Below are 60,948 nucleotides of genomic sequence, written 5' to 3' on the forward strand. Positions count from 1 at the left end.
TCTCAATTATAGAGGGAACAAGGGCAAAAAGAAATAATGATTATATGATTAAGTAAAATAAAATGGCTCTGACTCCATTTTGTGTTCATGTAACATACATATATAGAATACATGTTTTCCATCATAAAATATCTGACAGACCTCTGACCTTTAACCTCATGTTCTGCAGAAACTCTCGATGTGAAGGAGCCGCTGGTCCCAACTCAGGACATAGTGACTCCAGCCCCAAGCAACAAAAGGAATGTACGTAGCACATACATAGATCGTCATGTGTGGTACACGGACACTGAACGGAACACCAGACTAACCGGTATCGGGGTCTCCGCACACGGGCACCAGGGTCTGAGTTAATGTGAGGAGACCCTGAGGTGTCCCGATGCCTTGAGAACCTCTGCAATATGTTCTGTGGGTCTGGAGAATCGTTACTTACAGTTTTGGCTTTTTTTTTACCTTTTTGCCTTAGTTTGAACAGCTGCCGAGGCCACCGGTAGCTGCATCCACACCCATTGTGTGTCAGACCCCATCTGCGCCTACGAGCACCCCCCCGGTTATCTCTGCGGCCCGCAACGAACCCATCGGTCTGAAGGCCGCCGACTTCTTGCCCGTGAGTGCGCTGCCCTCCGGGGCCCCGGTGAACGGGCTCTTGCCGTGCATTCGACGCGTGGCTCCTTTTCTGCGGTGCCGGAATCTGTTTGCTGTAATCATCTGGCACCGTGGATATGACGGCTTCTCTCCCTTACATCCCGTCGCAGGCTGTGAAGGGCTCGTCGCCGGCAGAAGTGGTGGATGAAGAAGCTGTATGTCAGATTCGGAAAGGCCACGGCACCATGTGTATGGTTCTGACCAGCCGAATGCGGAACCTGGACACCGTGAGAGCCGTGTGGAGTACCGGAGACATGAAGGTAGGACTGCGCAGACGGGGAGCCCTCTGACGGGGCTGTGCAGTGGGATGACAGCGGGGCTCTCCTGTCCCGGTGGTAATGTATGCCGTTCTCCTGCCCTGTATCCGCTCCGGAAGCCTCTTGCTGTTTGCTTTGGGTCACAGATGAGGCGCCGTCAGCCTGAGATTGGCTTCCGCTTGGAAGAAGCATTTCAGTGGATGTTTGTAACAGACTGTCCTGTGCGCAGCCCCCGGGCTCTGGAGATAAGCAGGCCAGGGGGCTATAACCCTAATACTTTCATTTCAGACATCTATGGACTCTGCCGTGGCTATTAACGACCTGTCCGTGGTGGTAGATCTTCTGAACATCATCAACCAGAAAGCGTGAGTCCCTGTTTACTGCCGCTGGGGTCTGTTCCTTTAGCCCCTTGACATCCCTACATGTTATATATCCATGCGTTGGAGACCCCACGGGCTTTCATATGTGACTTGCCATGTATGATGCGTAGGTATATCAAGACAAGATCTCCCCAGTCTCCTCACCCAGTGAGCTATACATTATACGGGGCCGGCTCAGCCCTTCTTGCAGGAGGAAGCGACCAATGAAGTGAGGGAGCTGAACCCACAGCTCTTACAAGCTTAGTGAATTAGCCCCCCGGTGTCACGCTGTCCTTGTGCCCGCAGGTCCCTCTGGAAGCTGGATCTCTGCTTAGCCGTCCTGCCTCAGATCGAGAAGCTGCTTCAGAGCAAGTACGAGAGGTGAGAGATGGCCTAAAACCGCCGCTCGCGTGTTTACATGTTTGAGGTAGTGCCGCCGAGCGTCTCTGCTCCCTGTAGGCGAGTGACCTTACTGAGTGCCTAAAGTGCCCAGCGTATGGAAATTCCTGGGTGCTCCTTTCAGAGGCTGCCCCTCTGCGCGTGTTAATGGCCGTGTTGTGTGCCTCTCCTAGCTACGTGCAGACCGGGTGCCTGTCGCTTAAGCTGATTCTGCAGAGGTTTTTGCCGCTGATCACCGATACGTTGGCCGCCCCTCCCCCCGTTGGTGTGGATATATCACGCGAGGAGAGGTTAGTGTTGTGTCACCTCCTGCTGTGCCGACCCCAAATATAAATATATATATATATATCCCCCCCGTACTCCTCTGCTCGCTGTCTCCCCGCAGGATCGCCAAGTGTAAGATGTGCTACAAGCAGCTTCGCACGCTCAGCCAGCTGGTGAAGAGCAGAACGTCGCAGGTCGGCCGCTATGGAAGTGCCTTCCGGGAGCTGCAGCTGCTCCTGTCTGCCTTGGAATAGTCCGGGTCTCCTCCGAGCGCCGCTCTGGGACTCTGACCAAGGCCATGACACCTGTTTTCAAGGTATGAACCTGCAGGAGGGGTGTGCACAGGCCATGTCTTCAAAGCCCCTGTAGAGATCAAAAGCTGCTGCTTAACCTGCTCCATGCCAAAACCTGCGTATGGTGTAACGGGATCGTCTCTTGTGGAAGCTGTTTACGGTGTAATTTATAGTTCCATTTCATTAAAGGAAAGTGTCATTTTTAACGTGTGTGATTGACTGCGGGGCCGGTTCTGTCCCGGGGCTCCTCGCCGTCCCTTATACCCCCAGCCTAGAGCATTGTGATCTCTGCGTGTTAATACAGGAGTCCGGAGGCAGTTCCCGGGAGTCCAAACGTCGCTGCTGGTTCGTGGGTTGCATACAGGGCCGGGCTGGTCGTGAGGCCGGCCATCCAATTATGCCTGTGGCCGCTGCCAAAACAGCCTCTGGGGGTAAAAGGCTAGTGCTGTTTGATGGGCAGATCTCCTTTTACCCGTTAAGACGTTGATTGGCAGATGTAATGCCAGACTCCGAGGAGGGGGAGGGGAGACGCTTTAGTGTAAATATGAAGGGGGGGGGGTATGGAAACAATGCTGTCCTTTATGTCCAGCCAGGCAATGGCGTAACGGTTCGGCGCACAACCTACCATAGTCTGTCGCTGGCTCTAATCCCATGACTCTTGTATTCATCTGTGTAAAGCATACATACATACATACATACAGTACACCAACACACACGGGTCATACGTCCAGGCGAGGCAGAGAGCCCGGGTGGCTGGTTAAGGAGTGAGTGTAAGTGTGCGGTAGAGGAGTGCGCTTGGATTCGTAAGGTTGTTTTTGTTTTTTTTTTTTTGTGTTTTTTTTACCAAATTTGTCTATTTGTTGATTTCTGACAACAAAGAAATGAACAAATGACAAAAGCCCTGACGTTTTGTTAAGTTTGTTTGTTTGTCTCATTTTGTTCAAGACGGGAGCAAAAAACCAATTCTGCGATTAACCGCTGAAACGCTATACTAAAACCTGAACTTTAACATCTCAACCAGAACAGGAAGGCTGTTCCCCATCACCACCACCCCCTCTGTCACATACGTCTTCCGCATATTAAGTAAAAAAAAAAGTTAAAATCCCAGAAGCTACTTCTGCTGGGGGGCTGTTACATGTACCCCCCCCCCTTCTCATCAAAGTAAATCTTCCTCACATTAAGTAAAATGCTCTATCCAAACCACTTTATTGGGGAGGTGGAAGCTTAGACTGCTCCCACAGCAGTAGCGCAGATATTTCACGGCTAGTAGTCGGAGGGGCACAGAACCTCTAGGATGCTTTTATTTAATGTCGGGATGATCTGGGTACTGAGAGGCTGTCAATCCGACCCTCCATGTTCACCTAATCTGTGTGCTCCCAGGAGCCTGGACTCCTTGTCTTGTCAGGGGCTTATGATGCATGCCTGCTCCTGATTCCCCTGGGCACGCTCTTACCCCCCTCGCCCGATCATTATGCTTCATGGCCGTGTTTGTCGGTTCCATGGATCCCGATTACCACGCTGATGCTGCCTACCTGGTTACAGCTCCCCGCTTGCCTAATGCCCAGCTCCAGTCCTCCCACCTCAGCCTGTTGCTCACCGCCGGCTCCAGCGACCCCGTTGCCTGCCTGCTCTACCCTTAGCCGATACCCAGACTGACTGCTTCTCCCAGTTGTGTTTTCAGAAGGCGCCAAAGAAAATCTAAGGGTACAAAAGACTTCCTACTCAGCACATGAGCACCGTCTTCCTCCAGACACACACCGACACACACAGCACACCGACACACTGCATGTATATACGGTATATATATATATAACAGCATTCAATAAACACTCACAGCCACTCAAACACTCGGGGAATAATATACGTGGGGCTGCCACTCGGCGCCACAACGCATGAGACATTAGAGCCAGCTGATTGGCAGATGCACAAGGAGGGGTGGAGAAATGTTTGCATGAATGCTAAGGGGGGGGAATGAAGACGAGGGGGACGGAGTGCTTTCTGTATGTGGGGAGGCAGAGAGTGGCCACCTGCTGCTGGTTCAAGCTATTCAACTCCGGGATAGAAGAGTATGGAATGGCTGTATCTTTATATATAGATATATTGATGGTTGCTGGTTCAATGGTGGCTTTAGTGCCGCTGACCTTTTATGTCACCACGGAAATATGACTGCGGTATGTAAAATGTAATGAGGGTGTAGAGTAGTGCATGCTCGTACACGTGTTAGAGTGGCTGTGCGTGTAAAGAGTTACTCTGCGGCAGGGAACTGGTGCTCTGCAGCACCGCAGGTATCACGCCAGCAGGCAGCGTGATTCTCTTCTTTCCCGAGGGCATAAGATGCCTGAGCATTCCACTCATACCCTAAAACATTAAATGTATGCACAGCCGCTATAACACTTACTAGAGAGTCACCCAGGATCAAACCAGCAGCGCTTTGCAGAGCGAGTCAAGACGACTACCCATTAGGCCAATAGAGAGCTGGCTGCTTTGTCGCCCCATAGATATATGATGGCTGTCGATGTGTATATGTGAGTCAGGAGTGGGCATCAAATAACCATGGGGAGGAAGACCCTCTATTGGCCTCGTGGTGTAGCGGTTAGAAGCCTTTCATGTGAGCCGAAAGGTTGCTGGTTCTATCCCCGTGTAAGTATACAGCGCTATAGGTGTTGCGTGTGTTTATGTTTTTAGAGCGGCGGATTTGAGGATATCTATCACGGACGAGCTCATTCAGGTCGCTGCTCTTGCGGCTCGGTGCTAGGCGCTTTGCCTGCCATGTAGTTGGTCCTTGGTTCTAATCTCCATGAGTCCTGGTAGGTAGGTGGTTAGATAGATGGGTGGGTTGGCGCGGTGGTGTGTGAACGGAGTATGAGTATGATCGGTGGTGTGTGAACGAAGTGCGGGTCGGGACAAATGGGACTTAGAACCAGGAGGCAGAGCACCTAGTTTTTTGTCCCCGATGTAAATATAATTAATGTAAAAATATAATGTTTCAGTGTTTATTTATTTTAGGTAGCAGGTAAGGTGTTTCTAGCAGGAATCAAACCTGTACTCCACAGCACCGTAGGTATCACAGCTACCCGCTACGCCACCAGGCAGCTTGACTGTGTGGTTTCCCGCGTACATATTATGCCTGACCCGCGAAAACTTTAACTATACAGATGGCCTCCATAACAGCATCCAGCAATCAGCAGGAAATAGAGCCAACAACCTGCTGGATGTACATTAACACAATTACCCTCTACGCCACCAGATAGCTAGACTGCGTGCCTCCTCCTCACTCACATACAATCAAAAGAACCCACTCTGTGGACGTGGAACATACAGGCATAATATGGGCGCGGGAAGGCAGAAAGTGCAGCTTCTTGGTGGTGTAAAGATTATGCCGCTATCTATAATATGCAGCTGAGATGATTCTAACCCTCCTGCTGTCTCCATAGGTGACAGAGAGAGAGACACACGGGGACAGCCATAGGTGACAGAGAGAGACACACACACAAGGAGAAACCTAGAGGAGGCAGAGAGAGACACACACACAAGGAGACACCTAGAGGAGGCAGAGAGAGACACACACACACACAAGGAGACACCTAGAGGAGGCAGAAAGAAACACACAAGGAGACACCTAGAGGAGGCAGAGAGAGACACCTAGAGGAGGCAGAGAGAGACACACTGGGGAAGCTATAGGTGGCAGAGACACACAGGGGGGGGGCAGCTATAGGTGGCAGAGACACAGGGGGGCAGCTATAGGTGGCAGAGACACACAGGGGTCAGCTATAGGTGGCAGAGACACACAGGGGGGCAGCTATAGGTGGCAGAGACACACAGGGGGGGCAGGTATAGGTGGCAGAGACACACAGGGGGGCAGGTATAGGTGGCAGAGACACACAGGGGGCAGCTATAGGTGGCAGAGAAATACAATGGGCGGTTACAGCGATTGACAGCCAACTATCTGCCCCCAATCCTTCCTCCTCCTCCGGTTGGGAAGCCCTTTGGTCTCACGCCTCGTCCTTTCCCCCTCAGCTCAGCCTCTCTTAGGTTCCCCCCACAGTTGGCCGCTGACCGGCCGCCACCTTCCGCTTTTCGCACATCTTGTCATTCAGAGCCGTCACTGTGTTCGGGGGGAGAGGCGACAAGTCTCGCTCGGGGTTCCTGCTGCCGCTCGAGCCGCCGCTTTTCCTCCGGGTACCCGTCACCAACCAGGACCCGTCACGCACATCCTGTCACGTGATCGTCGCGCTGCCTACCGGGAAGTGTAGTCGTGCAGGGCAAACTGGGGCAGCAGAAGCAGGCATGGCGTCTCTGTCAGTGGGCAGCAGACGCAGGTAGGGGCAGCTGACGGTGAGCAGGGGGTAGCAGTAGGAGGGGGCAGCTGACAGAGGGCTGTGAGATTGAAATATTTTTCACCTGTGTCATGTACATTACAGAGAAGACACGCGCCATCACGGAGGCCACACCGCAGATACGCACCCGGATGGAGGGCACACCGCAGCCACGCACCCCCACTGGAACCACTGCGCAGCCATGCACCCCCACTTGGGGCCAAACCGTAGCCACGTGCCACCATGGAGGCCACACTGCAGGCACGCTCCGCCGCGGGGGCCAAGCCTCAGTCATGCGCCCCCACAGAGGTCACGCCACGCTCCGCCACGGGGGTCACACCAAAGCCACTTGCCCCCATGGAGGTCACAGCCACGCACCCCCCACGGGGTACAAACCTCAGCCACGCGCCCCCACAGAGCCCGCACCGCTGCCACGCGCCCCCACGGAGGTCACACCGCAGCCACGCACCCCCACTGAGACCACAGCCACGCGCCCCCACTGAGACCACACCGCCTACACGCAGCGTTGTGGCTGCAGGGCTGGACTGGGAATTAAAACCAGCCCTGGTAAGAATTGAATACCGGCCACATCTTCCATGGTACTGTTTTTGGGGACACAGCGCATGGCGGGTTCTGGCCCAAATATTTCATGTTCAGAATAGGGGTAAACCCTGTATTTTAAAGCGGGTGTATATGTCACATTTTAGGGTGGGTGATTATATGCGGCGCAGACGGGCACTCTGTCTCATGGCAGCTGGTGGGGTAATGGTTATAACGTCCGAATGGTTGGTGGCAGTTACCCCGGTGACTGTTGCGTTATGGCGGCTGTGAGTATTTCTAATGTTTTTGCACTATATGTGGAACGGGCAGGCATCATATATCCATGGGGAGGAGGAGCGTCTGACTATCTCGTGGCACAGTGGTTAGGTGGCTAACCTGAGGTCCAAAAGGTTGCTGGTTCTGTCCCCGTGTAAGTATACAGCGCTATAGGTGTTGCATGTGTTTATGTTTTTAGAGCGGCGGATTTGAGGATATCTATCACAGACGAGTTCATTCGGGTCGCTGCTCTTGCGGCTCGGTGCTAGGCGCTTTGCCTGCCATGTAGTTGGTCCTTGGTTCTAATCTCCATGAGTCCTGGTAGGTAGGTGGTTAGATAGATGGGTGGGTTGGCGCGGTGGTGTGTGAACGGAGTATGAGTATGATCGGTGGTGTGTGAACGAAGTGCGGGTCGGGACAAATGGGACTTAGAACCAAGAGGCAGAGCACGTAGTTTTTTGTCCCCGATGTAAATATAATTAATGTAAAAATATAATGTTTCAGTGTTTATTTATTTTAGGTAGCAGGCAAGGTGTTTCTAGCAGGAATCGAACCTGTGCTCCACAGCACCGTAGGTATCACAGCTACCCGCTACGCCACCAGGCAGCTTGACTGTATGGTTTCCTGCATACATATTATGCCTGACCCGCGAAAACTTTAACTATACAGATGGCCTCCATAACAGCATCCAGCAATCAGCAGGAAATAGAGCCAACAACCTGCTGGATGTACATTAACACAATTACCCTCTACGCCACCAGATAGCTAGACTGCGTGCCTCCTCCTCACTCACATACAATCAAAAGAACCCACTCTGTGGACGTGGAACATACAGGCATAATATGGGCGCGGGAAGGCAGAAAGTGCAGCTTCTTGGTGGTGTAAAGATTATGCCGCTATCTATAATATGCAGCTGAGATGATTCTAACCCTCTTGCTGTCTCCATAGGTGGCAGAGAGAGAGACACACGGGGACAGCCATAGGTGACAGAGAGAGACACACACACACAAGGAGACACCTAGAGGAGGCAGAGAAAGAGACACACAAGGAGACACCTAGAGGAGGCAGAGAAAGAGACACACAAGGAGACACCTAGAGGAGGCAGAGAGAGACACACACAAGGAGACACCTAGAGGAGGCAGAGAGAGACACACAAGGAGACACCTAGAGGAGGCAGAGAGAGACACACACAAGGAGACACCTAGAGGAGGCAGAGAGAGACACACACACACAAGGAGACACCTAGAGGAGGCAGAGAGAGACACACACACACAAGGAGACACCTAGAGGAGGCAGAGAGAGACACACACACACAAGGAGGCACCTAGAGGAGGCAGAAAGAAACACACAAGGAGACACCTAGAGGAGGCAGAGAGAGACACCTAGAGGAGGCAGAGAGAGACACACTGGGGAAGCTATAGGTGGCAGAGACACACAGGGGGGGGGGGGCAGCTATAGGTGGCAGAGACACAGGGGGGCAGCTATAGGTGGCAGAGACACACAGGGGTCAGCTATAGGTGGCAGAGACACACAGGGGGGCAGCTATAGGTGGCAGAGACACACAGGGGGGGCAGGTATAGGTGGCAGAGACACACAGGGGGGCAGGTATAGGTGGCAGACACACACAGGGGGGCAGCTATAGGTGGCAGAGAAATACAATGGGCGGTTACAGCGATTGACAGCCAACTATCTGCCCCAATCCTTCCTCCTCCTCCGGTTGGGAAGCCCTTTGGTCTCACGCCTCGTCCGTTCCCCCCACAGTTGGCCGCTGACCGGCCGCCACCTTCCGCTTTTCGCACATCTTGTCATTCAGAGCCGTCACTGTGTTCGGGGGGAGAGGCGACAAGTCTCGCTCGGGGTTCCTGCTGCCGCTCGAGCCGCCGCTTTTCCTCCGGGTACCCGTCACCAACCAGGACCCGTCACGCACATCCTGTCACGTGATCGTCGCGCTGCCTACCGGGAAGTGTAGTCGTGCAGGGCAAACTGGGGCAGCAGAAGCAGGCATGGCGTCTCTGTCAGTGGGCAGCAGACGCAGGTAGGGGCAGCTGACGGTGAGCAGGGGGTAGCAGTAGGAGGGGGCAGCTGACAGAGGGCTGTGAGATTGAAATATTTTTCACCTGTGTCATGTACATTACAGAGAAGACACGCGCCATCACGGAGGCCACACCGCAGATACGCACCCGGATGGAGGGCACACCGCAGCCACGCACCCCCACTGGAACCACTGCGCAGCCATGCACCCCCACTTGGGGCCAAACCGTAGCCACGTGCCACCATGGAGGCCACACTGCAGGCACGCTCCGCCGCGGGGGCCAAGCCTCAGTCATGCGCCCCCACAGAGGTCACGCCACGCTCCGCCACGGGGGTCACACCAAAGCCACTTGCCCCCATGGAGGTCACAGCCACGCACCCCCCACGGGGTACAAACCTCAGCCACGCGCCCCCACAGAGCCCGCACCGCTGCCACGCGCCCCCACGGAGGTCACACCGCAGCCACGCACCCCCACTGAGACCACAGCCACGCGCCCCCACTGAGACCACACCGCCTACACGCAGCGTTGTGGCTGCAGGGCTGGACTGGGAATTAAAACCAGCCCTGGTAAGAATTGAATACCGGCCACATCTTCCATGGTACCGTTTTTGGGGACACAGCGCATGGCGGGTTCTGGCCCAAATATTCCATGTTCAGAATAGGGGTAAACCCTGTATTTTAAAGCGGGTGTATATGTCACATTTTAGGGCGGGTGATTGTGATTATATGTGGCGCAGACGGGCACTCTGTCTCATGCCAGCTGGTGGGGTAATGGTTATAACGTCCGAATGGTTGGTGGCAGTTACCCCGGTGACTGTTGCATTATGGCGGCTGTGAATATTTCTAATGTTTTTGCACTATATGTGGAACGGGCAGGCATCATATATCCATGGGGAGGAGGAGTGTCTGACTATCTCGTGGCACAGTGGTTAGGTGGCTAACCTAAGGTCTAAAAGGTTGCTGGTTCTATCCCCGTGTAAGTATACAGCGCTATAGGTGTTGCATGTGTTTATGTTTTTAGAGCGGCGGATTTGAGGATATCTATCACAGACGAGCTCATTCGGGTTGCTGCTCTTGCGGCTCGGTGCTAGGCGCTTTGCCTGCCATGTAGTTGGTCCTTGGTTCTAATCTCCATGAGTCCTGGTAGGTAGGTGGTTAGATAGATGGGTGGGTTGGCGCGGTGGTGTGTGAACGGAGTATGAGTATGATCGGTGGTGTGTGAACGAAGTGCGGGTCGGGACAAATGGGACTTAGAACCAGGAGGCAGAGCACCTAGTTTTTTGTCCCCGATGTAAATATAATTAATGTAAAAATATAATGTTTCAGTGTTTATTTATTTTAGGTAGCAGGTAAGGTGTTTCTAGCAGGAATCGAACCTGTGCTCCACAGCACCGTAGGTATCACAGCTACCCGCTACGCCACCAAGCAGCTTGACTGTGTGGTTTCCCGTGTACATATTATGCCTGACCCGCGAAAACTAACTATACAGATAGCCTCCATAACAGCATCCAGCAATCAGCAGGAAATAGAGCCAACAACCTGCTGGATGTACATTAACACAATTACCCTCTACGCCACCAGATAGCTAGACTGCGTGCCTCCTCCTCACTCACATACAATCAAAAGAACCCACTCTGTGGACGTGGAACATACAGGCATAATATGGGCGCGGGAAGGCAGAAAGTGCAGCTTCTTGGTGGTGTAAAGATTATGCCGCTATCTATAATATGCAGCTGAGATGATTCTAACCCTCTTGCTGTCTCCATAGGTGGCAGAGAGAGAGACACACGGGGACAGCCATAGGTGACAGAGAGACACACACACAAGGAGAAACCTAGAGGAGGCAGAGAGAGAGCGGGGGGGGGCAGCTATAGGTGGCAGACACACACAGGGGGGCAGCTATAGGTGGCAGACACACACAGGGGGCAGCTATAGGTGGCAGACACACACAGGGGGGCAGCTATAGGTGGCAGACACACACAGGGGGCAGCTATAGGTGGCAGACACACACAGGGGGGCAGCTATAGGTGGCAGAGACACACAGGGGGGCAGCTATAGGTGGCAGAGACACACAGGGGGGCAGCTATAGGTGGCAGAGACACACAGGGAGCAGCTATAGGTGGCAGAGACATACAGGGGGGCAGCTATAGGTGGCAGAGACATACAGGGGGGCAGCTATAGGTGGCAGAGACACACATGGAGCAGCTATAGGTGGCAGAGACATACAGGGGGCAGGTATAGGTGGCAGAGACACACAGGGGGGCAGCTATAGGTGGCAGAGACACACAGGGGGGCAGCTATAGGTGGCAGAGAAATACAATGGGCGGTTACAGCGATTCACAGCCAACTATCTGCCCCCAATCCTTCCTCCTCCTCCGGTTGGGAAGCCCTTTGGTCTCACGCCTCGTCCTTTCCCCCTCAGCTCAGCCTCTCTTAGGTTCCCCCCGCAGTTGGCCGCTGACCGGCCGCCACCTTCCGCTTTTCGCACATCTTGTCATTCAGAGCCGTCACTGTGTTCGGGGGGAGAGGCGACAAGTCTCGCTCGGGGTTCCTGCTGCCGCTCGAGCCGCCGCTTTTCCTCCGGGTACCCGTCACCAACCAGGGCCTGTCACGCACATCCTGTCACGTGATCGTCGCGCTGCTTACCGGGAAGTGTAGTCCTGCGGGGAAGCAAATGCAGGCATGGGACCTGTGTTAGTGGGCGGCAAGAACAGATCCACTAGGGGGCGCTCGTGTATGCCGGTTCAAAAATAAAAATAAATCAAAAGAGAGAGGTGATGGTGTAGTATTAACTTATAATGAGTTTACTAATGCACTCACAATGTATATGTATTGGTCAAGCCTTATGTCAATCAACACTTCAGGATCCATGTGTGGGGGATATGTGGGAGGAAGCATAGACCATACAAAAACACAATGGTATAGTATTGTTATATGCTGGGACACACCAGGGTGAATGCGTGTGAATTAGTGGGCGGCAAGAGCAGGTAGGACATACAGGATGCTGTTAGAGTCAGATATTCTTCAATGGTGTCATGTAATTGACAAACATCCCCACTGGGGCCACTACAGACACGCAACGTCAAGGCGTCAGGGCTTGACTGGGAATTAAAACCAGCCCTGGTAAGAATTGAATACCAGTCGCATCTTCCATGGTACCGTTTTTGGGGACACTGCGCATGGCGGGTTCTGGGCCCAATATTTCATGTTCAGAATAGGGGTAAACCCTGTATTTTAAAGCGGGTGTATATGTCACATTTTAGGGCGGGTGATTGTGATTATATGCAGAGCAGACGGGCACTCTGTCTCATGCCAACTGGTGGGGTAATGGTTATAACACCTGAATGGTTGGTGGCGGTTACCCCGGTGTAAGTATATAGCGCTATAGGTGCTGCGTGTGTTTACGTTTTTAGATCGGCGCATTTGAGGATATCTATCACGGACGAGCTCATTCGGGTCGCTGCTCTTGTGGCTCGGTGCTAGGCGCTCTGCCTGCCATGTAATTGCTACAAATGGGACTTAGAACCAGAAGGCGGTGCACCTAGTTTTTTGTCCCCGAATGTAAATATAATTCATATAAAAGATATATATTTTTTAATATAGAAATGTAATGCATTTATATATTTGCAGGTGGCATCAGGTAAAGCATTTCCACCGGGATTAGAACCTGTGCTCCGCAGAACCATAGGTATCCTGTGGATCCGTTACACCACCAGGCAGCGTTTGAGTATGTTGTTTCCCGTGGACTTATGATGCTTTAATGGTCCACAAATACTCCAAATATAAACATTATTCACATAGAGAGGTCACCCAGGTTTTATCCAGATGTTTGCGGGGTGGGTTAGACGCCTAACCGTTCTGTCTCCCCATGGACATATCATGCCAGGCTGCTCCTGACTCATACAAATATTCTTTATAGAAGCCTTTATAGCATCCAGCAGGCAGAACAAAGGTAAGTATTCCTACTGCCTACTAAAAATAAAAAGGACAGATCTGCTGCACCAAATGTTATAATGTGTTTTTACAGTAGTACTTACAAGGTAGGTATACCCTTTGGCTGGTGATCACTGTTGAACAGTAGAAGGAGCATTTATGAGGCTAAACGGCCTTGACGGTTTTAGGTTGGTTTATGAATGCTTTGAAAGACTGAATAATAAAGCCATTTATAATCTTGCAATCTCGCTGGAGTTCCTGTAAGATGAAGCACGGGCAGAAGTCGCATGTGGCCTTTGGTCCACATCATCATAAATTGTTCTAGAGCCAGTCTCTTGCAGACTGCGGCCCCAGTGCCAGTATCAGAGCCAGCCCAGGCTAACTGCGGCCCCAGTGCCAGTATCAGAGCCAGCCCAGGCTAACTGCGGCCCCAGTGCCAGTATCAGAGCCAGCGTAGGCTAACTGCGGCCCCAGTGCCAGTATCAGAGCCAGCCCAGGCTAACTGCGGCCCCAGTGCCAGTATCAGAGCCAGCCCAGGCTAACTGCGGCCCCAGTGCCAGTATCAGAGCCAGCACAGGCTAACTGCGGCCCCAGTGCCAGTATCAGAGCCAGCCCAGGCTAACTGCGGCCCCAGTGCCATTATCAGAGCCAGCACAGGCTAACTGCGGCCCCAGTGCCAGTATCAGAGCCAGCCCAGGCTAACTGCGGCACCAGTGCCAGTATCAGAGCCAGCCCAGGCTGCGGCCCCAGTGCCATTATCAGAGCCAGCACAGGCTAACTGCGGCCCCCAGTGCCAGTATCAGAGCCAGTACAGGCTAACTGCGGCACCAGTGCCAGTATCAGAGCCAGCACAGGCTAACTGCGGCCCCAGTGCCAGTATCAGAGCCAGCACAGGCTAACTGGGGCCCCAGTGCCAGTATCAGAGCCAGCCCAGGCTGCGGCCCCAGTGCCAGTATAAGAGCCAGCACAGGCTAACTGCGGCCCCAGTGCCAGTATCAGAGCCAGCACAGGCTAACTGGGGCCCCAGTGCCAGTATCAGAGCCAGCACAGGCTAACTGCGGCACCAGTGCCAGTATAAGAGCCAGCCCAGGCTGCGGCCCCAGTGCCAGTATCAGAGCCAGCACAGGCTAACTGCGGCACCAGTGCCAGTATCAGAGCCAGCACAGGCTAACTGGGGCCCCAGTGCCAGTATCAGAGCCAGCCCAGGCTGCGGCCCCAGTGCCAGTATAAGAGCCAGCACAGGCTAACTGCGGCCCCAGTGCCAGTATCAGAGCCAGCACAGGCTAACTGGGGCCCCAGTGCCAGTATCAGAGCCAGCACAGGCTAACTGCGGCACCAGTGCCAGTATAAGAGCCAGCCCAGGCTGCGGCCCCAGTGCCAGTATCAGAGCCAGCACAGGCTAACTGCGGCACCAGTGCCAGTATCAGAGCCAGCACAGGCTAACTGCGGCCCCAGTGCCAGTATCAGAGCCAGCACAGGCTAACTGGGGCCCCAGTGCCAGTATCAGAGCCAGCCCAGGCTGCGGCCCCAGTGCCAGTATAAGAGCCAGCATAGACTAACTGCGGCCCCAGTGCCAGTATCAGAGCCAGCACAGGCTAACTGCGGCACCAGTGCCAGTATCAGAGCCAGTACAGGCTAACTGCGGCACCAGTGCCAGTATCAGAGCCAGTACAGGCTAACTGCGGCACCAGTGCCAGTATCAGAGCCAGCACAGGCTAACTGCGGCCCCAGTGCCAGTATCAGAGCCAGCACAGGCTAACTGCGGCCAATCACCTCAAAGGCTTTTATATGGCGTAGAGCTGTGTCATTCAAGAAGGGCAAACATACCAGCCCTGCTCCAGGGGGGGAGAGTGAAACTGGCCAGGAAAACACCTCGCGTGAAGACGGCGCATTTCCCTGCTTCACTGACTAAACTCACACGTTTCATTTCAAAGTCATTTTTTTATTTCAAAAGAAATCATTTTAAGGCACACGTGTGCCCTCCACATGATGCTGAGGCAACTCAGCAGACACTGTGATGTTTCACTTTTCCAATCCCACACCCTTCAAATAATAAACCCAGCAGATTCCTTGGGCAGTTCCGGTGGCTCGAGGACAGGACACAACCAGCTTGCCAGTCACCGGGGCCTTGCTTCCACCGTGTGGCGCTTCAAATGAGACGGAGATGTGATGGGTCTTCTTGGAGCGGACATGCTCACCGGGCTTCACTGTAAAAGCTGCAGGATCCGTCTGGAAGGTGAAGCTTGTGGGCTGCAAGAAGATATTCTTGAAGGGGATGGAGATGGTGGACCCTAAACGGATCTGCAGGGGACCTTGAGGCTTTGGAGACAAAGCAGAGCCAAAAAGCGGTATGGTGTATTCTCCCCCAAGTGGGGAGGAGAGAAGGAGGGTAGCACGCGTCTCCCCAAGTTGGACCGGTTCGTAGGTCACATCCACGCTGACTTCTGAGCCACCCTGTGAGCCGGGAGCAGCCATCACCATTTTGTCCACATGGAAGTCCGAGTGATCGACCTGGAGAAGCAGAGATATAAGCAGGTGTGGGTTTCTGAGCTGGATCATAAAGGACAACACTTTCTGTCAGGGGTAGATAAAGCTTTGAGATTCTCCGTCGTCGGCTGCTGCGCTGCTCCGATACCCACAGAAAGAACCCTTCCTTACCTTGCAGCTGTACTCGGTCTTCTGCCGGGTGTAGTTAATGAACTTGGCACTCAGGGTCTGGCTGGACCCCAGGCTTGTGTGGAAATAGATGGGTTTCTCAGCTAAGGCCGGCAGAGCCCTCAGGAGCAGCTCGTACTGAAACAAACCCAAGTCTGCGCTCTGCAGGGTCAGGCGTCCAGACGACTCGCCAGCCTTTAGAGGCTGAAACTCGAACATCAGACTCCCCTGCAACAGACAGAAGGCACAGGTGGGGCAGGTTACCTCAGACAGGGCAGGTACAGTGAGAAGGGGGGCAGGTTACCTCAGACTGGGCAGGTACAGTGAGCTGAGGGGGCAGGTTACCTCAGACTGGGCAGGTACAGTGAGCTGAGGGGGCAGGTTACCTCAGACTGGGCAGGTACAGTGAGAAGGGGGGCAGGTTACCTCAGACTGGGCAGGTACAGTGAGCTGAGGGGGCAGGTTACCTCAGACTGGGCAGGTACAGTGAGCTGAGGGGGCAGGTTACCTCAGACTGGGCAGGTACAGTGAGAAGGGGGGCAGGTTACCTCAGACTGGGCAGGTACAGTGAGCTGAGGGGGCAGGTTACCTCAGACTGGGCAGGTACAGTGAGCTGAGGGGGCAGGTTACCTCAGACTGGGCAGGTACAGTGAGAAGGGGGGCAGGTTACCTCAGACTGGGCAGGTACAGTGAGCTGAGGGGGCAGGTTTATCTCGGGCACTTTGCAGTCCGTGATGAGGGTGACAGGCACATTCAGAGGATTCTCCACCGTCACTGTCGTTGCGGTGCTCTGACGCACAGGAGTGACCATCTCGATGGTGTCTACAATGCCAGGAGGAGTCGCTTTAAATGTTACAAAGTAGAAAAGGTACTCTTGGGTTGTCTCATTGCGGAAGATCACCTAAAAAAGAAGATAATCAGAATGGATGATCCTGCAAGATAAACCGTGTGACCCGTGTACGGGTGACGGCCACATGCCTTGTGTGGGTCTCCTGCTTGTAATAAAGCGTTAGGAACCCTCACCTTGGTAGAGAAGGTGCCCTCTTTGTGAGAGTGAAAAGACAATTTGTAGTCACTTTTGGCCGCTCCGGGTACTTCCAAATAGTCCAGACCCTTAATGCTGGTGGCACTGTCTGCCTTTTCAGGCTTCAACATTTCCACAATGACATGAAACCTGGGTAACGAGAGAGAGAGGGAGTGAGAGGAGTCGGGACGTGCCTGCGCATGCGCTGCTCACCCACTAACACCCTGCAGAAACCCCTGTAACATCCCATTACAGTGCTGCGTGGCATCCAGACACGCTCAGGGGTATAGCAGCCTTCACGTCCATTCGTACCTCTGACGTTTGTTCAGCCAGTTGGTAACACTCAGCAGTTCCGTGTACAAGGTCTTGCATGGCACCTCGCGGACAATATTACCCGATGATTTGGGGGGTTCGGCCACTCCGTGCAGCAGGTACATCAGTCCTGTCCCGTCCGGCAGTGGGAAGAAGATGGAGCCCTGACAGGACCCAAAACAGAAGTGTTTACAGTATAACCCCGGACACATCTCACAAAACTAGCAGCACCAAAGCTCTTGGCCCAGAATGCCCCATGCCTGTACAGGGCAGGTACTGTTACCTGATGCTTCTTGCCCTCACTGCTCATGGTTAGGGGGTAATAAGTGATCTCGTATGGCTTGTTCTGCTGTTGAGCTTCTACGGTCAGGACATCTGCGCCAGTCCAGTGTTCACCCTGAATGCTGGGCTTTAGATTCCATGCGCGACTTGTCTTATTGGACAATAGAATGGTCTGTATCTGCTTGGTTCTCACTGGGCACTGAAAGCTGACAGCCTGCCACAAAGACAAGGAGATTACAGAAAAAGCACATAGGCCCCCGTTCTACTAAAATACCCCTAAGTGTCCAATCCACCTCTCACTCACCTCCTTTGTGGATGGGGGGCCAATGCAGGATCCAGAGAGCGTTAGATTCAAGGCCTTACTTTCCTCAATGTGACAAGCAATGTTTTCACGGTGAATGTCGGAATTAATTTCATGTGGATGAAAGATAACACCGAAAGTCACGTCTGCCCCGGCGGTGATATAACCAGAGACCGGAGAAATGGAGAAGTCCGGGTGAAACGACTTCATATCCCACTGAAACCTACAAGGGGAGAAAGCCCAGAAAGAGGATTCTTACCAAGAGCTGACAGAAGAGCAAATATTTCCTTCAGTCTGTGGCATTATTGTACTTCAGTGCCAGTCTGTGCCCTAACTGGACTATCTGTGCAAGTTTGCCTCCTCACTGTGCTTCATATGCCAGTCTGTGCCCTCACTGTGCTTCATATGCCGGTCTGTGCCCTCACTGTGCTTCGTATGCCAGTCTGTGCCCTCACTGTGCTTCGTATGCCAGTCAGTGCCCTCACTGTGCTTCGTATGCCGGTCCGTGCCCTCACTGTGCTTCGTATGCCGGTCCGTGCCCTCACTGCGCTTCGTATGCTGGTCTGTGCCCTCACTGTGCTTCGTATGCTGGTCTGTGCCCTCACTGTGCTTCATATGCCGGTCTGTGCCCTCACTGTGCTTCGTATGCCAGTCTGTGCCCTCACTGTGCTTCGTATGCCAGTCTGTGCCCTCACTGTGCTTCGTATGTCAGTCTGTGCCCTCACTGTGCTTCGTATGCCAGTCTGTGCCCTCACTGTGCTTCGTATGCCAGTCTGTGCCCTCACTGTGCTTCGTATGCCAGTCCATGCCCTCACTGTGCTTCGTATGCCAGTCTGTGCCCTCACTGTGCTTCGTATGCCGGTCTGTGCCCTCACTGCGCTTCGTATGCCGGTCTGCACAACTACTCTGCTACATGTCCCAGTGTTTGCGAGCCTTCAGGTCCCTGCTGTAGCAGGCATGTTTGACGCATCAATGCCAGGGCCCCTCTAAGCTGTTGACGTACCTGGCTCCAAGCTCTCCAGTGTTACTGAGGACGACCCTGCGTGTAGCCTGGCTCCCCAACACCACAGCACCAAACGAAATATGTTCTTGATCCAGGCTCAGCTCCAAGTCTTGGCTGCTTCCACGTAGCACCAGAAGGGAGCACACAGCCCCAGTCACTTCCATCAGCACCTCCTCGGCAAATGGGGTGATCCTGCTCTGTGGGCAGAAGTGCATCTCCATCTTACACTTCCCTCCATTGGCAGCTATTGTCACCTCGGAGCTGGGCAGCACACTGAGGACCTGTGGGGTAGTGACAGTTATGGCGCAAACAGCCCATCAGCCCGAGCATCGGTAAAGAAAGTCTTCCGCACCGTACCTTGGCATCCTGGAGCGCTGGAGCACTTGCATTCAATGTAAAGGTACACGTCACAGGGCATGCGCTATTATTTACTACTGGGACAATTTTCTTCACAGTCTGACCAACTCTCACAGCGCCAAAATGTGTTACTTTGTACTTGGGGTCACCAACTTGGACCTGCGCAGAGTTCAAAGGAAGGAAATGGAGGGATTGTGATTTCAGCACTTGATATGTATAAATGAAAAGGTTATTAATATGCTGTGCTCGAGAGCGATTCTCACCTTCATCTCGATGCCCTGCCCCTGAAAGTGAACCGGCTGCTTGGAGTGGCCATTCATTAGAAAGGTAATCGTTTCCTGGTAAGGGATGGCTGCTCGGGGAAAGAATGTGATGGGGATTTCCATCTTCCCACCAGGAGACAGGACATCCGCGTGGAAGTCAACCTCAAAGTACGCCGTGTTATCGTACAGACAATTCACACTGTGGAAGACAAGACATAGGAGAGGGTTATGTGAGCATACCAACCAACGATACACACCACCCTGTCACCCAACCATGGATACACACCACCCTGTCACCCAACCATGGATACACACCACCCTGTCACCCAACCATGGATACACACCACCCTGTCACCCAACCATGGATACACACCACCCTGTCACCCAACCATGGATACACACCACCCTGTCACCCAACCATGGATACACACCACCCTGTCACCCAACCAATGATACACACCACCCTGTCACCCAACCATGGATACACACCACCCTGTCACCCAACCATGGATACACACCACCCTGTCACCCAACCATGGATACACACCACCCTGTCACCCAACCATGGATACACACCACCCTGTCACCCAACCAACGATACACACCACCCTGTCACCCAACCATGGATACACATGACCCTGTCACCCAACCATGGATACACACCACCCTGTCACCCAACCATCGATACACACCACCCTGTCACCCAACCATGGATACACACCACCCTGTCACCCAACCATGGATACACACCACCCTGTCACCCAACCATGGATACACATGACCCTGTCACCCAACCATGGATACACACCACCCTGTCACCCAACCATCGATACACACCACCCTGTCACCCAACCATGGATACACATGACCCTGTCACCCAACTATTGATACACACCACCCTGTCACCCGACCATCGATACACACCACCCTGTCACCCAACCATGGATACACACCACCCTGTCACCCAACCATGGATACACACCACCCTGTCACCCAACCATGGATACACACCACCCTGTCACCCAACTATCGATACACACCACCCTGTCACCCGACCATGGATACACACCACCCTGTCACCCAACCATGGATACACACCACCCTGTCACCCGACCATGGATACACACCACCCTGTCACCCAACTATCGATACACACCACCCTGTCACCCGACCATGGATACACACCACCCTGTCACCCGACCATGGATACACACCACCCTGTCACCCGACCATGGATACACACCATCGGTCAGCCAACTCTTTAATTACTAAACAAAACAGTTAAAAATGATTCATAGCATTTATTTTCCCTACAGTGTCTACCAACCTGATCTCCCGAACATCCTTGTTAGTGATGACAAGAGTTTTCTGGACAGGGTGCATACCAGCACGATAGATAAAGCAATTCCCAAAACTGTGCTGGGTAAAAGAGAAGTGGATTCCAGGTCTTACGGCTGCGCCAAGAAAGCAGCATCTCATCTCCGGCCCGTTTTCTATCTGTGGGATGCAAAAAAACTGTAAGCCCGTGGACCCAATACCCGCTAGGAGCAGCCGCGTCAGGCAGAGCTCGAACATGTCATTTAAATTAAAGTGAACACCTGGACTTGCCTGATTATGAGACAACTACACAACTTTTCTTAAAAAACAAATTGGAAACAGATTAAACTCTAAGACGAAATATTGCGCCAGATATACATTAACATTACATTTTCCAGTGTAAGGCTTCAAGAACACGCCACGGGCTACGTGCCTTTGCCATGTCGCTAGCCAGGGTGACTTTTGTGCTCTCCTGCATGGGAATAACAGTGTCCTGCACAGTGCTACTGACCTTCACGCGCAGCTCGGCATCCTTTATGATACACCTCCTGGTGGGATGGAAGGAGAAGGAGACTGGGGTCTGCTGTCCAGGCACAACACAGCCACCGCTAGGAGTAATGCTTAAATAATCCTCCACCCCTGGCGGGGCAGACAGCTGACATGAAAAGGTGAAAGGGAAATGACCTTTATTCATCACGTGAAACAGCAGAGTGCGGCAGTCATTAATATCCACCTGTGCAGAGGGAACAAAGTAAGGAAAAAAAGATAACAACAATTTAAGAGGCAGAATTCATTGTGGACTAGGAGCCACGGAGACTTCTCACTACTTTCCTATAACCCTTCGCCCTCAGACATGGACCTTTCCTTTTTAACCGGGTTTGTAAAGCGAGGCTGTTGTAGAGAGCGGTGGCATTTATCAGGTAGTAAGCCATGGACTCACCTGTCCCAGGTCGATCTCTTGGGGTCCCTGGCTGGTTAGGCTGATGAATGTGCCTGTTGTGTCCTGACATTGAACACACGCCTCAGTGCTGTGCCCCTCTGCCTTCACATTTAGGCACAGGGGCTCAGTCTTGGTCTGGACGTCACAGATCAGATTGACGTTTATGTCACCGACTTGCGATGGCTTGATAGCAATGCATATGGGTATCCTGGAAAATTTTACGATTGATTAGATAAACACCACCTCTCCACATTATGGAAACATAGAATCTGCTGGAAGACAAAATCCATTCAGTCCCTCTAGTCGCCCGTTTCTCCTGCTGTAACGACTCAAACCTTAATCAGCCGTTGGTCTCGTCTTAGATTCAGGAGCCGTATGTCTATCCCACCCATGTTTAATACCCTCGCTGGATTTGCCCCTAACTAATATCAGGAGGTTATGGCTCCTACCTTGTATGAGGAAGGACTGTTCCAGCCATGGGTTTCACCACCAGCCTCTGACTGCGGCCCTCAGAATAGCAAGAGCTTTCACGGATTGAGAAGGTAAACGCGTTCTCTTCATTATTAATCAGATAAACATTTTCTTGAGTTTCGTGACCTGCCATAAAATATTAAGTCTTCATCACTGCCGCCAAGAAAACTATACCAGCGCCGCAAAAACAATCTGAACCACGGCTTACGAGTCTCAGCAGCGACAGCCAGAGAACTACCATCTTGCTGTACATCACAGCTTACCCCACCTTACGCCATTAGCAGCATGACGTACCGATCAACAACGAACGGAAGTTGAGGTGAGACCTGTCCAGACATACACGCGGTTCATTGGTTTTGCCGACAAGCAAGAACGGCACAGTAATATTCTGCTCAGGGATGGTAAAGGTCCAGAAAGACTCCGTCACACCCAGGACTTGAGGGACAAACTCAAAGGAGACCTGTTAAAATGTAGGTAGATAAGGGCAATATTGCGATAAAAATAAGTATTTCCCTGTTGTAAAGCATGTCAGTTTACAGAAATCCTGGATATTTTCACACTCCTCGGTGTGATCGCTGCCCCTTGCGCCCACCACAGGCAGATCTGGTCTTACCTCCACCTTCTTGTTAGGCTGGATAAATCTTTGTTCACTCAGGCAGCGGAAGGTCAGGGAGTCCTGGGGGGCGGCTGGGTCTTCACACGTCCACAGGAAGGAATATGGGCTATCGGTGGGATTTAGGATGCTGAACGTCCTGCAGAGCACAATAACAAAGTAACTCAGTAAATGAACTCTGGCAGTCACCATTCTAAGGCCGAGCGAGCCGCAGACAAAGCGAGAGGTACCCACCTGACGTTCCTTGTCCGCACTCCAACAGACATGAATTCAATTACCCTTGTGTTAGGGTCGAGGGTGGTCCCGCCAGGGGCTCCGTGGGGCCCTCCTAGCTCTGAGTTCCGCCTCCCACTAGTGATATAATCTGAATCTTCCAGCTGGAAGTGGCAGTAGGGTAGCAGGCTTCTGCCTTTTAATGAGAGAACTGGTTCCTGTTGACCACCATGGAGGTTGGGAATGCTGCGGACAAACAAAGATGGAGAATCAGTGCTTGTGATTATAACATTGAGTTCAAGTTGTATCCATCATTAGCTCCCCACGTGTATCAGACGTTATGTGGTCAGTATTTCCCCACGTTGGCTGGAATCCCTCACCTGCAGATGAGACGTGCCACAAATTCTCCAACCTCCACAGGAGAGAACTTGATAAGGAAGTCCTGGGTGTCTCCAGCTGGAATGAGACCGCAGCTTGGCTGCACAGAGAAGGGCAGGGTATCCACTCCCAGAGTCACAAGCGAGGACACGCTTTCCATTACGCTGGCGGGACGACTCTGGATGGACGACGTACTCACGCTGCTAATGAGGTCTACGTGGAAACAAACAGTGAAACAAATATCCGCACGCAAACACGCACGTACTTTCCGTACACCATGAAAGACACCTGGCCAGCTTGGGCAATATGTGTGATGGCTGCCACATCTGACTGCCCCTGATGGCTAGGCACGTGTGCTATGGATAGAATGTCAAGGACACCCCACTCACCCTCTGAGTCGCCAGGTCTGGTGGAGCTTCTGCTCTGCCCTTCCACATGCACCTGCCAAGAGAAGTGCAACTGGACCGAGCCGATGTTCTGGATCTGGTATCTACGCAGACAGGGAGGAAGAGATAAGTGCGATGTCTTACTAACAGTCTGCTCTACTATATCTCATCCTACGCGCACTCACTTGTAAACACGCGTCTGGTAGAGAAGTGTGTCTTTGAACTGCACTTGGTGGCAGTCGGCCTTATACTGCGCATGATCCACAGTGGCACTGACCAGCAACTGTATTTCGCGAGAGCCCAGCACGGTGTGAGAAGGCTCCGGGTCTGCCTCTATCACCTGCAGGTAAATAGATTGTGATCAGAGCGGCAGGGAAGGCACTACCAGACAGTTCTATGCAACCCACGCAGTCTTCGAAAACCCCTGGGGTCTTGTTCCCCCCTTTGGAGCAAAATCAGTCGCTGACAGCGAGCCAGGTCTCATCACTAATAATGCTCTTGTGGCTGAATGGAAACAAATGCGAACCGCAATGTTTCAGCATCCAATGGGAAGCCCTCGTAGAAGAGTGGAGGCTCCATCATAATTCCCATGACTTTTGGAACGAGATGTTTGACGAGCAGTGTCCACATACCTTTGTGGTGAACTCTTACCTTTCTTTTGGTGGGGCTCTGACCTGCTGGAACTTTAGTGCTTTCGACCCACTTTACAGTTCTCATCCCATCGTCCCAGTCAAGAACTTGATCCAAGGGCAGAGAAAATGAAATCGCTGACACGCTGCACCTCACCAGCGATTTACTGAGAGCCACGGGTACGTCTGATTTCAAGGTTAGGGTCACGTGCTTGGAGCAGGCTGCATGGATGTGTCCTACCTACAGCCAGACACGAAGACAAAGATCAGCCTCCCAGAGCTATTTTCTTATGCAATAATGAATACCACGACAGATTATATTTAACCCTATAGAAGAGTGCAGCCGGCCACAGGAAGAGATAACACACCCGCTGACCTGCGGAGCTTATGCTTTTCTGCCTATGAATGGAGATCACTGGTTGTAGAATTAAACTACTCATCTGAAGTATTGACGGCACAGCATACCTTAGGAGAGAAAACCAGAGGACCATCCAAAGGCCACTCAAACCTCATGGCATCCACAAGGCTACGATTTGTCATGGTGAAGGTCACCTGGTACGGCCGGCCAACATGACAGTCCCCGAAAATTATGTGATCCGCACAAGGAGCTGTGTGGACAGATAAGCCATCATGTTAACGTACAATAAAAAATACAGCAGCCCTCGCCATCTTGGGCAATTTCAAAACGGAAACATCTCCAAATTGGTCAACATCATCCCATGGAGTGCCAAAGGGCCCTTAAAGTTCCTTTCCCAATGATACTAGAAACTAGGAGCTAATAAAAGTCACAGTCTACATTATATATTCCCCTCACATGTTTTTTAGCATTGTGTCCTGACCTTGTATAAGCCCGTCCTCCATAGTTGCTTCAGGAATTGTGGCTTCTACCACGTTGTGGATGTTGTCAAGGGTCAGGTCCTCCTGGTATCCCTCCCCTACCAGCTGGACAGAGATCTGCTCATACTGATTGTCCATCACCGACAGGCTCAGTATGGCCTCAAAGCGCCGGGACTCCACAGGACGGAAGATCACGTCAAACTCTGCTGTATCTCCAGCATGGAGTATCAGAGAAGCAGCGTGAGCCCTACGACCTGGAACATGAAAATATACATTACTTGAGTGTTACTGGTAGAGACGGGAGGCTGGCCCGAGGCCACTCCAGGAGCCCAGGTCAAGCAGACAAGGCTCGCACCATGACCACCCCAAGCAGTCACATACATACATACATACATAACACACTCTCAGTAGAAACATGTCTTGGCAAAAAAAAGGCATCACTGGGCAGACGGCGTCATCCCATGCAAGATACGGGAGACATATGGAAGGTATTGAGGAGTAAGAAGGAACATTACACGTACTGTGAGCTCCAGGATCTCCATCTGCACTCAAAGCCGGATAAATACAGCGAGTGCACGACCTGGGCTTTAAACTGAAGACACCACCATCTCCTGGCAGGTCCATGTTTACCTGAGAAACAGAGACAGCAGTAGAGAACAAAGGGTCAAGTACATCTACTGCTCATTTACTTCACATGGGGAGAGACACGGGGTTCTAGACTATATTATTATACATAGACTATATTGGTATATGTAGTCCGTATTACAGGGTTCTAGACTATATTATTATAAATAGACTATATTGTACCCTGCTGGTACCGATGTTTGGGAAGGGGAAGTTCAAATGGTTGATGCATAACAACAGTCAGTATTACAGGGTTCTAGACTATATTGGTATATACAGTGAGTATTACAGGGTTCTAGACTATACTGTTATATAAGTCAGTATTACAGGGTTCTAGATTATATTGGTATATATAGTGTTACAGGCACACGGACTGTATTTAAGGTCCTGCGTTAATCTCACCTGAGCGGCAATAGTCCCTTCATTTTTCAGGACTAGCGGCAGCTGCTGGCTCCGGCCTATTAAAAGCCTCTGAAAAAGCAGTAGCGGAGCTCCCCGCTTGTTGCGCAGCGCAGGACGCACAACGGTGACTCGAGGCAGGTTCCCTTCCCCGCTGATTTCAAAGGTCAGGCTTCGGGACTTAGAGAGAACACTGAGGGGAGAACGTTGGGGGATATGAAGACATGACGCAAGGGATCATTTCCTCAGCAGCGTGCTATGCAAGCAACATATAGTGTAGAAGCCTCAGTGCAGACAGACGGCGTAACAACTGAAGACCGTTCTTTACCTTCCTGCCCCCTCCGCGGAAGCCTCAAAGACACACTGATACAGCTGCATACTGTGCGGGGTAAACGTCACACTGGCAAAGCCATGGCTATGGCTTGGGATGCTCATGCGCTGCGGCTCTATTTCAAACACATCATTCATCCGGTACGATGACTGAAACAGAGAGGGAAGGAGTCGCTCAGAGCGTATTGAATGCAAACGGCCTCGTCCGACCTCCCTGGTACCTGTGCGTGTATATACGTCTCATCACTGAAAAGCAACCCAGGGAAACGGGACAGGGAAGGGGGACCGGCTGCAATGGAGCGTCACAAGAAACAAAAACGTTGTTTCAAACATAAAGTGAAGACAAGGAGAAGATCTCTCGTGACTGGGAAGTGCGAGGGAATGATGCCAGCTTCAGAATGGAAAGGCTTTCATACCTTGGCGGAGCTGGGCTTGATTGCCAGCGTCACATCACAGGGGACCTTGCCTGAGTTCAGGATTTTAAAGCGAGCTGTCGATGACTGTCCTACGAGCACATTACAGAAAAGGAAGCGCTTCTCCTCCTGCACGTACGCGCCTCCGGTCTGAAGCGAGGGCAAACACTGCACGATCCTGGCATCTGCCACAATAAGGTGCTCCTCAAAGATAGTCGCAATGTCATCTGTCACAAAGCCTGCGAGAATCCAGAAAGCGTAAGAGATTAATACATACGCCCCACCTATATCCAGGGAAACATTCCTCTGCGCCACTTACTGTGATATGGCACGGAAAGGGCTACAAATGACCAAGACTAGTAAGAAGGTGGCTCGTCTATCCCAGAAGCTCACACTGCTCACACTTGACAGTGATGCCAAGCACCAGTCCATAATGGCGAGTGGTTACTCAGCTTACGGTGCGGACGCTGCTACGTGGATGAATACAAACAGCTAAAGTCCTACAGAAGCACGAGACACACCTGGGGTGCAGACTTCGCTCCCAAGGCGGAAAGGTATCCCCCCAGGGTGATCCTCAGGGTTCCGATCAGAGATTTCAATAGCAAGCAATTCTTCGCTTCTCCCAAGCTGGTCAGCAAAACAATCAACGTTGACTGTCTGATGAGCTCCCGGGGGGACGGTTCCAAAAGCAGGAGACACCGTGAACACGCCAAGAGTGATACGGGCCTGAAAATGCAAAACACACAGATCTCAATATATGGGGCACGTGACCTTCTCTGGAGTCAGCACGACCCCGAGCACATTAACATCTCTCTATCTGCCCCCCGCCGCCACCCTGCCTCTCCTTACTGCCAGTATCCTGCCCACAACAAGAGGACTGAACGCCTGGATCATAGGGACACCGTATCATTATAACACAATGATATATAACATACACGTTTGGGCACACGGGGCAATATACCTGGCCTGCTGTACCCATATCTCGCAGCTGGGAATCATTGCGTTTGGCTTTGTTGAATACCACAGATTTGCTGGATCCAGAGCCCTCACGAGAACGCGCTCTCTTCATACCGTGAGTGAGCCTGACAGAGACAGACAGAGACCGTTATACCTGGCGGCTCAGGCCGGGGCATTTGCCTGGATGTTGTTAGTCTGGGAATTCTTAAATCTGCTTACCCCTTTTTGGCAGGCTGGACCATCACCTCGCGTGTCAGTTTACTGATATTGTAACGAAATTCAAGCTGGGATGTGTTCTCGATGGTGAAGGAACATAGTTTGCGACTTCCCAGCACCATGGCCCCAAAATGAATATCTGAGGAAGGGGAGAGCCGGTACCTGGAGAATGCAGAGCGCACACTCACCCGGACAGGGATACTGGCGATGGTTTCTCCACCGTCACACAGGCTGGGCTCAATAACCTAAGGAAAAGTCTAGGACATTAGCTGCCGCTTGGCTGGGCCACTATTCACCCATGGATAGCCCCTCTCCAGCTCTGGTTGCAGATATATATATATATATATATATATATATATATATATATATATGGTATATATATATATACATATACCATTCAGCAAGGACAATCCATTAGTGTGCCCAGTGCTGGACGCCAGGCATCGCTGCCACTTTCAGCTTGCCTTGACAAATAGGCAGGGGAAATCAACCTATTGGCATCACAGGTGCATCAAACATTCGCTGACTCCCAGCACAATCCCCGTAAAGAATAATATGGCCGACGGGAAGCTCGCTTACCTGGCACCGCAGAATTGGCTTGTCCAAAATCTCGACTTCCTTTTTGGACTGGAAGAGGATCTGCACCTGAGTGGAACGGTCACTGGGACCCAGAGTTCCCTTCTGGGGCAGGACGGAAAAGATGGAGTTTAGATCTGGCATCCCAGGGCCTGTGGCTTCCATGGAGAAACTGCAGGAAGAATAAGAGGAGATCAAGATAAATGGCGGGTATAACGGGCTAATCGTGTCATTCCGTAGGTCAGAGGAGTTCATTCGGGCGCTCGTTAATATTTTACTTTTTGAAGGGAAGCACAGCAGAGAAGTCTGGATTGTTGGGACACAGCGCAGCTTTAAGGAATGAACAGCTAACTATTTCTTAGTAAACAAGGAATGAATGAAAGGCAAATTACTGCAAAACACCACAAATGGAGTTACATGAAAATACTTGTAATAATTATCACGGCGTGTATAGAATCCTAGGCTTTTCTGCCGCTGGTCACAGCAGAGGACAACCTACAGCGCCAGCCGTCACTCACCTGAAGCCAATCTCATATTTGCCTTTGTTCTTCAGTGAAATAGTGTGCTTCGCTTCTTCATTCACCTTCACCACCCCGAACTCCAGGCCACCATCTGTACCTGCCACACGGAACCGGGATATATCACTGTACATACAAGTCACGTCAACCAGCACCGGCAGATGCCTTTATAAGAACAATGGCCCTCGGCTCGCCTTATCTCCGCGTCACACAGCAGATGCCTTTATATGAATATTGGCCCCCGGCTCCCCTAATCTCCGCGTCACACAGCAGATGCCTTTATATGAATATTGGCCCCCGGCTCCCCTAATCTCCGCGTCACACAGCAGATGCCTTTATATGAATATTGGCCCCCGGCTCCCCTAATCTCCGCATCACACAGCAGATGCCTTTATATGAATATTGGCCCCTGGGTCCCCTAATCTCCGCGTCACACAGCAGATGCCTTTATATGAATATTGGCCCCTGGGTCCCCTAATCTCCGCGTCACACAGCAGATGCCTTTATATGAATATTGGCCCCTGGGTCCCCTAATCTCCGCGTCACACAGCAGATGCCTTTATATGAATATTGGCCCCTGGGTCCCCTAATCTCAGTTCATGCCCTAGACTCCCCTAAAACCTGCGTCGGTCCTCAGCCTCCACTATCTCCAGGCCATAATACCTATGGACCTCCTTTAGTTGTTGCAAAATGTACCTTTCGGGAAGCTAATATCCAGAGCCACGTCGTACGCCTCGGCAAACACTTGAATGTTTTCCAGCTGAACAATTCCCAGGACATTATCAACATCCGAGACCTGAAAAGACAGGGGCCCCTGAGTCACAAGCAGGTTCCCTGCTGGTTGGGTATATCAGAGGTTGCCCTCGTCACCGCTCCATATATACTGCACCGTTCACCAGTTTGGGGTCATGGAAAACGAGTACGTTTTAAACTTAAACTGAGATTGGGGAACATAACATGCCTTTGGAAGACAGGAGTGATGGGAGTGATAGAGGACTGTAAGGAGATGGGGTGTGTATGTCTGTGTGTTTATCCATCCATCTTTCTATCAATATCTATATGCCGATGTATGGTACCTCTCTATCCATCCATCCATCCATCTATACACTAAGATTGGGGTCACCCATTAAAATAACATGAAATGGGTCAGATTTGCAGGCAGGTGCGGCTGATTTTTATTGGAATATCTTCATAGAAAGGCCCTTGTTGTCTCGGACATGCGGCAGATACAATGCCTGCTACCCCAGGCTCACGATACCTCAAGACGAATGGACTTTTTCACGCTAGCGGCTCTGGCCGCTTTGAAGTGCATCTGGAGTCCACACTCAGAGCGAGGGCCCACTATTCCTTGATGCTGGGACACAGAAAACTCATCGCCAAGGTTTTCCAGTCCCGTCAGGCGCCAGGCGGCAGGCAGGAGGTTGCTGTTTCTGAGGAAGATTGTCCTGGAGTCCTTCCTGTAGGTAGAGACACGTTGAGGGCCATGACGAATGGGTTAATGAAGGCCGGCTGAGACACGACGGGGTTACATGTTAAAAGGAATCTGTTTGAATCGTTTTATCGTCAGAGCAGTCAGTGGAATAATCCGGCTCATTTAACCGTTCCTCTGGTTGCTATGGTGACAAAACCCCTTCTAAGGCTTTGCTCCAGAATCGCTTGTTATAATTGTAACATGCGGCTTCATATGACATAAAGACTCAGCGGCTGATGGCAGAACCCTCCCCTGACGGTCTTTTCCCTGCAATCTCATGCGCAGGCTGTTATTCACTCGCTATCCTCCTAATAATTATCAGACACTCGCACACCGCCTCTCATCCCCTCACCGGTGCAGCAGGATTTTATCAAAATGAATGTGTTTGCGGTCTAACTCCAGCTCTGGGCGGACGCCGCGGCAGGACACCCGGAACACAACCGGCTGGGGATTGTCTTTAATGCAGCAGACGATGCTGTCCTCGAATACGCCCGCCGACGTGGGGTATGCCCAGATACACAACTCCTGTGCAGAAGAAAAGACACACGAAAATGATCAGATCTACCCCCAGAGACCCCCAAGATGGGGCAGGCAGTGCTGGTGAACATAAACAACCGGACGTGTCCAACCCCATCACATGCGCCTGGACAGTACGTGCCCTGTGTGGGGCGGAAATGTCTGCTCTAGGAAGGCAGGTCACCTGCTTCTCGTTGGCCTTCAGGTTCATGCTCGGCGGGTCCAGGATGAAGGTAGCTGCTTTGACGTCATGTTGGAAGCTGAAGGTGATCTCGGCCTCCATGGGAGACGCGTTGCAGATGGCGATGCTCTGCGTGTTCTCCGGGTACTGGCCGGCTTTGTACCTGTCGGGAAGACGGACAGAATCAGCATGTCTCGGGGGCCCAAATCTCAGACTCCCAGAGGCATGTTTCCCCCGCGTCAAGTGTCCGGTAACGGAGGCTCCGTCTCACATACAATACACAATGCTTTTACCCCATGCGTTCCGCATGTTCTGGGCGCAGGGGGCATCTCCTAAACCCGCTCCCACTTCAAACCGTCTAAAGCTACGCGACAAGCTATTACTCAAAGCGATTAAACGTGAAGCTTTCTGAAATAAGCTGCGGTTACGGGGCCCTGCTCCAGGTCTAAGGCAGATGGTCGGGGGGACTCTGGGCAGGACCCCCGGGGCTTCACCGCTCTACGGCCAGCTACAAGAGAAACCTCCGATCTCCCCAGTACCGATCCCTTTACAGTACCGGGGATTGAGCCGGCACAGGCTGCATGGCACGCGCCGCGCAGTACTGTGTATGCACGCGGCGTATCTGACTCGTCTGCTGTATTAATGTGAAAGTGTTTTCATAAAATGCCATACTATAGCCCCAGAAGGACGGGCCCCTCTACTCACTTTTCTCTGGATTTTCCGCAGAGCAAGGGACCAAATTCAAAGACTCCTCGGCTCACAATGAACTTCTTCTGAACTACGTCGTCTGGTTTTACGTCCTTCTTGACGTGAGGAAAGACCACCCTGCAAATTAAACGACGATACGGCAACGTTACAAAGCACAGAAGTGAATGGAAGGGCGCCGTGGAGCTGTCTGTACTGCTGCGCAGCTCGCAGGGTTTGGTAAGTAAGAGGCTCTCTGGCCGTGAGTCTGCACTCACCTGGGATCATGGCTGATGGCTGGAAAGGCACAGACTCCCCGACAGTAAAGCGAATATCTACGACGGGTCCCGACAAGCTCAAAGTTCAGAGTTTGGTCAAAGTTCCCGACGGTTTTTGAGTCAAAGTGGATTCTCAGAGTAACGTCTCCTCCAGCAGGAACCACCCAGCGGAAAATGCCCAGTCTGGTGTGAAACAAAGACATTACGGACAAGGATGGGTATGACCGTTCCTCAGCCGATAAAGCCTCTCGCCCCAGCCCGGCTATAACCTCACCGCAGCAGCTTCCCCGGTAGACCCTCTCCGGCGGTGCTGCCCTGGTCCACATCGGAAAGGGGGGTCCGGGTGTCAGGAGGTGGGGAATGGCTGTCCACAGGCTGCTGGCTCTTGCGCAGAGAGGCAGGCCTGCGTTTATCTTTCTGGCTTTCACGACCCATGTCTGCCGACTTGTCCTTCTTGCTTCGGCCTTTAGTCGGGGTCAGCTGTTCCTCCTGTATAGATGGAGAGCAAACGCATTGAAGCCGATGTCGCCACAGAGGTTCTGTCTCCCTGGGATAATGACCCTCACCTTCAGCATGGGGAGAGGGAGTGCCGGCTCTGCCTCTGGCTCTGCCTCCTGCTTTTCTCCCATGATAACATTCGGATCATCAGGAGAAGATGCAACGAAGGCGAAATGGCTGAGGGTCTCCAGATCAGTGGACGCAGCCCGTCTTTCTGGGAACGGGATCACTGAGAACAAGCAAGGAGGAGGAAGTGGGGGACCCGAAGGGCCCAATCCAAGGCCATCGAGAATCTGGCAAAAGAAATCAGATTATATGGTCATTGTAATACCGATCTCTGTGATATACATCTGTCACATCGGTGCGGACGCTGACCCGTCTTTCGCTCACCTCCTCTGCAGAAGGTAACTTCCCGCTCTGCAGAATTTTATTGCCACTTGGTTCACAGGGATCCGTTATCTGGAAATCAAAGTGTGGCACTCCGACTTCGGGCTTCAGCTCGTCCAGCTGCTCCTGTGCCTCGCACTCCAGGGCGGACGGTATTCCCGCAGTCCCTTCCATTCCTCTAAGCCTGTCTAGGCGTTCCTTGTCTGCTTTCTCTTTCTCCTGACGCTCCTTCTCTGCTTGACGTTCTCGATCCTTACGGTACTTCTTCCCGGAAGGAGCCTGGCGTTCCGTGGCATGTTCTTCTCCTTCGCGCTGAGCGTCATCCGTAGCTGTGGGGGTGAGAAGGATCCCCTGCACGCGGTCCCAGAACGTCAGGATGTGCAGAATGTCCCTCTGACAGGACTCGTAGCTTTTAAATCTTTGGATCAGTGGTCTGTCGGTCTCGTCGTGAGAGTCCTTCTCCAGATCGTTCTGTACTGATACAAGCTGTAGAGGGTCCCTATTCCTTCTCTTCTTACCGGGGTCATCACCTTCATTGAGTACAGACTCGGGGCGTTCTTTGAGCGACACTTTCCTCTCTAGACCGGAGTCTAAGCGTGGGTCGGCTTTCATGGTGTGTGTGCCGATCACCTGGGGAGAGAAACAAGTTATCTGTTAGTGGCAGGGCGCTATGCTTAAGGGCTAGTGAAGCGTCATGGATTCACCAGGACTAGTGGAACGATACCCACAGCGGAACACATTGGATCGCTAATACGACCCGCCATGTTGAGTATGATCAGGCATCCGCCGAGCCTCACAAAAGGGCTAAAACTGTGAGCAGGCGGTCATTTCACGGCGTGCACACAATGAGGAAGCACATCGCACAAGAGCGGCTGGGGTCGTTACAACTTGTCTGTGGATATTGTTTGCTGTCGCCGTGACACTGAGCTCTTTACCTGTTTGGAGCCCATTTGGCTCTTTTTGCCCCCAGTCTCTTCTTTGCCTGAATCTCGGCTCTTTCCTCTGCGCATTTTCTTCCTCAGCTCCTCTTCCTCTCTCTGCTTTAGCAGCTCTTCCTGCATCCTCCGCTCGCGCTCTTCCCGCGCCAGGCGCTCCTCGCTCTCCCTGTGTCAGGACACACAGTTAGCGTCCCCCGCAGTCCATAAGACCCCGCTGTAAGTCCAGGCGCTGCAATCAGCAGCCTTAATGGCCATCAGCGAACCGGTGATAAACAGATAATAAGGGCCGATATAAACCCCTTAGCCAAATAAAACAGAGAGAATTGGATTCGCCGTCGCGGTGTCCTTTTCACCACAACATACAGCAACATACACTATTAACAATCTCACGCAGAGGCTGGGGACAGCATGAAGAGGGGGCAATCAGCAGGGACAAAGCACTGGTTTCCATGGGAACTGCTCTGATCTATCATTTTGTGTCAGAATCATCTGTACACTTGTGGTCCCAGCGCTCCTGTCTGCATGCGCCGGGTGACTTCGGACATGAGTTCATCCGGACAGACCTTTCCTTCCGCTGCCGTAGAGCCTGGAGCCGCAGCTCATCAATACGAGATCGCTTATCAGCAGGAAGGTTCTCATACTCCTCCTCGTCCATCTCCTCCATCAGAGCTTTCTCCATGGCCAGGGCGCGCAGTATTTCCTGCTCTTTTACAACACGGAAACAGGAAGTCACCAAATATATAAATTTATATATAAATATATACCCTAACCCAAGAGCCCGCCTCCACGCACACGCAAGCCAAGAGCCCGCCTCCACGCACACGCAAGCCAAGAGCCCGCCTCCACGCACGCGCAAGCCAAGAGCCGGCCTCCACGCACGCGCAAGCCAAGAGCCGGCCTCCACGCACGCGCAAGCCAAGAGCCGGCCTCCACGCACACGCAAGCCAAGAGCCGGCCTCCACGCACGCGCAAGCCAAGAGCCGGCCTCCACGCACACGCAAGCCAAGAGCCCGCCTCCACGCACACGCAAGCCAAGAGCCCGCCTCCACGCACGCGCAAGCCAAGAGCCCGCCTCCACGCACGCGCAAGCCAAGAGCCGGCCTCCACGCACACGCACACGCAAGCCAAGAGCCCGCCTCCACGCACACGCAAGCCAAGAGCCGGCCTCCACGCACGCGCAAGCCAAGAGCCGGCCTCCACGCACACGCAGACTAAGAGACAGCCTGAAATACCTTTGCGCTGTCTGTGTGCGAGCTCACGTGACTTCATGGCAGAGTAATCCTGGTGGAGGTTGATCAGATATATGTGTCTTCGATTATTCAGAGCTTTCAACAAAATCTGAAGGGCAGATGAAGGATTCCGGGCGAACAGGGTATCCAAGCCGTCAAACACTACCCCGCGAAAACAGTCGTTTAACTGAAAGATGGGCATAAGGAATGGATATTATCGCAGGGCCATATATCTGCCAGAAGAGAGTACATGGTGAGCATGCAGCAGCCCAGGGGGGCCGCGTGCAGACCGCCCCAAATCAGGCTCCTGCTCTGGTATTAGGGCTGGTAACATCTCTTTACCTGCAGCCTCTCACTCAATATATCCTGAAGCAGGTCTTCTGGCAGAACACAGCTCATCAGACCCATTTCACCACCTACACTGGCACTCACACTCAGCCGCCGCTGAGCACGACCTCCTGGGAGAGGGGAACTCCCGGCCTGGGGACAGACAATCAAATAAACATACATAAAACACAAAACAAGCACAGAAATGAGTGGAGAAGAAGGCCTGGAGGACAACTCTTACCTGAGACCCCCCCGGTTCAGACAGGTGTTGCTGCTTGGCTCCCTGCACTAGGTGGCTCTCTGACTTCCCTTTAGTGGCCATCAGGCTACCTCGGTTACCTCTTGAGATAACGGACTGAGAAGCTACTTTAGACTCTGCCCCTTGGCCTCCCTCGGCTGTATGTTTGGCTAAGGCTTCCACACTAAGTCTTGGTTGACCACCGACCTCTGCTGCCTGGGAAGCTGGAGCAAAGCATGGCAATGATAGAGAGCCTTACACGTCCACGACAAACACGTTTCTGCACAACGTCAACAATTCATTCCTAAAAGAAACCATCTGGCATACACACGTGAGTCGCTACACGTGACTACGACACCCGAGGTATATCAGGGGTCCCAAAATCCCGCTCCGGCACCAAGTGATCACCCGCTTTCTCACCTGCCTCTTCTACCTGCCGCTGAGTCTGTTCCGCTTTGGAGCAGAGTTTTCTTGCTTTTAGACCAGTAGGGCTGTTACTGTCAGAAATGGCTTCGACCACCACAGAGTCAATAGACAGGCAGGCAGTATTATAGTGCTGAGCCAAAGCCACCGCGGCAGAGGACTTCCCTACAGCAAACAAGGAAAAGAAGCCATAATGCAGCCTCGCAACCTGCAGACTTATGCAGCCTCAACAGGCCAGGTACAGCACCGGTACAGCACCGGTACAGCAGTGGTGCAGCCACTAAAGAAGACAGAACACAATGCAAAATCCATCAGAGGCCCTAGCGGCTGAGCAGCTGCAATTATATAAAACTGGGAAACTCGGCCCCCTCTTTTCCTACCCGTAGGTGTAATCTCCTTCTTTAGAAACTTCCACCATTTTCCTGCAGCACTGGCTAATGGTGGCCATTCCCTGCAGCACTGGCTAACGGTGGCCATTCCCTGCAACACTGCCTAACGGTGGCCATTCCCTGCAGCACTGGCTAACGGTGGCCATTCCCTGCAACACTGCCTAACGGTGGCCATTCCCTGCAGCACTGGCTAATGGTGGCCATTCCCTGCAGCACTGGCTAATGGTGGCCATTCCCTGCAGCACTGGCTAATGGTGGCCATTCCCTGCAACACTGCCTAACAGTGGCCATTCCCTGCAGCACTGGCTAATGGTGGCCATTCCCTGTAACATTGGCTAACGGTGGCCATTCCCTACAGCATTGGCTAACGGTGGCCATTCCCTGCAACACTGGCTAACGGTGGCCATTCCCTACAGCATTGCCTAACGGTGGCCATTCCCTGCTGCATTGCCTAACGGTGGCCATTCCCTGCTGCATTGGCTAACGGTGGCCATTCCCTGCAGCATTGGCTAACGGTGGCCATTCCCTGCAGCATTGGCTAACGGTGGCCATTCCCTGCAGCATTGGCTAAGCCTCGGTTATACTACAACTCACCAGTAAGAGGTGCTCCGTGCACAATGATTGCAATACCCCTGCGGTAACTTGCTGCTCGGCCCTCAACGCTGGTATCGATGCCCAAGTGCCTGGCAATGGCCTGGGAGACTGGGTTCATCTCCAGCTCCCCGACTGCCACCTTGGTGCCGCCGTTGCTGACCAAAACCTTTTCTCCTGCAAAACACTGACCGATTAGCGGAGCCCCCCCTTTCCCAGATGTGCAAACAGTAAAATCAGGAACGCGTTGTGGAAAACCAGGAAGGAGAGATAAGAAAATCTGAGCACCCTATAACAGTGCATTAGCAGAGGCCCTGATAGAGCCCCACTCGCTCCCTAGTCCATCGTTCACCACAGCGACGCTGCTCACCTGGGCCTTTCGCCGGGTCCTCTCCAGCATCTTCCAACTTGCCGTCTCCTCTGGAGGAATGGCTCTCCCCACCGGTGGCGGCAGAGGGTAAGCGCTGGGATCCAGATAGATTGGGATTCTGTCCCGTGTCAGATGCTGGGTCTTCTTCAGTGTCCTCTCCGACACCTGGAAGGTAGATTAGAACAAGTCACACATAGAAGATAGAAGCGCAGTTGCCACCATCTCCCACCCTGGAGGCTACATTTTAGGAAAAAGACACTAACTGGACGGCGCTTCCGGTAAACGGAGCTGTTCCCTGTAACCAGTGACTGCTTGCAGTAAATGGACCCCCCCAGCTAGGAAGGCAGTTGGATGCTGGTACGATTACCTCTCTCCAGAAGTCTTGCTTCCCTGTTGTCCTCTAGCAGCCTCTTCTTTTCCTCATAGAAGTCCAGGACTTCCCTGGGCAGCCTCTCTCCCGGCAGTCGTGGAGGGAGCAGCAGGGTATTCTGAGCATCGTAGCTCTTCAGCATTGCAAGTACCTGCACCCGACGAGCCACGTCAGTTGGCAGCTTTTAAATTGATGGGTAACATTGCTACAGAAAAATGCTGGATTCAGAGGCAGCCGGGACTCTCTGTACTAACCTTCTCTTCCTCCCGGTACTGCTTGTCCATCTCCAAAGAATAGAACTCTATGGGGAAACTGCACGGGTTCCTCACCAGAATATCCATGCTTTCCCCAGGGCTGAACGGAAGGACCGGGCCCAGCTCCACCACCGAGGGCGAAAACTCCAGCTGCGGCTCCAAGCCCTGACCCTGGACGTGGATCATGAGACGGTGGCTGCTCTGCGCCAGCTGCAGCACCACACGCTGCCTGTACAGCTTCTGAGAACGCACAAGGCAGGCAAATAGAAGACAAACTGACCGGAACAGGAAAGCAGAGAAGCCCGGCTTGCTTCAAGCGTGATCATCTGACAACGTGTTCCTTCTAAGAAGCTCAGCTAAGCTCACCGTGGATGGTGACCCACCGTTCTGTGTGTAACACTGTGACCCTTCCCCCTGTCCATCCTCATCTCAGAGAGACTTACCTCCTCTTGGGGAACAAATTTAATCTCCACGTTCTTCTTCTGTCCGGGAAGGAGCACGCCTGAAGCTGGAATCATCTCAAAGACGGCGGCTCCTGGCTTTGTGTCCTGGCGCTGTTTCTTGCGGAGATGCATTGGAGTGTGTTTGTCTACCTGCAGCGCATATGGGGAAAAGCATGTGTGCACGCATGAAAAACACGGCTGCCACGTGTAGCAAGGCCACATTCAGCACTCAGCAGCGCGTCCCGAGCTTTACCTCTCAATGATTTTATCATTGAGGGAACACACTGATACCTTGGCTTCATTCTCCTGTCTCATCGCCGTCCACTCGCACGGCACAGAGAACTGGTTGCACAGCTGTAAGGATCTGATCTGACACTGGCCACACTGTACGGGATCAAAGTCCACGATGTCGCTGGACACGCTAAGACACGGTATTGTCACGCATGCCCTGAGCCTTACGGGGAACGCGGGGCCTCCGATCACCTGCCATGGGAAGAGAGATGAGTAAACACATTACCGAGGGAAGAGACGGAAAATGACCCGTACTTGATGCGCATATAATTAATACGTTCATTATCAAATCAAACAGGGGAAGGGAAGGCAAATTCTAAACACTGCACCTGGATTGGCATCACCACGTCCACAGGCCCGACACCGAGGTTAGCGCCTCTGGGATCGAACTTCACCTGGAAAGTCTCCGTCTGATAGCATGGAAGGTTCTTTACACGGTCTAACTCCGTGGTGAATCCTGCTCAGACACGCAACAGGCGGCGGATATTAATGTCAAACCCCAAACACAGAGTCAGCGCGCCCGTCAGATCCCAGTAACGGTTTACCTGTACCGGCTAGCCCACGCCGGTCCGCACGGAAGGACACAGGGCAATGTCCGCTGTTGCTAATTTTGACAGTGCGCGTGCAGACGTCTCCCAGAATTACAAAGCCAAAATCCAAGAGGTAATCTGGCAGTAAGGCCCTGAAATACATCATCACAAACCCATTGAGTGTGAAAGGCTAACATATTATTATAGCTGGCCACATGCTAGAAGCATAGACGGCTGTAACGAGGTACAGAGAAATTTGCTGAAGTATTAGAAACAGGCAAGAATATGCTGTAAAAAGAGCCAGGCGGGCAGAGGAGCTGACAATCACGCAGAGGAGCTGGCATTCACGCAGCATGTGACACAACCACATGTCAGACAGAGAAGGGCTCTTAATGATGTAATAGGATGTTTGCCTCAACAAAGAAGGTAAAAACGTGAGGAAAACACATTGTTTCTAAATAAAAGTGCCCCGAGAATTGGTGGTGTCATTTTGATCACCTGTGAAGCCTGCGCATGGTCCCATCGCTGGACTCCAGTGCAAGCTGCTCTGTCGCATGCTCCTGCATGAGCAATCTCTCCACCTCCCTCAGCAGCAGGGTGTTTGTCTGCAAAACACAGCATGACTGTCACCAACGACACAACCGCACCCGCGCAGAACACCTCCGCACACACACAGAACGGATGACCGCTAATCAGGGGACACAAAGACTGATGGGAGAGAAGTGCTCGGTGTCTTACGGAAGAATGAGATGCCTCTCGAGGAGACTCTGTGTTCGCTTCTGGGAAAGAGCCACTAGTCAAGGTGTCTTGTATCTTCTCGCGAGCCTTTTCTACGTAGGCCTGAAGCTTGTCATTCTCTAGAAGCACAGGCGGACAATTACAGCAGGTGGGGGAACATAAGCATCCTCCAAATAAAAAGAAGAGACAATATGACAGAAGAGTGCAGGCAAATAGCTCCTGGGACTCGTACCATTAATGTTACGTGGAAGATCCAAGTAGATTCTAGGGAAGACTCCTTTCCCTCGAAGAGTAATATTTTCAGGCTCCAGATGGGCCACCTGCAGCTGGATGACTTGATGGAATGCCTCTGGGACCCCCGGGAAATAAAAGACCTTCAAGATTTCCTCCCCACCAGCAGGAACGTGGCCCTGAAAGCAGACACAGACTATAGCCACTACCATGCTGGTCTCTCAGGACCACAAGTCAACAGAGCAGGAGGTGAACGGGGTGCCCCAAATGGATGAGAGGGCACTTACACTCAGTGGCTGCACTAGCGGCTTCCCAGGCCTGAGACTTGCTGCACTTTCCGCGCTGGCGTTAGTCACGCTGAATGGGAAGCTGACGAGTCCCGTGTTACGGAGGACAATGTCGGCCTCGGCCACCTTATCAAAGAGCTGCAGAAAGACGCAAGGAGGTTAGTGGCGCACCGATCTGGTGACATGCACTGCGTCGCCTCCTCTGGGTTATCATCCATTTATAAACAGCCCACTCTTAAACTGTAACCCTGGGTCGATATCAGGATGCCTGTACCTGCGCGCCATAGTCTATGTCCATCGCGCTTAGCGTGTAACGGACAAGCGAGGCCTCTCCCTGAAGGCTGATCTCGTAGGTGGGACCTCCGTGCACCTTACACAGAGCCGCTGCGTGTGCACGGATGCCAGCATGACCATAAAACGTGAAGCTCGCGGTCTGGCTCTCTCCTGGCTGCAGGGTCCCGAACAGAGGAAGGATGTCGAACACCTGATGGGGCAAAGAATAATCAGCACCAAAACTTCAGCTACAGGCACAGTTTTCTCCTGGGATAATACGACTAGATTATTTCTTATTTCTTATTCATTGTGGACGGAGACACAAGAGACGAATCGCTGTGCAGTTACTGGCACAATCCACTAATGTGCATCAACATTCTACTGGTGATCCAGCGCTGAGAGCCATGGCCACCTCACCTCCTCCACCCCCGTCACCGTGTGCTCTTCTCCTGGAGGTCCGGAGACAGCTGAGGGACCCTCGGAAAGCCCATCTGTTCCAATGTATGGCACTGCGTCCTGCAGAAACACAATAATGAGCGTGTTCAGGAGGTCCACGCAGAGACACGGAAGCTTGAAGGCACAGGGTGGTGGAGAGGGCAAATAGATCATTTTTAAAAGAACAGCACAGTCGCTGATTACTGTACAATTCCTCATGGATATGGAGTGATCCCTCCAAGCTGGAGAACCAGCAGCCATACCTTCTGCTCAGGATCCTCCACATGGGTTTGGATAGAATGCAGACCTTTCTTTTCTGGCATTTGTGATTTATTCGTACTGTGGAATCATCAAGAAATGTATTAAAACATCTATTTTCAGACTGCATAACATGTACAAGTGGACTTTACTCCCCCAGCGCCCTCTCTACCCCCGAGTTACTCCATGAGGAGCCTGTCCACCAGACTTTACTTCACCAGCGCCCTCTCTACCCCCAAGTTACTCCATGAGGACCCTGTCCACCAGACTTTACTCCACCAGCGCCCTCTCTACCCCCAAGTTACTCCATGAGGACCCTGTCCACCTCACTTTACTCCACCAGCACCCTCTCTACCCCCAAGTCACCCCATGAGGACCCTGTCCACCAGACTTTACTCCACCAGCGCCCTCTCTACCCCCAAGTCACTCCATGAGGACCCTGTCCACCAGACTTTACTCCACCAGCGCCCTCTCTACCCCCAAGTCACCCCATGAGGACCCTGTCCACCAGACTTTACTCCACCAGCGCCCTCTCTACCCCCAAGTCACTCCATGAGGACCCTGTCCACCAGACTTTACTCCACCAGCGCCCTCTCTACCCCCAAGTCACTCCATGAGGACCCTGTCCACCTCACTTTACTCCACCCGGAGTCTCTTCACTTCAGGTTACTCTACAGGACCTGTCTTACTACTTGTTATTTTAGTCCTAATAAACACACCATAATGGCTATTAATGTACCTATTTTGATGTTATTCCAAGAGACATATAAACAGGATTAATCTACAGCGACGATGACATTGTAATTTGGGACCCTCTTTTTAATACCTAATCTTGCAGTTCTCTTTTTGGTAGAGCCATTGGTAATGGACGGGACATGGACTGCAGTTGGTGATCTCCAGCTCTTTGGCGGTCTCAGTGTTGTTTAAAATACACCCAAAGTTGATATGGGTAGAAGTGAAGTTGAGATTGGGGAAGTGCACCTCTCCCTGGAGCGACACGGAGTCGGTGTGAGGGTGCTCAGCAAATCTGATCGTCAAAATCTCCTCGGCCACTTGGCTCCTCAGATCGTGGATGTAAGTCGGGTCAAATCTTACAGTCAGCTCTGTCTCCTCTCCAACACCCAGAATCTGGGCTGTCTGCAAAGGGGAAGGAACACGGAATGTGTTACCATCATTTCTGTTAGATTTATCAGACTCAAACATGCAGGAACCTGCTCTCCAGACCAATGTATTCCTCTTTGCATGTGATCACAGAGCGCTATTCCCCGTGGTTTCCAGCCACGTGGACTCCACACGTCTGAAAGCCATAAAGGAGTCCCTGCGCGATGTGCTTTCCCAGACAATAACCTGCTAAATACCAGCTGCCCTTTGATTTCTGGCCAGGAGATCAACCTATGCAGATGATGTGTCCCCAGCGACGTGCGCTCCCAGTACCTCTGTGTCCACTGGCTGTAGTGTCTCCTTGCAGCAGACAGAGAATGGGGGTCTCAGAGACAGGAATATGGTGAGGGGCAGAGACGAGATGTTTTTCAGTGTCAGGGGCTGGTACTTCTGTTCCAGACTATCATCAGGTCGCTGAAAAAAGCCAAACCACTGTCTGTCATTGGACTAAGAACATAAAAAATATCTACCCCTTCCTGCCTCCATACAAATAGGGGCAATTTCATCAAAACTGCACATGTATGGGATTGGCAAAAACAATAACACACATTAAGACATTTTGCTAAAAAGGAGGATAGGGTCCTGGTCCTAAAAGCTTACAATCTGTTAGGAGGGTGAGGGGAATAAGACACAAGGAGAAAGGCTGCCTGGGTGAGGATGGTTTGATTGAGGCGAGGGGGGTGTGGAGCTCTTGATGGTGTGGAGAGGGGGTCGGTTTTTGAGATGGGTTTTAGTAGTAAGTAGTGGGGAGTCAGGCAGGGCAGGGAACTCCTAGGATCATTATATAATATAACGTTGTGTGCGCGGAAGCAGAGCGTCTATCACCTTCTCCACGTAGAAGTGAAGTCTCTTGGTCGAGAGATGCAGGATGGGAGCAACGAATTGGCAGATCACATCCACCTCCATGATCTTCTCCTTCCCTGACTGCTTCCCAATGATGGCCTGTCCCAGCAGTCTCTCCTTCACCACCTGTCACAAGCATGTAAAAGACTATCACACTGTACACCACGGCCCCTGAGCGGGGTAACTAACCCAGTGTGCAGAAAAGTAACCATAACAGCAGCCTCCAGGCCAGATGATCTACATTCATTCACAGGGAAAAGCAATTCTTCTACCAGGGGACTGGACAGGTGTATACCCCGGCCAACACAGGGTTAACGGACAGGTGTATACCCTGGCCAACACAGAGTAACTGGACAGGTGTATACCCCGGCCAACACAGAGTAACTGGACAGGTGTATACCCCGGCCAACAGTGGGGTAACTGGACAGGTGTATAACCGACCAACAGTGGGGTAACTGGACAGGTGTATACCCCGGCCAACAGTGGGGTAACTGGACAGGTGTATAACCCAACCAACAGTGGGGCAACTGGACAGGTGTATAACCCGACCAACAGTGGGGTAACTGGACAGGTGTATAACCCAACCAACAGTGGGGCAACTGGACAGGTGTATAACCCAACCAACAGTGGGGCAACTGGATAGGTGTATAACCCGACCAACAGTGGGCTAACTGGACAGGTGTATAACCCAACCAACAGTGGGGTAACTGGACAGGTGTATAACCCAACCAACAGTGGGGTAACTGGACAGGTGTATAACCCAACCAACACAGGTGTATAGCTTTACTCACTTTGGGAAGGTCTGAGGAGCCCTCCAGCAGGACATCAATGCTCTGGCCTGGATGGAGCTCCATGCGGGAAGGGTGAAGTTTGAAGACAGGGCCCAGGGGCTCTGGAATGATGGAGGGTAGCTGAGGGCGCCTGCGGAACTGAGGGAAGCCCTCCGTCATCCAGTAGAGCTGGTGAGTGCGGCGTCCGCGGTTAGTCATTGTGAAGCGATAGTGGCAGGGTCCAGCACTGTAACAAGACACAATGATAAGCCTGGGTCACTGGCCACCCTGGCTACACACAGAGCCAGCACAAGGTACACACGTGGGCTGAAAATCACTATTTGACGCCGCCATTTATCAGTGAGTTTAGTGCTAAAGTGAAAATAATCAGCAGGAGAAACAGATCTCAAGAAATGTAATATACACGTTAATTAGGGCCCCGCACACTCCATGCGCACATAACATCTGGTAAAATAAGTGGGAATGAAGACAGGAGGGTCTTCCCAAGCGTTGCCATACAGCGAGGCTTCATGGGTAGAGGGGAAGGAGACAGAGGCCTCTGGCCGTGGCACTGATTTTAGGAAAAGCCGTCAGATTCGTCTGTACTGACTCAGCTCCCCGGGCTGGGACATAATTGTTAGAAAGGCATGTGAGCTCCGTGAGCAGGTCTCGTGGTGCCATGCTGCGGTCACTCTCTCCTCGGAGTCTCGTGTTACTGCAGCCGCCTGGATGGAGTTACCATAATGTTATCTCCCCCTGTCTGCTATTATACGGAGCAAGACACGGAACAAAGGCGCTGATAGCCGGGGAAACCAGTACAAAGCACCAGCAGTACATGAAGAGGCGGCCATGGTGGGATCACATCTCACGCTTAACTATCTGTCTACCTGTCACGCCAGATACACAGGGGTCAGGTGGCATGTGCAAGCTGATCAGGGCATTCGGTTGCCAGCAAGTGCTCTGCACAGTATGAAGCTTTCATCCAACACACAATGCCGCTGGTGTCACATGAAGCTGCAAACAAAGACACTGAAGAGGAGAAGCGGAACCCGAATCTATTCACTCGGTGACACGGGCGGCCGGGCATCGCCCTGCGTGCACTCACCTCTCTTACATTTTCCACTGTCACCGGAGACGCGCGTGCAGCACTCTCTCTACCATCTAGCCCTAAATACAGTGTATATATACTGTAACACCATAAGCCACGCCTACTGCGCCAAAACCAATCACAGACTGACAGCCTCCACCCATACCTGCTGCGCCAAAACCAATCCCAGGTTTACTCCGCAGCCACACCCACAGCGCCAAACCACCGATCCTGTAAGGCTGACACGGCAGCTCTTACCTGAAGTGAGCTCCCAGGTCCAGGAGCGGGGCAAACGTTCTGTCAGTGACTATGGTGGTCCCGATGCCGACGGCGCGCAGCGGGATGTGGTAGGTGCTGCTGTTTGCGATGGCCAGCTGCAGCGTATCTGTGAAGCTGACGGTATCGTCCAGATGAGCCACGAGTGTTAGATGCACTTTCCCCTCAGGGGGTACCTCGCCGGAGCTGGGTTCAATGCGCCACAGAGACCGCTTGCGTGTCTGCAGGAAGAGACAGTCAGTAACAGGGCACAGTGTGAGACACCAGAATACCAACTGTCTAAGACAGATGCAGACTGCACAAACATGGAGGATACCAACTGTCTAAGACAGATGCAGACTGCACAAACATGGAGGATACCAACTGCCTGAGAGAGACACAGAGCCTCTGGGGGGACTCCATGCGGCCTGCCTGGTGACTAATTACAGTAAGAATATATCACTCGTCCAGCCACCTGACTGACTAATCAGGGCAGCTGCATCCACTGCAATGGGCGAAAGCTCCTTAGCATGTTACATCACACACGTATGATGGCCCACTATGTGTGGTATCACACACTAAAGCAGCTCAGTCACATGCAGTGAGCAGCTTGTCATCTCGCCCGTGTTTTGCTTACCGTGGCCGCGTGGAAGGACGCAGGAATCGGTGACTGATTGCTCAGGACTAGAGTCTTGGAAACATCCGTCAGAACCTGGATATTCCCAAAATCCGCTTCGCTGGGACAGACATGGACAACAGGGCCTTCTCCAGTGCACAGCAGACGCAGCTCCTGTCCACGAGAAGCACAAGTCATACTTATCGGTGTGAACAATCAGACTACAAGGGGCCACAACTAGAGGACATCCGTGAGACCAGGACACAAGCCATCTGAGCAGATCTACGGATTTGAAGGGCCAATAAAGATAGCCGAAGCATACAGAAATGATCTCTTTTCACCTTACTCCTACCGGCAAGAGCTGCAGTGGAGAACCCGTGGCAGGTTGCTGGGTATCCTCTCCTGGCCCGTAACCAACAGACTACCTTCCAGCTGAGCTTGCATAAGGGTTTACTGGTCTTATGCAACAGGAGCCAGCGTGACTTTGGAGTGAAAGTCCCACGGAAATAGTTATTCTTTATCCAATCATACACAGAGATTTTGGGGGGTGACACTTACCAGTAGGGGCTCCACCTGCCCAAATACCCAGATATGAGCTCTGGCACTCTGGACACCAGTCTCCTGAGCTTCTATGATAATGGGCAGCTCCACACTGCTGTGAGGCTCTATCACCCCGCGGGGCATGGAGCTGTAATAGCGCACGGGGGCTGTGCCGGCCGGCTCCTGCGCAGAAACATACTGTCATTAATACAAAACCAACAGCGCTGTCACTACAGAAAAAACACAGGACCTCCACCATAGCACGTCATTCTGCTGCACTTCTGCCAACATCCCACATGCCATCCTTCCTCTAATCCCTCTAAACGACTTTTATCTCATCATCTGCCCAAATGCCCACACCGCCTCGACTCGCGTACCTGTGGCAGGAGGCCGTAACATCCCGGTAGGTCGCCGGGGTTTGTCAGAGTGACGGTTCTCTGATACGGGTGCTGGAGAAAGCAGCGGCCAAACCTCACTGCAGGGTCCTCTACATACAGCGATGGGATCTCACACCTTCAGAAGGAACAGAGCGATGAAGACACAGAGCCTGCAGCGTGGTCTGCGGTGAGGACTTGTGTACCGGCCACGCGTGCGTATGTGAAATACCTGGCAGTGATGGGCAAGGCTAAAACTTCATCTCCAATGCCGTCCACATCCACCACAAGGGCCAGCTCATACTTCTTCACATGGTTGGGACAAAAGGTGACCTGCAAACATAAACGTGGTATGGATATGTAACCGGTACCCGGGAATACATCTGTAAAGAGCTGAACGTGGTATGGATATGTAACCGGTACCCGGGAATATATCTGTAAAGAGCTGAACGTGGTATGGATATGTAACCGGTACCCAGGGAATATATCTGTAAAGAGCTGAACGTGGTATGGATATGTAACCGGTACCCGGGAATATATCTGTAAAGATCTGAACGTGGTATGGATATGTAACCGGTACCCGGGGAATATATCTGTAAAGATCTGAACGTGGTATGGATATGTAACCGGTACCCGGGAATATATCTGTAAAGATCTGAACGTGGTATGGATATGTAACCGGTACCCGGGGAATATATCTGTAAAGAGCTGAACGTGGTATGGATATGTAACCGGTACCCGGGAATATATCTGTAAAGAGCTGAACGTGGTATGGATATGTAACCGGTACCCGGGAATATATCTGTAAAGAGCTGAACGTGGTATGGATATGTAACCGGTACCCGGGGAATATATCTGTAAAGATCTGAACGTGGTATGGATATGTAACCGGTACCCGGGGAATATATCTGTAAAGAGCTGAACGTGGTATGGATATGTAACTGATACCCGGGGAATATATCTGTAAAGAGCTGAACGTGGTATGGATATGTAACCGGTACCCGGGAATATATCTGTAAAGATCTGAACGTGGTATGGATATGTAACCGGTACCCGGGGAATATATCTGTAAAGACCTGAACGTGGTATGGATATGTAACCGGTACCCGGGAATATATCTGTAAAGATCTGAACGTGGTATGGATATGTAACCGGTACCCGGGAATATATCTGTAAAGAGCTGAACGTGGTATGGATATGTAACCGGTACCCGGGAATATATCTGTAAAGATCTGAACGTGGTATGGATATGTAACCGGTACCCGGGGAATATATCTGTAAAGATCTGAACGTGGTATGGATATGTAACCGGTACCCGGGGAATATATCTGTAAAGATCTGAACGTGGTATGGATATGTAACCGGTACCCGGGGAATATATCTGTAAAGAGCTGAACGTGGTATGGATATGTAACCGGTACCCGGGGAATATATCTGTAAAGAGCTGAACGTGGTATCGATATGTAACCGGTACCCGGGGAATATATCTGTAAAGATCTGAACGTGGTATGGATATGTAACCGGTACCCGGGAATATATCTGTAAAGAGCTGAACGTGGTATGGATATGTAACCGGTACCCGGGGAATATATCTGTAAAGATCTGAACGTGGTATGGATATGTAACCGGTACCCGGGAATATATCTGTAAAGAGCTGAACGTGGTATGGATATGTAACCGGTACCCGGGGAATATATCTGTAAAGATCTGAACGTGGTATGGATATGTAACCGGTACCCGGGAATATATCTGTAAAGAGCTGAACGTGGTATGGATATGTAACCGGTACCCGGGGAATATATCTGTAAAGAGCTGAACGTGGTATGGATATGTAACCGGTACCCGGGGAATATATCTGTAAAGATCTGAACGTGGTATGGATATGTAACCGGTACCCGGGAATATATCTGTAAAGAGCTGAACGTGGTATGGATATGTAACCGGTACCCGGGGAATATATCTGTAAAGAGCTGAACGTGGTATGGATATGTAACCGGTACCCGGGAATATATCTGTAAAGATCTGAACGTGGTATGGATATGTAACTGGTACCCGGGGAATATATCTGTAAAGATCTGAACGTGGTATGGATATGTAACCGGTACCCGGGAATATATCTGTAAAGAGCTGAACGTGGTATGGATATGTAACCGGTACCCGGGGAATATATCTGTAAAGATCTGAACGTGGTATGGATATGTAACCGGTACCCGGGGAATATATCTGTAAAGATCTGAACGTGGTATGGATATGTAACCGGTACCCGGGAATATATCTGTAAAGATCTGAACGTGGTATGGATATGTAACCGGTACCCGGGGAATATATCTGTAAAGAGCTGAACGTGGTATCGATATGTAACCGGTACCCGGGGAATATATCTGTAAAGAGCTGAACGTGGTATGGATATGTAACCGGTACCCGGGAATATATCTGTAAAGAGCTGAACGTTGTATGGATATGTAACCGGTACCCGGGGAATATATCTGTAAAGATCTGAACGTGGTATGGATATGTAACCGGTACCCGGGAATATATCTGTAAAGAGCTGAACGTGGTATGGATATGTAACCGGTACCCGGGGAATATATCTGTAAAGAGCTGAACGTGGTATGGATATGTAACCGGTACCCGGGGAATATATCTGTAAAGAGCTGAACGTGGTATGGATATGTAACCGGTACCCGGGGAATATATCTGTAAAGACCTGAACGTGGTATGGATATGTAACCGGTACCCGGGGAATATATCTGTAAAGATCTGAACGTGGTATGGATATGTAACCGGTACCCGGGGAATATATCTGTAAAGACCTGAACGTGGTATGGATATGTAACCGGTACCCGGGGAATATATCTGTAAAGATCTGAACGTGGTATGGATATGTAACCGGTACCCGGGAATATATCTGTAAAGAGCTGAACGTGGTATGGATATGTAACCGGTACCCGGGGAATATATCTGTAAAGATCTGAACGTGGTATGGATATGTAACCGGTACCCGGGAATATATCTGTAAAGAGCTGAACGTGGTATGGATATGTAACCGGTACCCGGGGAATATATCTGTAAAGAGCTGAACGTGGTATGGATATGTAACCGGTACCCGGGGAATATATCTGTAAAGATCTGAACGTGGTATGGATATGTAACCGGTACCCGGGAATATATCTGTAAAGAGCTGAACGTGGTATGGATATGTAACCGGTACCCGGGGAATATATCTGTAAAGAGCTGAACGTGGTATGGATATGTAACCGGTACCCGGGGAATATATCTGTAAAGATCTGAACGTGGTATGGATATGTAACCGGTACCCGGGAATATATCTGTAAAGAGCTGAACGTGGTATGGATATGTAACCGGTACCCGGGGAATATATCTGTAAAGAGCTGAACGTGGTATGGATATGTAACCGGTACCCGGGAATATATCTGTAAAGAGCTGAACGTGGTATGGATATGTAACCGGTACCCGGGGAATATATCTGTAAAGAGCTGAACGTGGTATGGATATGTAACCGGTACCCGGGAATATATCTGTAAAGAGCTGAACGTGGTATGGATATGTAACCGGTACCCGGGGAATATATCTGTAAAGAGCTGAACGCGGTATGGATATGTAACCGGTACCCGGGGAATATATCTGTAAAGAGCTGAACGTGGTATGGATATGTAACCGGTACCCGGGAATATATCTGTAAAGAGCTGAACGTGGTATGGATATGTAACCGGTACCCGGGAATATATCTGTAAAGAGCTGAACGTGGTATGGATATGTAACCGGTACCCGGGAATATATCTGTAAAGAGCTGAACGTGGTATGGATATGTAACCGGTACCCGGGGAATATATCTGTAAAGAGCTGAACGTGGTATGGATATGTAACCGGTACCCGGGGAATATATCTGTAAAGATCTGAACGTGGTATGGATATGTAACCGGTATCCGGGGAATATATCTGTAAAGACCTGAACGTGGTATGGATATGTAACCGGTACCCGGGGAATATATCTGTAAAGAGCTGAACGTGGTATGGATATGTAACCGGTACCCGGGGAATATATCTGTAAAGATCTGAACGTGGTATGGATATGTAACCGGTACCCGGGAATATATCTGTAAAGAGCTGAACGTGGTATGGATATGTAACCGGTACCCGGGGAATATATCTGTAAAGAGCTGAACGTGGTATGGATATGTAACCGGTACCCGGGGAATATATCTGTAAAGATCTGAACGTGGTATGGATATGTAACCGGTACCCGGGAATATATCTGTAAAGAGCTGAACGTGGTATGGATATGTAACCGGTACCCGGGGAATATATCTGTAAAGAGCTGAACGTGGTATGGATATGTAACCGGTACCCGGGGAATATATCTGTAAAGATCTGAACGTGGTATGGATATGTAACCGGTACCCGGGAATATATCTGTAAAGAGCTGAACGTGGTATGGATATGTAACCGGTACCCGGGGAATATATCTGTAAAGAGCTGAACGTGGTATGGATATGTAACCGGTACCCGGGAATATATCTGTAAAGAGCTGAACGTGGTATGGATATGTAACCGGTACCCGGGGAATATATCTGTAAAGAGCTGAACGTGGTATGGATATGTAACCGGTACCCGGGAATATATCTGTAAAGAGCTGAACGTGGTATGGATATGTAACCGGTACCCGGGGAATATATCTGTAAAGAGCTGAACGTGGTATGGATATGTAACCGGTACCCGGGAATATATCTGTAAAGAGCTGAACGTGGTATGGATATGTAACCGGTACCCGGGAATATATCTGTAAAGAGCTGAACGTGGTATGGATATGTAACCGGTACCCGGGGAATATATCTGTAAAGATCTGAACGTGGTATGGATATGTAACCGGTACCCGGGAATATATCTGTAAAGAGCTGAACGTGGTATGGATATGTAACCGGTACCCGGGAATATATCTGTAAAGAGCTGAACGTGGTATGGATATGTAACCGGTACCCGGGAATATATCTGTAAAGATCTGAACGTGGTATGGATATGTAACCGGTACCCGGGAATATATCTGTAAAGATCTGAACGTGGTATGGATATGTAACCGGTACCCGGGGAATATATCTGTAAAGAGCTGAACGTGGTATGGATATGTAACCGGTACCCGGGGAATATATTTGAATTTGGACTCTGCTCTCACCTCTGTTACAAAACGCTGACTGCAGGGAATGAAATGTTAGAAGCAGCAGCTTGGACCAAACGTAGCGGCCATTACTAATTCATCAGAGCACTGAACACGGAGACACGCGAACACAGAGCACCTGCGTGCCGGAGGGCAGTGTGTGAGTGAAACACAGAGTAATGCGTCTAATGATCTACCAGCGAGATAGAAAGGTGCGCAGCGGCCTGCCTGCGCCATCTCATACGATGGAAACGCTCGCCCTGGGGCGGCATATGGTGGGAAGCTGCCACTTCACATTCAAACTCTCATCTGGCCACATGTGATATCTGTTCACGTAACCGATGTCCAGCTCAAACACGTGTTTCAGATGCTGGCCACCCTGCTGTAACACAGTGAATTACTGGGGGGTGACCAATGAAAAGAAGGGAGGAAGTGACACACTGAAGGGTTAATGACACCGTAGAAAACGGTCCAGCCACTGAAGCAGTGCTTGGAATACACGGCGTGGTATTTCAGGTCAGTAAGAGACCACGCCGCGGGCAGGTATACTATATCACACAGCACCGTACCTCTATGTCTAAGGACCCCTGGGACCGGATGGTGCCCCGGGAGGGAGAGATGGAGAACTCTCGAGGTCTTGGGCTTTGGATGGACGCTCCGCTCCAGGTCGAGCTCCTCTCATGGAGAACCTGAGTGGAACTTGCAATGCTTGCTTCTCCGCTACCATCGCCCAGGACGCGCAGGTTAAACGTCATGGGTACCAGCGAGGTGTTATTAAGTGAACAGGTCAATATTTGTGGGAACCCTGAAAAACAAACACATGAGTTAATCCTTAGGATCAATTCTGAGCCCTGCAACAAGATGTCACCCAGACACGACAAACAAAGGATCGCCAAAAACTCTTCTGCCGCTTGTGTTCCTTTACCAGGGTTTGATAGCTGGTTTGGGGTTTGGCAGATTTCCCGTGCCCAGCCATAACTCACCAAAAGAGACATCTCCAAAATGCAGAGCGGGGGCGCTGAAGTGAAATGTGGGTCCAATCACGCAGCCCCTGGGGACACAGAGAGGTTTCAGAGAGAAGACACTCGCTATCCAAACGTTATTAAAGAAGACGCAGAGCGCCACTTACACATAATGCAAACCTACAGAGAGCGATAAATAAACTCAGCTCGTATAGACTCGTATACCTCACTGTCAGCGCCAGGGCCTCCCGAGACCCGTCCACAGAGAAGCACAACTCCTGGCGGAACTCCCCCACAATCCCACCGCAGACAGATATCTGGATGGCCTGGTGTCCGCCTGGAAGAATGATGCCTTCGCTGGGGTCAAATGTGAAGAAGGAACCCCCTGCGGCGCTGGGAGGAACCAGCGTGAAAATTCCATCAATCGCTCCTTGATTTGTCAGGATAACCTTTGATGGGGCAAAGAACAGAAGATGAAGAAAGAACAGTATGTCATACGCCCCCCCAACCCCACCAGTCTCTGCCCCTCGCTCGCGTCCGGGACCCCTCTGACATTCTCTATGGCAGCGCATCTCAGCGCATGCAGCACGTGCCCCCCGCTCCCGGTCACCTCATAGCTGTGCAGGGAGCCAACAAAGATTTTCCCAACATCCAGCTGGTCAAAGTTAAAGCGCAGCTTCGGTCCTAGACCTTCAGCTCGGATTCGCAGGGGAAGACGCGTCTCTCGACCTGAGGATGGCATGAATGCCGAGATGGTTACCCATTCACGTCACTCCTCTTGTAACATGTATAGGATGGTTACGTGTAACTTATTCCGTAATCATACGGGCACAATAATCTACACGCGTGTGCTTTACGCGGTACCTGTTATGTCGCAATAGACAGTGCGCTGGTATATCTTGGATTCCTGGGGCCTGAAGAGAACTCTGACCTCCACAGATGAGTTTGGCCAAACATCTCCTTCCTGTGGGCAGAAACACGAGATAAACGGGGGAAACGGTGAAACATGTCAGAGATTCCCCAACAGCTAATGCGGACAAATCATTGTAGGAATTGTGAGGTTAACAGGCCTGTCGTTCCCAGCCTGGCCACCCCGTCTCACTGGGGCACATACACGCCAGACACGGTACATGTGGCATATGCTGCCTAGTTATGCATGAGGAATATCTAATGAACAAGAACCCAGCAAGGCAGGCTTTCAGGGCACACATCGACCAATGTTCACCAGGTTTGCCTGTGACCATATGGGGAGATCCTGAAAGAGGAGAGGAGCCAAAATCGGCCTGCTTAACCGAGTCAGTCTTTTCGTAGTTGAATACGCGGAGAGGCCTCCAGTTACTAAGAACACACACATGTACTCCAGGGAATCCCGGTATGCCCCGGTGGGGCAGGTGGCCGTGTATCATGTTGTGACAGAATAACACGCCACGGGTAACAGACCGACACAAGCTGCTGTGTGAAGCTGTTTACTGTTCAAGGACTTGTCTTGTATGTGGTTCATTGTGTCGTGTGCACCCCAGAGTAAGGGCAGATCTATTAAACGGAGGGGCATTTGGAGGGCATATCAATGTCCACGAACTGGTGCTTAGAACTATCTATCTATCTATCTATCTATCTATCTATCTATCTATCTATCTATCTATATCTATATATCTATTGGATATGGCAGCCTTACTGTGGGTTCTATGTGGAACACATCATCGGTAAACAGCATGGCGTCATCCTGTACCATCCTGCGGCGGTTTTGGAAGCTGCGGCTGAGAAGGGAGAGGCGCGCACGGAGAGAGGGCTCTGCGCTGCATTCCTCCAGAAAGTGATCCATCTGCTCGTCTTCTTCTGCGCGGAGATCCAAACACAATCTGCGTATAAAGCAAAGACGACAGCTCAGGGCCGAAAGAAACACGGAGCGTGCACTCTACCCCAGTAAGAATAAATGCCCTTTGAGGGGCAGATTGTGTAACGATGCATTGCAAGCAGGCCGTTATCCGGCCAATCAGCAGCAGGTATTTCCTGGCCACACAGTGGGCCGCTGCGCCCTCATCATCTCTCGGTTTTTAATGGACAACGCAGGGGAAAATATACCAATAAAGCCCTTTCGGCCCAAAGCCTCTGTAACAATATAGACCAAAAAACTCGTGGACATGAAATGAGGTCGCCCTGTCACTAAGTACGGACAGGACACGGAGCGCACTCCCTGCGTGTCCTGCGCAAGTTTGTTCTCAAAGTGCTTTCTTCAGCACAAGACTATTCATCTTTAGCTAATGTGATTAAATATTGAGAAGAGTGGAAGATTCTCTGAGCTGTGCCCCCTCCAGGCAAACACTGGCCCAATTACCACGCTCCTTACTCATTTCACCACTACTTGTTAACCCATTCATCGCCGATCTTAGTGAACGGGTGTCGGCATGTCAAAGTAGAGATGGCTGCCATCCCAGTCACGCTCACCTGGACTTCTGCTGCTCTTCCTCTTGAAGGGTAGCAACGGCTTTCCAGCGGAAGTGAGTGATGATGTCACTGCGATTGACAATGCTGATCGTCCTCTGATTGGCCAATGAAATATATGTTTTTTCTATCATCAGGGAATTCTTGTCGAGCCGCACATTGGCATCAGTGGCTGCTCCATACAAACTGACACTAATGTCCTCTCCTAGGAGATAAAGAGAAAAATGGGTTTGTGCCACATCGAGGGCCCGGCGTCCACATCCTAACCCGGCCTCCACATCTTCAGTCTGTCTCGGGCACCCAGGGCCAGTGGGCTTCCCCTGATTCAAATGACTAAGCTCGTTACTAAACACCCACCAAAAGCACCAAATCCGTAAAGATTTACATGTTTACTCCGGGCCGGGGACACCCTGCCGGCTCACCTAAATGGCTAACGGGTCACATGATCAGCAAGCCGTCCATTCTGACAGCTGGGGATGGCTCAGGGTAGAGCAAAATGAGCAAGTGCCCAGTTAGCATGTGTCAGGCTTTCTAACAGGTTTACCCCGCTAAGCGTGTTACAGGCTGTTCATTTCCACACGTTACACCAAGCCCTTCTGCCAACACACAGTCTGAAGGCAAGTGGCAGCCGGGAACTCAGGGCAGAGGTCAGCGTGAGACTGATGTGACCTCGCACCGGCAAATTGCAAACGACGAACCCCGGATTGGGTGGATACAGAGAATGGTGAATGCCTGTTCCTCGGCGCCGTATTTACCTGTGTCATAGTGAAGTGTCAGGGCCTGCGAGTGATCCCCCGCCTTCTCAGGCTGAAACTCCACCGTCACCTGCATGCTCTCTCCGACAGCCAATGTGCCCGACACCGGCTCCACCGAGAAAGGCCTGAGGAAGGGAACATTCGTCCCAGAGACCAGGGTTACATACAGACCACGTACTAAAACAGCCTTGTGTCGCCCCGTTCGAGGGGGCCGAGTGACTGCAACCTGGTGTGTAATGGGAAGAGTTACAGGTATTGGGGTCACAGACTGATTGCTACATGCGATTATCGTGGTTAATGTAAGTGTGAGAATGAGCGGGCAGACATGAGTGTGGCAGACATCGCGGTCCGTGTCTCTAATACCTGTGAGTAAGGAGCCAGAAGCAGGCATCTCGGTTGCCAATGTTTCGCACCAGAAGGGTTTTTTGGGAGTTGTACTTTATTGGGCAGATCTGGAAACTGATTTCATCCGGGAAATCCAACAGGCCCCGGGCCCCAGTCGCCCGGATGGGAACCACAAACTTCTCCCGTTCAGTAATACAGATGACTTCATGGAAATAGTCCTGTGGAGACGCGAATAGGAGTCAAATGGATGAATAGTGCGGCTGCCGCGCGGTCGGACAATGACCCATGAAAACCCGCAGCTGCTGCAGAAGATCCCGAGAAGCTGTCCGTCTCCCAAGAGATTCTGCAGCAGCTGCGGTATTTCAGAGGTCTGCTGCAGCCGGATGATATGGGTTTGTCCCAGGCCAGAAGCTCTTCCTGCGCATAAAGAGACCCCGCTGCGCGTGACTATAATAAACCATCAAACCCCAGGACAAAAAAGCTGCACAAAGCTGCAGCCGGGTATTTCACAGCCGCAGGCAAAGGCCATCGCTGAAAAAGATGTTATATATATATATATATCTCTAAAGACGCTGCCTCTCCAAACCCCCCGCAGTGCTGTGTGCCGCCACGATCAGAAGACGATCGGGCCCTCTCTATTCATGTACCATAATAAAGGGAACAGAGCTTTCAGCGGGAGGTGGAAGAGCTTGCCACAAAAGGCCACACTAATGGGGCCGTGGAGAGGAGGAGGCAGCGGGAGCCGACACAAGGGCACATTATCCAGAGAAGTCACTTCGCTCAGGGGCCACGATTCTCACTATACCACATAACAGCACACTGACCGCGAGAAATCCGGCACAACAGCGACTAATCAGACCAAGTCTGTACCGTGAGATGTATGAATCAGGTCAGCCTGACCGCACGTGTCGTGACCATGCAGTGCTCCGTTTATTGTGGTACGTGTTGTACACGCTGGCATTTCTAGTCAGGAGGGGACCATGGTCCGGGCGTTATTTGCGCTCAGGGAAACATATCAGAAACGCTCCGGTGCTGCACGCGGCGCAGGTCAGCGCAGCCACCTCCATATCACCCTAAGCGCGATGCAAGACCTGTGGAAGGCGTTTGAGGGCCCTCGATGTGGCAGCTGACTGGGATTGGGCAGCAGATGGGAACGTGGACACTGGAATCCCCACCATCACACCAGCCACACAGAACGGCCGGCCACGGGCACCTAATCACTTTACCTTGTTCTCTTCTGGGGTGAACAGGACGTGGAAAGTAGACTCCATCCCCGGGGCCACCTTGTGACACACATCATTGGGGCTGATAACTTGGAAATAGGGCGAATTCTCCTGAATGACTTTCACCAGCCGTGGCACCTGCCATGCACAAAATCAGTGACAAAATCCACGGTAACAAACATTACCAGGGGTAATTACGAGGGGTAACTGTGCGCAGGCTCACCTTGTCACTGTTCCTCAAAACCAGTGGCACTTCGTATGTTTCACAAGGAGTGTAATTCTGGAAGACAATCTCCGAGGGGAAAGGCTGGAACAGGGCTTGGTCCATGTCCACGGCCGAACACTAAGGTCAAATGAATTCACAAGTCAGGAGAGAGCTGGCCCATCACGTACTGGCTGTAGCCTGGATTATCTGGCAAACGAGGCAAATGAAAGCCCCCGTGACCTTCCTCCGAGCCCCTGTGTCTGATGCTTGTTTATTAGGTTAGAGAGGGCCTAGTGGCTGCCGAGTAGGGGATGTAATTAGTAAGAAATGAACCAAATACATTGTGCTCCCTCTGAGCTGATGGACTTTACTCCCATCCCCCCCGAACCCAAGGAGTACGGCACCTTCTGATGGGTGGTCTCGCTCATGTCAAGCAGTTGAATGATCTGTGGCGGGTGCCCCTCTCGCGTGGTGGCCAGTCTCTGCTCCGTGGTCAGGGACATTTCCCTGAGGAAGGCTGAGGGGGTGAGCTGTGATTGAGAAAAGAAATAAACACATTGTAAGCAAATGTACCCTGCTCCATGAGCGCAATTTTCAAGGGGCAACAACAGGAGCGCAACGCCCCGACTCCCAGTGTGCGGCACATCGTTAACCAGCAAACACGTATGAGACGGGTCAGCGCACCATGCGGTGTGGCCAGGGCAGGCACAGCAATGCGTGCGCTCGTTACTGTGTGTCTCATAACCTGTCAGAAACGTCGTGGCGTGGGCTCCGGCTGGTACACGCGGCACACGTGGTGCATCATCAGTGTAGAATAATCTCTCTGGCCGGAGGCCTGAGCCCTGCATCCTCAGTAAAGGCTTTGTCTGAACATCTGTCTGGACTGATTTGTTTCTCTGCTAGATAATCCCTGGTTTCAGTCACCAACATCTGTCTTTTCCCTCAGATGGCATGACAGAAAATGACTCAATTTGTTCTGTAGTCATTACCGTCGGGGTGGCCAGCTGTGGGTTGCGCGGAGCCACTGTTTTGCTCTGCAATGCCCCGGCCAGTTTAAGGCACGGCTTCTGGAGGGAGCTCACCGGTCCCCGGAGTTTTCCGCTCGGCATGCTGTCTGCTCTTCTTAAATCATCTGTGGAGGAGAAAGCAGAGATTTATTCGAGGAACATCAAAAACACCAATTCCCTGCACTCACGCAGCGTACGGTACATGGCGGCATCATACGCGACGGCGGCATCATACGCGACGGCGGCATCATACGCGCCGGCGGCATCATACGCGACGGCGGCATCATACGCGACGCCGGCATCATACGCGACGCCGGCCCCATCATCTGCCAGGGATAACAGAATATTCAGCCCCTGGTCTACAGCCAGGCAATGAATGGGGAGATTGATTAACACCCCCATTCATTAATCACGTGCCAAATCAAACACATCATTCATTATTCACATGTCCATGGAAATGGTTACAGGGCAGCAGGCAGGTAAGACGTGAAGTTAGAGGTGAGCGTCCCGTACACTACTGCCCCACAGGCATGGAAATGGTTACAGGTGTGATGGGCACGGTGGATGAAGAGCCCCAGGTGCGCTGAACGCTGATGAAACATACAGCGCAGGTGAGAAAAAGTCTTTCCTCGAGGCAGAGTGCAAACCCCCGGAGCCCAAAACTTCATGCAAAACATACATGTCCTAGAAACGGCAGCACAAGTAATGAGTTATTTGTATGAGGGATGAAATCATACACACTGCCGTGCCAGCACTGCGCGCTCAGGGGGCGCTTGCACAATAGAGGCGAGTCCCAGAAGGCTAGACAAACCCCAGCCAGCTATCCCATGAGCGCTCTCTGTGATGATGGCGCTCTGCAGCAGCAAGACAGAATGCCTGTACTGAAAGCTCCGCAGCACGGGGGCCACGATCATGCTGGACCCCTTCTGAGGCAAACAGGGTCACCTACGTGTTCAGCGGCAGGGCACTTACCGCAGCTAACGGGGTGGCAGAATGTGCCCATTTGTGTTTTGGTGCGACACAGGGTGCCTGTAACGCAGCACATTATATACATCTGCCTGTAACGCAGCACATTATATACAGCTGCCTGTAACGCAGCACATTATATACATCTGCCCGTAGCGCAGCACATTATATACAGCTGCCTGTAACGCAGCACATTATATACATCTGCCTGTAACGCAGCACATTATATACAGCTGCCTGTAACGCAGCACATTATATACATCTGCCTG

At 51.7% G+C, this 60,948-nt stretch overlaps 2 protein-coding genes across 2 annotated transcripts in view; one reads left to right on the forward strand and one right to left on the reverse strand.

Moving 5' to 3' along the window:
- The window catches only part of LOC149299367 (katanin p80 WD40 repeat-containing subunit B1-like), a 7,722-nt gene extending 5,547 nt beyond the window's left edge, over window positions 1–2,175 (forward strand). Inside the window, exons 12-18 of the mRNA XM_089486463.1 lie at window positions 170–243; window positions 464–604; window positions 753–902; window positions 1,188–1,264; window positions 1,565–1,639; window positions 1,831–1,947; window positions 2,043–2,175. Of these exons, the coding sequence (XP_089342589.1) occupies window positions 170–243; window positions 464–604; window positions 753–902; window positions 1,188–1,264; window positions 1,565–1,639; window positions 1,831–1,947; window positions 2,043–2,175 (767 nt within the window). The remainder of the gene's footprint in view (window positions 1–169; window positions 244–463; window positions 605–752; window positions 903–1,187; window positions 1,265–1,564; window positions 1,640–1,830; window positions 1,948–2,042) is intronic.
- Window positions 2,176–15,333: 13,158 nt separating this feature from the next.
- On the reverse strand, window positions 15,334–60,627 carry LOC149299368 (axonemal central pair apparatus protein HYDIN-like). Its single transcript, XM_089486368.1, has 86 exons — window positions 60,525–60,627; window positions 59,902–60,039; window positions 59,696–59,838; window positions 59,111–59,236; window positions 58,725–58,844; window positions 58,505–58,639; window positions 57,297–57,496; window positions 56,934–57,058; window positions 56,182–56,383; window positions 55,412–55,595; window positions 54,601–54,700; window positions 54,347–54,465; window positions 53,962–54,185; window positions 53,758–53,825; window positions 53,344–53,579; window positions 47,834–47,934; window positions 47,605–47,740; window positions 47,246–47,410; window positions 46,709–46,861; window positions 46,075–46,313; window positions 44,751–44,976; window positions 43,942–44,085; window positions 43,375–43,530; window positions 42,782–43,092; window positions 41,961–42,036; window positions 41,680–41,832; window positions 41,264–41,473; window positions 40,990–41,127; window positions 40,704–40,881; window positions 40,472–40,590; window positions 40,232–40,338; window positions 39,749–39,885; window positions 39,533–39,660; window positions 39,204–39,395; window positions 38,913–39,062; window positions 38,470–38,709; window positions 38,213–38,366; window positions 37,846–38,010; window positions 37,479–37,685; window positions 36,470–36,660; window positions 36,076–36,279; window positions 35,850–35,987; window positions 35,511–35,694; window positions 34,842–34,983; window positions 34,276–34,444; window positions 33,344–33,970; window positions 33,022–33,246; window positions 32,730–32,944; window positions 32,456–32,638; window positions 32,199–32,318; window positions 31,497–31,656; window positions 31,149–31,321; window positions 30,584–30,782; window positions 30,022–30,121; window positions 29,326–29,425; window positions 28,811–28,979; window positions 28,235–28,476; window positions 28,020–28,140; window positions 27,580–27,784; window positions 27,062–27,297; window positions 26,644–26,795; window positions 26,319–26,508; window positions 25,814–25,922; window positions 25,295–25,546; window positions 24,921–25,063; window positions 24,613–24,696; window positions 24,012–24,166; window positions 23,830–23,930; window positions 23,443–23,653; window positions 23,084–23,308; window positions 22,850–22,988; window positions 22,531–22,696; window positions 22,215–22,362; window positions 21,766–21,973; window positions 21,259–21,558; window positions 20,836–21,005; window positions 19,509–19,707; window positions 19,246–19,404; window positions 18,889–19,169; window positions 17,889–18,108; window positions 17,586–17,798; window positions 17,303–17,466; window positions 16,990–17,140; window positions 16,637–16,867; window positions 15,970–16,194; window positions 15,334–15,822 (listed from the first exon to the last, which is right to left on the reverse strand). Exons 1-86 carry the CDS (start codon window positions 60,625–60,627, stop codon window positions 15,334–15,336), a joined length of 15,396 nt encoding a protein of 5,131 aa, XP_089342494.1.
- Between the last annotated feature and the right edge of the window lie 321 nt (window positions 60,628–60,948).

Source organism: Sceloporus occidentalis, unplaced genomic scaffold (genome assembly GCF_023333645.1).
Source record: "Sceloporus occidentalis isolate IW3139 unplaced genomic scaffold, rSceOcc1.0.p SCAF_29, whole genome shotgun sequence".
NCBI classification, from domain to species: domain Eukaryota; kingdom Metazoa; phylum Chordata; class Lepidosauria; order Squamata; family Phrynosomatidae; genus Sceloporus; species Sceloporus occidentalis.

Excerpts from the sequence above, each read along its gene's own strand:
- LOC149299368 (XM_089486368.1), bottom strand. The coding sequence starts at position 60,627 with ATGATCGTGGCCCCCGTGCTGCGGAGCTTTCAGTACAGGCATTCTGTC. Across the intron at positions 40,591-40,703 it reads TCTTCCACGTAACATTAATG|AGAATGACAAGCTTCAGGCC; the intron begins GTACGAGTCCCA and ends CTGTGCTTCTAG. Across the intron at positions 21,974-22,214 it reads ACAGTCCTTCCTCATACAAG|GATACCCATATGCATTGCTA; the intron begins GTAGGAGCCATA and ends AAAATTTTCCAG.